This window comes from Somniosus microcephalus, unplaced genomic scaffold, assembly GCF_052327205.1.
Source record: "Somniosus microcephalus isolate GS21.2 unplaced genomic scaffold, FLI_Smic_1.0 scaffold10, whole genome shotgun sequence".
NCBI lineage: Eukaryota > Metazoa > Chordata > Chondrichthyes > Squaliformes > Somniosidae > Somniosus > Somniosus microcephalus.
Window position 1 is genome coordinate 1,202,932 of NW_028225197.1, and position 72,089 is coordinate 1,275,020.

At 47.3% G+C, this 72,089-nt stretch overlaps 1 pseudogene; it reads right to left on the minus strand.

Moving 5' to 3' along the window:
• Positions 1-16,929: 16,929 nt before the first annotated feature.
• On the minus strand, positions 16,930-45,372 carry LOC147083973 (uncharacterized; annotated as a pseudogene).
• Between the last annotated feature and the right edge of the window lie 26,717 nt (positions 45,373-72,089).

Below are 72,089 nucleotides of genomic sequence, written 5' to 3' on the forward strand. Positions count from 1 at the left end.
TTGAGAGGGCAGATGGGGCCTCGCTTGAATGTCTCGGCCAAAAGACGGCACCGCTGACAGTGCAGCGCTCCCTCAGTACTCATTGGAGTGTCAGCCTAGATTGTGTTCTCAAGTCTCTGGAGGTGGACTTGATCCCACAACCTCCTGACTCAGAAACGAGAGAGAGAGAGAGCTCCCACTGAGACACGACTAACATCCGATCATTACTCTGATTATTTCAGTTCTCATAGCTTCAGGTACTCTCATGGACATTACTCTCATGGACAAGTCCTAGCTCCCCATACCATCCAGAGTGCCTCCCCTAGCCTTGGTATCCAGGGGAGGTATTGGTAACATGTCCGTGTACCTGCCCTGGGAGTGTTTGATGGGACAGTGTAGAGGGAACTTTACTCTGTATCTAACCTGTGCTGTACCTGCCCTGGGAGTGTTTGATGGGACAGTGCAGAGGGAGCTTTACTCTGTATCTAACCCGTGCTGTACCTGTCCTGGGAGTGTTTGATGGGACAATGTACAGGGAGCTTTACTCTGTATCTAACCCGTGCTGTACCTGCCCTGGGAGTGTTTGATGGGACAGTGTAGAGGGAGCTTTACTCTGTATCTAACCCGTGCTGTACCTGCCCTGGGAGTGTTTGATGGGACAGTGTAGAGGGAGCTTTACTCTGTATCTAACCCGTGCTCTTCCTGTCCTGGGAGTGTTTGATGGGACAGTGTAGAGGGAGCTTTACTCTGTATCTAACCCGTGCTGTACCTGCCCTGGGAGTGTTTGATGGGACAGTGTAGCGGGAGCTTTACTCTGTATCTAACCCGTGCTGTACCTGCCCTGGGAGTGTTTGATGGGACAGTGCAGAGGGTGCTTTACTCTGTATCTAACCCGTGCTGTACCTGCCCTGGGGGTGTTTGACGGACATTGTAGAGGGAGATTTACACTGTATCTAACCAGTGCTGTACCTGCCCTGGGAGTGTTTGATGGGACAGTGTAGAGGGAGCTATACTCTGTATCTAACCGGTGCTGTACCTGCCCTGGGAGTGTTTGATGGGACAGTGTAGAGGGAGCTTTACTCTGTATTTAATCCGTGCTGTACCTGCCCTGGGAGTGTTTGATGGGACAGTGCAGAGGGAGCTTTACGCTGTTTCTAACCCATGCTGTACCTGCCCTGGGAGTGTTTGATGGGACATTGTAGAGGGAGCTTTACTCTGTATCTAACCCGTGCTGTACCTGCCCTGGGAGTGTTTGATAGGACAGTGTAGAGGGAGCTTTACTCTGTATCTAACCTGTGCTGTACCTGCCCTGGGAGTGTTTGATGGGACAGTGCAGCGGGAGCTTTACTCTGTATCTAACCCGTGCTGTACCTGCCCTGGGAGTGTTTGATGGGACAGTGTAGAGGGAGCTTTACGCTGTTTCTAACCCGTGCTGTACCTGCCCTGGGAGTGTTTGATGGGACAGTGTAGAGGGCGCTTTACTCTGTATCTAACCTGTGCTGTACCTGCCCTGGGAGTGTTTAATGGGACAGTGTAGAGGGAGCTTTACTCTGTATCTAACCCGTGCTGTACCTGTCCTGGGAGTGTTTGATGGGACAATGTAGCGGGAGCTTTACTCTGTATCTAACCCGTGCTGTACCTGCCCTGGGAGTGTTTGATGGGACAGTGTAGAGGGAGCTTTACTCTGTATCTAACCCGTGCTGTACCTGCCCTGGGAGTGTTTGATGGGACAGTGTAGAGGGAGCTTTACTCTGTATCTAACCCGTGCTGTTCCTGTCCTGGGAGTGTTTGATGGGACAGTGTAGCGGGAGCTTTACTCTGTATCTAACCCGTGCTGTACCTGCCCTGGGAGTGTTTGATGGAGCAGTGCAGAGGGTGCTTTACTCTTTATCTATCCCGTGCTGTACCTGCCCTGGGAGTGTTTGACGGGACATTGTAGAGGGAGATTTACACTGTATCTACCCAGTGCTGCACCTGCCCTGGGAGTGTTTGATGGGACAGTGTAGAGGGAGCTATACTCTGTATCTAACCGGTGCTGTACCTGCCCTGGGAATGTTTGATGGGACAGTGTAGAGGGAGCTTTACTCTGTATCTAACCCGTGCTGTACCTGCCCTGGGAGTGTTTGATGGGACAGTGCAGAGCGAGCTTTACGCTCTTTCTAACCCGTGCTGTACCTGCCCTGGGAGTGTTTGATGGGACATTGTAGAGGGAGCTTTACTCTGTATCTAACCCGTGCTGTACCTGCCCTGGGAGTGTTTGATAGGACAGTGTAGAGGGAGCTTTACTCTGTATCTAACCCGTGCTGTACCTGCCCTGTGAGTGTTTGATGGGACAGTGTAGCGGGAGCTTTACTCTGTATCTAACCCGTGCTGTATCTACCCTGGGAGTGTTTGATGGGACAGTGTAGAGGGAGCTTTACGCTGTTTCTAACCCGTGCTGTACCTGCCCTGGGAGTGTTTGATGGGACAGTGTAGAGGGAGCTTTACTCTGTATCTAACCCGTGCTGTACCTGCCCTGGGAGTGTTTGATAGGACAGTGTAGAGGGAGCTTTACTCTGTATCTAACCCGTGCTGTACCTGCCCTGGGAGTGTTTGATGGGACAGTGTAGATCAGGGGTTCTCTGAGGCCCCTCCCATGTTATAAAAATTCCTCGGACCCCCTGTAACACAACACAAGTATTCATTGTTTGTAAAGCGATTTGGAACATTCTGAGATCACAGAAGCCTCTCTATAAATGTAAGTCATAGAGTCATAGAGTTATACAGCACGGATAGAGGCCCTTCGGCCCATCGTGTCCACGCCGGCCATCAAGCCCTGTCTAATCTAATCCCATTTTCCAGCACTGGGTCCGTAGCCTTGTATGCTATGGCATTTCAAGTGCTCATCCAAATGCTTCTTAAATGTTGTGAGGGTTCCTGCCTCCACAACCCTTTCAGGCAGTGAGTTCCAGACTCCAACCACCCTCTGGGTGAAAAAGTTCTTTCTCAAATCCCCTCTAAACCTCCCGCCCTTTACCTTGAATCTATGCCCCCTAGTTATTGACCCTTCTACTAAGGGTAAAAGCTCCTCTGTATCCATCCTATCTATGCCATCATAATTTTGTACACCTCAATCATGTCCCCCCTCAGCCTCCTCTGCTCCAAGGAAAACAAACCCAATCTGCCCAGTCTCTCTTCATAGCTGAAGCGCTCCAGCCCTGGTAACATCCTGGTGAATCTCCTCTGCACCCTCTCCAAAACGTTCACATCCTTCCTGTAGTATGGTGACCAGAACTGCACACAGTATTCCAGCTGTGGCCTAACCAGTGTTTTGTACAGCTCCATCATAACCTCCTTGCTCTTATATTCTATGCCTCGGCTAATGAAGGCAAGTATCCCATATGCCTTTTTTACCACCTTATCCACCTGTTCCGCCGCCTTCAGGGATCTGTGTACTTGCACACCCAGATCCCTCTGACCCTCCATCTTGCCTAGGGTCTTACCATTCATTGTGTATTCCCTTGCCTTGTTAGTCCCCCCAAAGTGCATCACCTCGCACTTTTCCGGGTTAAATTCCATTTGCCACTGTTCTGCCCATCTGACCAACCCATCTATATCGTCCTGCAGACTGAGGCTACCCTCCTTGCTATTTACCACCCTACCAATTTTTGTGTCATCCGCGAACTTACTGATCATACCTTTTACATTCATATCCAAGTCATTAATGTAGACCACAAACAGCAAGGGACCCAGCACCGATCCCTGCGGTACCCCACTGGCCACAGGCTTCCAGTCACAAAAACAAGTCTTTCCATTTGAAATCACTGTGCTTTATTTTTTGAAATGAATAGTTATTTGGCTATCATGTGTGGTAATAGTATGTTTTAAACTCCCTCCTCCTTGATTCTCCAATACAAGAGGCCCAGTGACTGCACAAGCTGCCTTGTGGCCACCTTCCTTCCAGTCCACGTGATCTGCTCACCTGAGCAAAGCCCAACTCCCAGGCGGAGGCGGGGAGTGCACTGATTGGCCCTTTATTGCCCCGCCCACCCCAGCAGCCACCAATCGGAGAGTGAGCAGGTGCAGTGGGCGGGGCTGATTGTTGATTGACAGTTTGAGCTCCCGCTCACGGCGCTTTGAATTTCATCCCAATAATGGACGGCGGTTGGAGGCGGGACTTGGGCCAAGCAGATTGGCTGCTGGCCTTTGATTGACGGTTGACGGGACCAATCCCCGAGGCCGTGGGCTGTCCTGCTCAGTGGCGCCGCCTGGTGTGAGGGCGAGCGGCGGCTGGAGCTGCGGGTCCCGCAAACTGCGCCTGCGCACTGCTCCTGTTCCAGTGGGAGAAGGTGTTCAGCGGGCTGGGCTCCTGGAGTTGGGAATGGCCCCAACCTCCAATAAACCCTAGCCTGGATTTGTAGGGGGGAAGGGGGGAGATGGGGGCAACAGGCTGGATGGAGATAATGGGAATCTGGATCAACCCAATTGGCAGCGAGCGAGGGGCGGCTTCCGCAGCCTTGGCCCCATCGTGCCCAACATCGCTTCCCCTGCGGCTGCTCAATGGGAACTGAGCCGGCGCCCGGTGTGAGGGCTGCTTGTCAGAGAAAGAATGAAAGAGGGAGAGAATTTCTGGGCCCACCCCTTGAAACCTTCTCACGGACCCCGGTTCAGAACCTCTGATCGACAAGAGGCGCTGCAGCAACTCGCCAAGGCTTCTTCAGCAGCACCTCCCAAACCCGCCACCTCCACCACCTAGATGGACGAGGGCAGCAGGCGCAGGGGAACACCACCACCTCCAAGCTCCCCTCCAAGACACACACCATTCCGACATGGACATATATCGCCATTCCTTCATCGTCACTGGGTCAAAATCCTGGAACTTCCTCTCTAACAGCACTGTGGGAGTACCTTCACCACACAGACTGCAGCAGTTCAAGAAGGCAGCTCACCACCACCTTCTCAAGGGCACCAATCCCAAAGTCACGGACACCAATCTCCTCCTATCTCATATAAACCAACCCCAGTCAATGACACCAATCTCCTCCTGTCTGATATAAACCAACCCCAGTCACCGACACCAATCTCCTCCTGTCTGATATAAACCAACCCCACAGTCACTGACACCAATCTCCTCCTGTCTGATATAAACTGTAATGTATGTACCTTTAAGGGGAGAACTACTTTTTACAGCTCCTGTATACTGTAGTACCGGCAGTGACCACACCTGTATATAAACCCTGAGTAGTGATCTGTAGAGTTAGTTCTAGAGTAACCCTCAGTCAGTAAACACCTGTTGAATCATTCCCTGCAGTCTGTTGTCTGATTATTGAAGGACACAACATTAAGATACACGGATCTAACATTGGCGACGAGGTAGATTCGAACCTACCTGCAACTCTGCATCACCTCCCAGGGATTCGCTCCTGGAGAACAGTGGAAGGAGGTCGAGTCCAGAAGCACGGGCGTCGACCACGGGCAACCACCCAGTCATCCAGCGGAGATTTGAGCATCGCAGGGGAGGCTGTCGAGAGCCAGGCTTGGCTTTCCAGTCACGGTGGTCCAGCGAAACGGGCTGGCAACAGGTACTGCGCAGACCCTTCCCGGACAGCGACGGGCTAGAGCCCGACCGAGCGGCACAGAAAAAGGCCGAGCAGCATCGACGGGGGAGAGAGGGCAGAGCGCACAGGGTGCAGCCAGTGTTCAGGACCGAGCGGCGTCAATGGGAGAGAGAGACGAGAGAGCAGAGCGCAGCCGGTGCTCAAGGGCCGAGCAGCATCAACGGGGGAGAGAGGCGCGCAGGAAAACGCAAGGCGCTGCCATTGCCACAAGAACCGCAGAGAGCGGCATTGGCAACAGTGCGGGAGCAGCGCACGAAACCCACAGGGCGTCGCCATTTGATACGAGGACCGCCAAGAGCGGCGTTGGCAGCAGCGCGGGAGACGCCATTTTAAGCCACAGCGGGGAAGAAAGGAAAGCACGGGAGACGCCATTTTAAGCCGCAGCAGGGAAGAAAGGAAAGCACGGGAGACGCCATTTTCAGCCAGTCTAACCACACCCAAAAATGCCGAAGAGTGGCAGTATCACAGCGTTCGACAATGAAGTCGAAGATTGGACGGCATATGTCGAACGCATAGAAGTATACATGAGTCTAGGTTCGGGTCGGACATGGCCCTGTGGGTAGCGGAGCGGGCCCAGGAGCTGTGTAGCCTGATCCTGCTCCTATTTCGTGTGTCCAATTCTGTTAGATTCAGGAGATGGTTCTGTGATAGTAGATTGGCGGTTAGGATCAGATCAGCCATGATCTTATTGAATGGCTGAGCAGGCTCGAGGGGCCGATTGGCCTACTCCTGCTCCTATTTCTTATGTTCTTATGTTCTTGAAGCACTGGTATTGTTGAATTCAATGGGTGCAAAAACGTATGGCTTACTACGAAACCTAGTAACCCCAGAGAAGCCAGTAGAAAAGGATTTTGAAAACATAGTGTCAATCCTACAGGACCACTTAAACCCCACACCGCTGCTGATAGCAGAAAGATTTAAGTTTCACAAAAGGAACCAGCATAAAGATGAAAGTAATGCTGAGTATTTAACGGAACTGTGCAAGCTATCGAAACACTGCTAGTTTGGAACGGGACTAGCAGATACTTTAAGGGACAAGTTTGTGTGTGGGCTTCAAAGTGAAGGAACCCAGAAACGGCTTCTATCAGAAAAGGATCTTACACTGGACAAGGCTTTCAGCATGGCAGTATCACACGAAGCAGCAGCACGGGGCGCTGCAGAGATACAACGGAGACCGCAAGAATATGGCACAAATGAAATGTCATACGGAACAGTGAAGTGCTATCGCTGCGGCAGAACAACACACGACCATAATGATTGCTGGTTCAAGGACAAAGTGTGCAGACAGTGTGGAAAAGTAGGACACATAGCAAGAGTCTGCAGGTCGGGAAAGAAAACCAGCAGCAAGAAATCTCCACAGGAGAAGTACAAGAAGGTACATAAGGTGACGGAGAGTAGTTCAGACGAACAGAAGAGTGATACAGACTCCGGAAGCAAGGAGCTGGGTTGTCTGAAACTACATAATGTGATCAAAACGGAGGATCACCAAACTATCTGGGTCACGCTCAAGATAGCAGGAGTCCAAGTGAAAATGGAATTGGACACAGGATCAGCCCTAACAGTCATAAACCGAAGGGACTGCAAGTGGCTATTCTCACATATACCCTTGAGAGATACAAAGATTGTCTTGAAGACATACACAGGGCAAAAAGTCTACCCCAAAGGAAAAATAAGGGTGAACGTTATATATAACGGCAAGGAAACACCAAAAATGGACCTATATGTATTGCCAGATGGAGGACCACCACTACTAGGATGTGAATGGATCCGGAAGATACAGCTAGATTGGCATTCCATACAGGCACTGACTGTGGCTGACAAAAAGGATGACGACGTCACACCTGGGCGACTGTCAAAGATCCTAACTGACGCAAAAGAAGTGTTCCAGCAAGGACTCGGAACACTAAAAGGCATGACAGCGATGATTAAAATGGAAGAAAACGCAAGCCCAAAATTTTTTAAGGCCAGACCGGTACCTTATGCGATCCGCCCAGCCGTTGAAGCAGAGCTGGAGAGTCTGGAACATTCAGGTGTACTGTCCAAGGTAGACTGGAGCGAGTGGGCTACACCCATCGTCCCTGTGATGAAAAAGTCATTGAGCAGCACGCCTGGGGAACCAAGGAAGGTTCGCATCTGTGGGGACTTCAAGGTAACAGTGAACCTGGTCCTTCGCACCGTACAATATCCACTTCCGCGGATTGAAGATATTTTCGCCTCGCTATTTGGAGGGAAACGCTTCACTAAGATTGATCTGGCCCAGGCGTATCTGCAAATGGAGGTAGAAGAAGCATCAAAAAAATACCCCACAATCAACACCCATAAAGCTCTCTACCAATACACCCGGCTGGTATTCGGGGTAGCATCAGCTCTGGCTATTTGGCAGAGGGCAATGGAACAAGTCCTGCAAGGGATCCCAGGGACCCAGTGTTATTTGGACGACATCCTGGTCACGGGCGAAAATGACAGTGATCACCTTGCCAACCTGGAGCAGGTGCTCAGTAGATTGCAGGGATATGGGCTCCGAGCTAACCGCCCCAAATGTGAGTTTTTTAGAAAACAGATCTCGTATTGTGGCCACGTTATCGATAAAGAGGGGTTACATAAGTCCCCAGAGAAGATTGAGGCAGTAGTCAAGGCTCCAGCACCGGAAAATGTGTCACAACTGAGGTCGTTCCTCAGGCTGGTAAACTACTACCATAAGTTCTTGCCAAATTTGTCTGCAATACTACACCCACTGAACACCCTACTGCAAACTGGGGTGCCATGGAAGTGGAGTGACGAATGTAGACGAGCTTTCCAGAAGAGCAAAGCACTAATCACATCGAAAGAGGTATTGGCCCATTACAACCCGGCAGTAAAATAATGAGGAGGAGGAATTCCTTGAGTGTTTAAGGGATGGTTATCTGGATCAATATGTCGAGGAACCAACTCGGGAACAGGCTATATTGGACTGGGTACTGTGCAATGAGAAGGGACTAATCAGTAATCTTGTTGTACGGGGACCCTTGGGTCAGAGCGATCATAACATGATCGATTTCTCACTCGAAATGGAGAGCGAAGAAATTGACTCAGAGACTAAGGTCCTGAATTTAAACAAGGGGAATTATGATGCCATGAGACGGGAACTGAGTAGGTCTGATTGGACAACGTTCCTGGGAGGACTGGAGGTAGATAAACAATGGCAAACATTTAAAGATAGAATGACAAAATTGCAAAAATTGTTTATACCAATCTGGCATAAAAGGAAATCTAAAAAGGTGACTCAACCGTGGATAACAGGGGAAATTAGAGACAGCATAAAATCCAAAGATAGGGCGTATAAAATAGCCAAAAAAAGCGCCAGAGCGGAAGATTGGGAACAGTTTAAGATAGAGCAAAGGAGGGCAAAGGGCATGATCAAGAGGGGCAAAATAGCTTACGAAAACAAGCTGGCGGAAAATATAAAAACTAACTCCAAAAGCTTTTATAAATATATCAAAAGGAAAAGACTGGTGAAAACCAAAGTTGGTCCATTGCAGTCAGATACGGGGGAATATATAATGGGAAATAAGGAAATGGCAGATCAACTAAATGCATACTTTGGGTCAGTCTTTACGAAGGAAGACACAAAAAACCTCCCTGGGATATCGGGAAAAATAGGGACATTGGCAAAGGAGGAACTGACGCAAATCAATATCTCTAAGGATATGGTGTTAAGGAAGCTAAAGGGATTGAAGGTGGACAAATCCCCAGGGCCTGATAACATGCATCCTAGGGTACTGAAGGAGGTGGCCCTAGAGATAGCGGATGCACTAAGGATGATTTTTCAGAATTCATTAGACTCGGGAACAGTGCCGATGGATTGGAGGGTAGCTAACGTTACCCCACTATTCAAAAAGGGGGGTAGGGAAAAAGCAGGTAATTACAGACCTGTAAGCCTTACATCAGTTGTGGGCAAAATGCTGGAGTCCATCATTAAGGATGAAATAGCGGAGCACTTAGCAAATGGGGACAGGATAGGACAGAGTCAACATGGATTTACAAAGGGTAAATCGTGCTTGACTAATCTATTGGAATTTTTTGAGGGAGTAACTGGTAGAATAGATGGGGGAGAGCCAGTAGATGTGGTGTACCTGGACTTCCAAAAGGCCTTCGATAAGGTCCCACATAAAAGATTAGCATGGAAAATTGAGGCTCATGGGATAAAGGGGAAAGTTTTGGCGTGGATAGGGAACTGGCTGTCAGATAGAAAACAGAGAGTTGGAATAAACGGCTCATTTTCTGAATGGCAGGCAGTAACAAGTGGGGTACCACAGGGATCTGTCCTGGGCCCCCAGCTGTTCACAATTTACATTAATGACCTGGATCAGGGAGTCGGATGCAGCATTTCCAAATTTGCAGACGACACTAAACTAGGAGGGGGGGTGGGCTCAGAGGAAGAGACCAGGAAGCTCCAGAGCGATTTGGACAGACTGGGCGATTGGGCGGATAAATGGCAGATGCACTATAATGTGGACAAGTGCGAAGTTATCCACCTTGGGTGCAGGAACGGGAGGGCAAATTATTATTTAAATGGCAATAGATTGGGAGAGGGGGAAGTACAGAGAGACCTGGGTGTTCTTGTACACCAGTCACTGAAGGCGAGCATGCAGGTGCAACAGGCGGTCAAGAAGGCAAACGGTATGCTGGCCTTCATAGCAAAAGGGTTAGAATACAGGAACAGGGATACCTTGCTGCAGCTGTACAGGGCACTGGTGAGACCACACCTCGAGTACTGTGTACAGTTTTGGTCGCCTCATCTGAGGAAGGATGTTCTTGCCATGGAGGGGGTGCAGCGGCGATTCACCAGGCTGATACCAGGAATGGCGGGAATGACCTATGAGGAGAGACTATGTAGTTTAGGGATGTACACACTGGAGTTTAGAAGATTGAGAGGGGACCTCATAGAAGTGTATAAAATTCTGACAGGTCTAGACAGACTGGATGCAGAAGGAATGTTTCCCTTGGCGGGTGAGAACAGAACTAGAGGACATAATTTAAGGATAAGGGCTAAACCATTTAGGACAGAGATGAGGGGGAATTTCTTCACTCAGAGAGTGGTGAACCTGTGGAACTCATTGCCACAGAGGGCAGTGTACGCCAGCTCATTAAATATATTTAAGAGGGAATTAGATATATTTCTACGGGCAAAAGGGGTTAAGGGTTACGGAGAGAAGGCGGGGACGGGATACTGAATTAAAGGATCAGCCATGATCTCATCGAATGGCGGAGCAGGCACGAAGGGCCGAATGGCCTACTCCTGCTCCTATCTTCTATGTATCTATCTATATTACCAATTCGGTTGGCATGTGATGCGTCACCCTACGGCATTGGAGCGGTGCTGTCGCACAAATTCTCGGACGGCTCAGAGAGGCCAATAGCCTTTGCGTCACGATCACTAACCTCAGCCGAGCGTAACTACGGCCAGTTTGACAGGGAGGCCCTCAGCCTAGTGTGGGGAGTGAAAAAGTTCAATCACTATCTGCACGGGCAGAAGTTCACCTTGCTGACTGACCACCAACCACTTGTCTCCATCTTTAATCCAAAGAAGGGCGTTCCGGTGATGACTGCGCAACGGCTACAAAGATGGTCCCTTTTTCTAGGGGCGCACCAATATGAAATCGAGTATAAGGGCACGAAACAGCATGGAAACGCTGATGGGCTATCATGCCTGCCACTGCCTACTGCGGAGGAAGCACCAGCAGTGGATCCTGTCGAAATATTTCATTCGACTATAATTGAATGCTTGCCAGTAACTAACACTGGAGACCCGAAATGACCCGACACTGTCTCGGGTATATGATTTGACGGTGAAGGGATGGCCAGCACATGGCGACTCACTGTTGCCAGCATTCTCATCCAGAAGAGAACAGCTGTCAGTATGCCAGGGGACCTTGATGTGTGGATCCCGAGTGGTAATTCCACCCAAGTTAAGGGAGAGAGTGCTCAATGAGCTTCACGAAGGTCATCTGGGAGGGGTGAAAATGAATAGCCTTGCTAGGACTTATGTGTGGTGGCCGGGGATCGATCAGCAAATCGAGGACCTGACAAAGAGCTGCTCAGGATGCCAGAAGGTCCAAAATGCACCACCACATGCCCCTCTACACCCATGGGAGTGGCCCTCATCTCCATGGCAACGGGTGCATATTGATTTTGCTGGTCCATTCATGGACTCAATGTTTTTAATAGCCATGGATGCGCACTCGAAATGGCCTGAGGTGATCAAAATGCCCTCCACCACCACGGAGAAAACTATTGCAGTCCTACGGACCATTTTTGCCAGGAACGGCTTGCCAGAGCAGATTTACTCTGATAACGGACCACAGTTTGTGTCCGAAGAGTTTCGAAGATTTATGAAAAGGAATGGGGTATGTCATTACACATCCGCCCCGTATCATCCAGCCACAAATGGATTGGCTGAGAGGTTCGTACAAACCTTTAAGAAGGCAATAAAGGCAATGTACAATGACAACATTCCGCTGCAGCACAAGGTGGACAATTTCATGTTCGCCTACCGGAATGCGACACATGTAGCCACCAACCAGGCCCCAGCCATGATGTTCTTTAACCGAAGGTTAAGGTCTCGCCTGGATTTGCTCAGACCAAACGTACGAAGAGATGTTGAGAGTAAGCAATTCCAGCACATCCATGAGAAGCCAACAAGGAGCTTCAATGTAGGACAACCAGTCCTGGCCCGCGACTACCGAACAGAAAAATGGCAGCCAGGAATGATATGCACACGGCAGGGCCCACTATTGTACACACTGGATGTTGGGGAGAGCGTCGTGAGACGCCATGCTGACCAGATCCTAGAGTCACAGGAACAAGTCAACCCCATGCCTCGCCCATACGTACCTGGTGATGAACCCGACGTACAGGTAGCATCTATCGCAGAAACAGTAGCATCGGAATCTGATGAACCAACCGACGACAGGGGGCCCGAACCTCCTCCGCACCAAGAGCAAGACACTCGGGAAAGGCGCTATCCAGAAAGGATCAGGAAGCCTCCCCAAGACTGAATTTATAAATAGACTATTTTCAGCTAATGTTGCATGTTAAAAGTGTTAATTGTAATTAGTTTGATATTTAATTGTTAAATGAGTGTTATGGTACTGTTAATCTAAAAGGGGAGGAATTGTAATGTTATGTACCTTTAAGGGGAGAACTACTTTTTACAGCTCCTGTATACTGTAGTACCAGCAGTGACCACACCTGTATATAAACCCTGAGTAGTGATCTGTAAAGTTAGTTCTAGAGTAACTCTCATTCAGTAAACACCTGTTGAATCGTTCCCTGCAGTCTGTTGTCTGATTATTGAAGGACACAACATTAAGATACACGGATCTAACATAAACCAACCCCACAGTCAGTGACACCAATCTCCTCCTGTCCGATATAAACCAACCCCAGTCACCGACACCAATCTCCCCGTCTGATATAAACCAACCCCACAGTCAGTGACACCAATCTCCTCCTGTCTGATATAAACCAACCCCACAGTCACTGACACCAATCTCCTCCTGTCTGATATAAACCAACCCCACAGTCACGGACACCAATCTCCTCCTGTCTGATATAAACCAACCCCACAGTCACTGACACCAATCTCCTCCTGTCTGATATAAACCAGCCCCAGTCACTGACACCAATCTCCTCCTGTCTGATGTAAACCAGCCCCACAGTCACTGACACCAATTTCCTCCTGTCTGATATAAACCAACCCCACAGTCACTGACACCAATCTCCTCCTGTCTGATATAAACCCCCCACAGTCACTGACACCAATCTCATCCTGTCTGATATAAACCAACCCCACAGTCACTGACACCAATCTCCTCCTGTCTGATATAAACCAGCCCCACAGTCACTGACACCAATCTCCTCCTGTCTGATATAAACCAACCCCACAGTCAGTGACACCAATCTCCTCCTGTCCGATATAAACCAACCCCAGTCACTGACACCAATTTCCTCCTGTCTGATATAAACCAACCACACAGTCAGTGACACCAATCTCCTCCTGTCTGATATAAACCAACCCCACAGTCACTGACACCAATCTCCTCCTGTCTGATATAAACCAACCCCACAGTCACTGACACCAATCTCCTCCTGTCTGATATAAACCAGCCCCAGTCACTGACACCAATCTCCTCCTGTCTGATATAAACCAGCCCCACAGTCACTGACACCAATTTCCTCCTGTCTGATATAAACCAACCCCACAGTCACTGACACCAATCTCCTCCTGTCTGATATAAACCCCCCACAGTCACTGACACCAATCTCCTCCTGTCTGATATAAACCCCCCACAGTCACTGACACCAATCTCCTCCTGTCTGATATAAACCAGCCCCACAGTCACCGACACCAATCTCCTCCTGTCTGATATAAACCCCCCCAGTCACTGACACCAATCTCATCCTGTCTGATATAAACCAACCCCACAGTCACTGACACCAATCTCCTCCTGTCTGATATAAACCAGCCCCACAGTCACTGACACCAATCTCCTCCTGTCTGATATAAACCAACCCCACAGTCACTGACACCAATCTCCTCCTGTCTGATATAAACCAACCCCACAGTCACTGACACCAATCTCCTCCTGTCTGATATAAACCAACCCCACAGTCACTGACACCAATCTCCTCCTGTCTGATATAAACCAGCCCCAGTCACTGACACCAATCTCCTCCTGTCTGATATAAACCCCCCCAGTCACTGACACCAATCTCATCCTGTCTGATATAAACCAACCCCACAGTCAGTGACACCAATCTCCTCCTGTCCAATATAAACCAACCCCAGTCACTGACCCCAATTTCCTCCTGTCTGATATAAACCAACCCCACAGTCAACGACACCAATCTCCACCTGTCTGATATAAACCAACCCCACAGTCACAGACACCAATCTCCTCCTGTCTGATATAAACCAACCCCACAGTCACTGACACCAATCTCCTCCTGTCTGATATAAACCAACCCCACAGTCACGGACACCAATCTCCTCCTGTCTGATATAAACCAACCCCACAGTCACTGACACCAATCTCCTCCTGTCTGATATAAACCCCCCCAGTCACTGACACCAATCTCCTCCTGTCTGATATAAACCCACCACAGTCACTGACACCAATCTCCTCCTGTCTGATATAAACCAACCCCACAGTCACTGACACCAATCTCCTCCTGTCTGATATAAACCCCCCACAGTCACTGACACCAATCTCCTCCTGTCTGATATAAACCCCCCACAGTCACTGACACCAATCTCCTCCTGTCTGATATAAACCCCCCCCAGTCACTGACACCAATCTCCTCCTGTCTGATATAAACCAGCCCCAGTCACTGACACCAATCTCCTCCTGTCTGATATAAACCCCCCCAGTCACTGACACCAATCTGCTCCTGTCTGATATAAACCAGCCCCACAGTCAGTGACACCAATCTCCTCCTGTCTAATATAAACCCCCCCAGTCACTGACACCAATCTGCTCCTGTCTGATATAAACCCCCCACAGTCACTGACACCAATCTCCTCCTGTCTGATATAAATCAGCCCCACAGTCAGTGACACCAATCTCCTCCTGTCTGATATAAACCAACCCCACAGTCACTGACACCAATCTCCTCCTGTCTGATATAAACCAGCCCCCCAGTCACTGACACCAATCTGCTCCTGTCTGATATAAACCCCCCACAGTCACTGACACCAATCTCCTCCTGTCTGATATAAACCCCCCCAGTCACTGACACCAATCTCCTCCTGTCTGATATAAACCCCCCACAGTCACTGACACCAATCTCCTCCTGTCTGATATAAACCAACCCCACAGTCACTGACACCAATCTCCTCCTGTCTGATATAAACCCCCCCAGTCACTGACACCAATCTCCTCCTGTCTGATATAAACCCCCCACAGTCACTGACACCAATCTCCTCCTGTCTGATATAAACCCCCCACAGTCACTGACACCAATCTCCTCCTGTCTGATATAAACCAACCCCACAGTCACTGACACCAATCTCCTCCTGTCTGATATAAACCCCCCACAGTCACTGACACCAATCTCCTCCTGTCTGATATAAACCCCCCCAGTCACTGACACCAATCTCCTCCTGTCTGATATAAACCCCCCCAGTCACTGACACCAATCTCCTCCTGTCTGATATAAACCAACCCCACAGTCACTGACACCAATTTCCTCCTGTCTGATATAAACCCCCCCACAGTCACTGACATCAATCTCCTCCTGTCTGATATAAACCAGCCCCAGTCACTGACACCAATCTCCTCCTGTCTGATATAAACCAGCCCCAGTCACTGACACCAATCTCCTCCTGTCTGATATGAACCAACCCCACAGTCACTGACACCAATCTCCTCCTGTCTGATATAAACCCCCCCACAGTCACTGACACCAATCTCCTCCTGTCTGATATAAACCAGCCCCAGTCACTGACACCAATCTCCTCCTGTCTGATATAAACCAGCCCCAGTCACTGACACCAATCTCCTCCTGTCTGATATAAACCCCCCCACAGTCACTGACACCAATCTCCTCCTGTCTGATATAAACCAGCCCCAGTCACTGACACCAATCTCCTCCTGTCTGATATAAACCAGCCCCACAGTCAGTGACACCAATCTCCTCCTGTCTGATATAAACCAACCCCACAGTCACTGACACCAATCTCCTCCTGTCTGATATAAACCAACCCCACAGTCAGTGACACCAATCTCCTCCTGTCTGATATAAACCAACCCCACAGTCACTGACACCAATCTCCTCCTGTCTGATATAAACCAACCCCACAGTCACTGACACCAATCTCCTCCTGTCTGATATAAACCAACCCCACAGTCACTGACACCAATCTCCTCCTGTCTGATATAAACCAACCCCAGTCACTGACACCAATCTCCTCCTGTCTGATATAAACCAACCCCACAGTCAGTGACACCAATCTCCTCCTGTCTGATATAAACCAACCCCACAGACCCAGAAAGATTAAACTCAGCCCGTTACTTGGATTGGACTTGTCTCCATTCCTGTGCCGAGGGGATTGCTGTGCCAGGCGGGAGGGGCAACGTTTGGGGATTCTCCACCAATTCCCATTCCCCTTCTTTCTGGTGGATAATGGAGGTGCCACTGTGTGTAATGTACAAGTCAGTAAGAATTGTCAGCAAGGATTAATCAGCACTTTCTACCTGGAGATGTTAATCAGCGGAATCTTTCAGACAGTGAATTGTAGATTTTGTACCAAAGATCAATTTAGGATTGAAGTAAAAGTTAATAAATTTATTGCAAAGAAATTTCTGACGAGAGTCCCTGAATTAAGGGGAATGATCACAGACTGCGGTTCTTAAAGGGACACTGCAGCCCCAACAAGTCAATCAGCTATACATCCAGAATATTAAACTCCAGACAGTTATAGGGTTATTAACATCAGCAGAAACAATCCCCAACTGTCAGAATGAACATGGTTCAGTCCCGGATGTGATTAACAGCAGCAATAACAGCAGAATCCAACCCCTGCAGTCACTTGTGAACTCGCTGGTGTTTCAACATGTTGGATGAATGAGTGAATGCCTTCCCACACGCGGAGCAGGTGAACGGCTTCTCCCCAGTGTGAACTCGCTGGTGTTTCAGAAGGTTGGATGACTGAGTGAATCCCTTCCCCCACACGGAGCAGGTGAACGGTCTCTCGCCAGTGTGAACTCACTGGTGCGTCAGAAGGTTGGATGACTGAATGAATCACTCCTGACAGACAGAGCAGGTGAATGGCCTCTCCCCAGTGTGAACTCGCTGGTGTCTGAGAAGATTGCATCTCTGAGTGAATCCCTCTCCACACACGGAGCAGGTGAACGGCCTCTCCCCGGTGTGACTGCGTCGATGTTTTTCCAGATCTGATGGGTAATTGAATCCTTTCCCACAGTCCCCACATTTACAGTCCTCACGTTTCTCCATGGTGCGGGTGTCCTTGTGTCTCTCCAGGTTGGACAATCAGTTGAAGCCTCGTCCACACACACAATACGTGTACGGTTTCTCCCTGCTGTGAATGGTGCGATGTTTTTTGAGGCTGTGTAACTGGTTAAAGCTCTTTCCAGTCAGTGCACTGGAACACTCTCACTCGGGTGTGTGTGTGTCTCAGTGCTTTTCCAGTCACACTGATGTTTGAAATCTTTTCCCACAGACAGAACAGACAAACATTTCTCCTTCCACATTCAAAGGCTGATGATATTCAGGTCCTGATGAATGGAGTGACTCTGTCAGATGTTGAGGTGATGTTTGGTTTGAGTTTCCCGTCTGCAAATCCTGCCCTTCCAACACCCTATTAAAGGAGTTTACAAAGTCATCACTGTAAGTACAGGATAGAAATCCAGAACAGACAATTCTAGTTTCTGTAGAACATTCTCAGCCATGATCTCATTAAATGGCAGAGCAGGCTCGAGGGGCCGAATGGCCTACTCCTGCTCCTATCTTCTGTTTCCTATCTTGTTTCCCCAAAGCTGTAAAACCCTGTCCCACACACTCTCCCTCCTCCCTGTGCTAAATCCAAACCCATCGCACCATCTCCATCATTTCTTTCCTCCACTCCCAGTTTTCCCCCTCCCTTTACTCTGGTTGGGTTCAATTCTACACCCGCTGTGTGCAGAGTGAGAATAAAATCAATGAGTCAATGATTGTCTCTCCTGGTCACAAGGACCCTGAAGCCCCGTCCACTCTTTGTTCCTGTTCCTGTACCAAGATGGCCACCGAGCCACATAAAGCGATATTCGGGTAGATGACCAAAAGCTTGGTCAAAGAAGTAGGTTTTAAGGAGCATCTTAAAGAAGGAGAGAGAGGTAGAGAGATGGAGAGGTTTAGGGAGGGAATTCCAGAGCTTAGGGCCCAGGCAGCTGAAGGCACGGCCACCAATGGTGGAGCGATTAAAATCGGGGATGCTCAAGAGGCCGGAATTAGAGGAGCGCAAATATCTCGGATGGTTGTGGGGCTGGAGGAGATTCCAGAGATAGGGAAGGGCGAGGCCACGGAGGGATTTGAAAACAAGGATGAGAATTTTAAGAATGAGACACTTGAGGAAAAGCAAGGAGTGGGGGAGGGTCAAGCCGTTATATAAGCTGTGTCTTTATGCATCTCTCCACTTCACCTGACGAAGGAGCAGCGCTCCGAAAGCTTGCGATTTCAAATAAAACTGTTGGACTATAACCTGGTGTTGTGTGACTTCTTACATTTATGGGACAGGGTCTCTCATTCTGTTCTGCGACTGTTACTGGGACAGACTGTATCTCCCCTCTCCTCCACACAGGGATTTGTGGTGGTTAAAGGGACAGCGATTCTCCTTGTTCTGTGAGATTGTAATTAAAGGGACACTGCTCTGAGATGGCTGCGAACTTTTAGTGCTGCCAGCCTTTCTAAAACATCTTCCTTTTTTGAGGATCTGTGTGAACAGGCTGGTGACTCAGCAGGTGGGATGAACTCTGAAACCTCTTTGCACAGTCAGATCATTTAAAGGGTCTCTCATCGGTTCTGGGGCAGGAGGGATCTGGTTAACAGTGATCACAATATCATTAGGTTTAAAGTACTTATGGAAAGGGACAAAATAAAATCAACGGTGAAAATACCCAACTGGAAGAGAGCCAATTTCAGTGATTTGAGAAGGGATCGAGCACAGGTGGACTGGAAACAAAGATTATCCAGGAAAACAGTGAATGACCAATGGCAGGCCTTCAAGGCTGAGATAGTTCAGGTACAAACCAAGCATATTCCCATAAGGAGGAAAGATGGGCCATCCAAAGCTGGAGCTCCCGATGACAAAGGATATAGAGGTTAGAATAAAACAGAAAAAGGAGGTTTACGACAAATGTCAGGTACAGAATACAGTCAAAAACCAGGCAGAATACAGAGAGTGCGGGGGAAATTGAAACAGGATATAAGAAGGGCAAAGAGAATATGAGAAAAAATTAGGGGGTAACACAGAAGATAGGAGCAGGAGTCGGCCATTCGGCCCCGCGAGCCTGCTCCGCCATTCAATGAGGTCATGGCTGATCATCCAAATTCAGTAATTTCAGCAAAATACTACGAATGCTGGAAATCTGAAATAACAACAGAAAATGCTGGAAATACTCAGCAGGCCAGGCAGCATCCGTGGAGAGAGAAACAGAGTTAACGTTTCAGATCTGGGACCCTTCATCAGAACTGATCAAGGGTCCCAGACCTGAAACGTTAACTCTGTTTCTCTCTCCACGGATGCTGCCTGGCCTGCTGAGTATTTCCAGCATTTTCTGTTGTTAATCCAAATTCAGTACCCTGTCCCTCCCTTCTCTCCATACCCCTTGATCCCTTTGGCCTTAAGAAATATATCCAACTCCTTCTTGAGTACATTTAATGAATTGGCCTCCACTGCCTTCTGTCGTAGAGAATTCCACAGGTTCACCACTCTCTGGGTGAAAAAATTCCTCCTCATCTCTGTCCTAAATGGCTTACCCCTTATCCTTAGACTGTGACCCCTGGTTCTGGACTCCCCGGCCATCAGAAACATCCTTCCTGCATCTAATCTGTCTATTCCTGTTAGAATTTTACAATTTCAATGAGATCCCCTTTCATTCTTCCAAACTCCAGTGAGTATAAGTCCAATCGACCCAATCTCTCCTCATACATCATTCCTGCCATCCCAGGTATCAGCCTGGTGAATCTTCGCTGCGCTCCCTCCATGGCAAGAACGTCCTTCCTCAGGTAAGGCGACCAAAACTGCACACAATACTCAAGGTGTGGTCTCACCAAGGCCCTGTACAACTGCAGCAAGATACCCTTGCTCATGTACTCGAACCCTCTCGCTACGAAGGCCAACATACCATTTGCCTTCTTAACCGCCTGCTTCTCCCGCTGCTGAGACAAGTGGAATGCAGCAGAGGGCGCTCTTCTGAGTTTGGGGCTCAGGCCTGTTAGTGGAGCAGTGCAGAGGGAACTTTACTCTGCACTGGGCTTTACTCCCTCAGCACTGCACTGGAGGGGCAGCACAGAGTTTTAGACTCGAGTCTCTGGAGTGGGACTTCAACCCACAACCTTCTGACTCAGAGGAGAGAGTGCTGCCGCCTGAGGCACGGCTGACACTCTGTACCTAACCCGTGCTGTACCTGCTCTGGGAGTGTTTGATGGGACAGTGTAGAGGGAGCTTTACTCTGTATCTAACCCGTGCTGTACCTGCCCTGGGAGTGTTTGATGCGACAGTGTAGCGGGAGATTCACTCTGTATCTAACCCGTGCTGTACCTGCCCTGGGAGTGTTTGATGGGACAGTGTAGAGGGAGCTTTACTCTGTATCTAACCCGTGCTGTACATGTCCTGGGAGTGTTTGATGGGATAGTGTAGAGGGAGCTTTACTCTGTATCTAACCCGTGCTGTACCTGCCCTGGGAGTGTTTGATGAGACAGTGTAGAGGGAGCTTTACTCTGTATCTAACCCGTGCTGTACCTGCCCTGGGAGTGTTTGATGAGACAGTGTAGAGGGAGCTTTACTCTGTATCTAACCCGTGCTCTACCTGCCCTGGGAGTGTTTGATGGGAGAGTGTAGAGGGAGCTTTACTCTGTATCTAACCCGTGCTGTACTTGCCCTGGGAGTGTTTGATGGGACAGTGTAGAGGGAGCTTACTCTGTATCTAACCTGTGCTGTGCCTGCCCTGGGAGTGTTTGATGGGACAGTGTAGAGGGAGCTTTACTCTGTATCTAACCTGTGCTATATCTGCCCTGGGAGTGTTTGATGGGGCAGTGTAGAGGGAGCTTTACTCTGTATCTAACCCGTGCTGTACCTGCCCTGGGAGTGTTTGATGGGACAGTGTAGCGGGAGAATCACTCTGTATCTAACCCGTGCTGTACCTGCCCTGGGAGTGTTTGATGGGGCAGTGTAGAGGGAGCTTTACTCTGTATCTAACCCATGCCGTACCTGCCCTGGGAGTGTTTGATGGGGCAGTGTAGAGGGAGCTTTACTCTGTATCTAACCCGTGCTGTACCTGCCCTGGGAGTTTTTGATGGGACAGTGTAGAGGGAGCTTTACTCTGTATCTAACCCGTGCTCTACCTGCCCTGGGAGTGTTTGATGGGAGAGTGTAGAGGGAGCTTTACTCTGTATCTAACCCGTGCTGTACCTGCCCTGGGAGTGTTTGATGGGACAGTGTAGAGGGAGCTTTACTCTGTATCTAACCTGTGCTGTACCTGCCCTGGGAGTGTTTGATGGGACAATGTAGAGGGAGCTTTACTCTGTATCTAACCTGTGCTGTATCTGCCCTGGGAGTGTTTGATGGGGCAGTGTAGAGGGAGCTTTACTCTGTATCTAACCCATGCCGTACCTGCCCTGGGAGTGTTTGATGGGACAGTGTAGAGGGAGTTTTACTCTGTATCTAACCCGTGCTGTACCTGGCCTGAGAGTGTTTGATGGGGCAATGTAGAGGGAGTTTTACTCTGTATCTTACCTCGTTCTGTACCTGCCCTGGGAGTGTTTGATGGGACAGTGTAGAGGGAGCTTTACTCTGTGTCTAACCCGTGCTGTACCTGCCCTGGGAGTGTTTGATGGGACAGTGTAGAGGGAGCTTTACTCTGTCTCTAACCCGTGCTGTACCTGCCCTGGGAGTGTTTGATGGGACAGTGTGGAGGGAGCTTTACTTTGTGTCTAACCTATGCTGTACCTGCCCTGGGAGTTTTTGATGTTGACACCAGGTGCTGAGAATGTTAAAATGTTCCTTTCCCCACAGTGACATCCAGCACCTTCATGAACACAAAAATTCACTTCGAGAAAGTAACACAAACCCATCAGCTTCTCCCCTGGACACCGACATTGAGAGGACATGGAATGTCTGTAACAAGTCATCAATTAGCTCTCGGCTTTTCTTAGAAACAAGGCCTCAATAGACTGGGTGTTTCAAACAAAGCTGATTTATTGATACAGAATATTAAAGTCCAGTCCAGTTATTGGGGTTTTAATATCCACGAAATATAAGATGGCCACTAATAAATCCAGGAGGGAATTCAGGAGAAACTTCTTTACCCAGAGAGTGGTGAGAATGTGGAACTCTCTACCACAAAGAGTAGTTGAGGCTAAAAGTACAGATGCATTTAAGGGGAAGCCACATGAGTGTGTAAGGAATAGGAGGGTATGTTGATCGGGTTAATTGAAGTAGGGTGGGTGTGGGGCATAAACACCGGCATGGACCAGTTGGGTTGAAAGTCTTGATTCTGTGCTGTACATTCTATGTAACACCAAGAACAGTCAAAAGAAGGGAATCATAGAAACATAGAAGATAGGAGCAGGAGTAGGCCATTCGGCCCCTCGAGCCTGTTCCGCCATTTAATGAGATCATGGCTCATCCAAACTCAGTACCCTGTCCCTGCTTTCTCCCCATATCCCTTGAGCCCTTTAGCCTTAAGAAATATATCCAACTCCCTCTTGAATATATTTAATGAATTGGCCTCTACTGCCTTCTGTGGTAGAGAATTCCACAGGTTCACCACTCTCTGGGTGAAGAAATTCCTCTTCATCTCTGTCCTAAATGGCTTACCCCTTATCCTTAGTCTGTGACCCCTGGTTCTGGACTCACCCACCATCGGGAACATCCTTCCTGCATCTAGTCTGTCTAGTCCTGTTAGAATTTTATAAGTTTCAATGAGATCCCCTCTCATTCTTCTAAACTCCACCGAGTATAAGCCTAGTCGACCCAATCTCTCCTCATATGTCATTCCTGCCATCCCAGGTATCAGTCTGGTGAATCTTAGCTGCACTCATGGCAAGAACATCCTTCCTCAGATAAGGTGACTAAAACTGCACACAATACTCAAAATGTGGTCTCACCAAGGCCCTGTACAACTGCAGCAAGACATCTTTGTTGCTGTGCTCAAACACTCTCGCTATGAAGGTCAACATACCATTTGCCTTCTGAACCTCCTGCTGCACCTGCATGCTTACCTTCAGCGACTGGTGCACAAGGACACCCAGGTCTCGTTGCACTTCCCTTTCTCCCAATCTATTGCCATTCAGATAATAATCTGCCTTCCTGTTTTTGCCACCAAAGTGGATAACCTCGCATTAATCCACGTTATATTGCATCTGCCATGCTTCTGCCCAATCACCCAACCTGTCCAAATCATACTGGAGTTTCTCGGTATCCTCCTCACAGCACACACGCCCACCCAGCTTTGTGTCGTCTGCAAACTTGGAGATATTACATCTAGTTCCCTCGTCCAGATCATTAATATATATTGTGAATAGCTGGGGTCCAAGGACCGATCCCTGCGGTACCCCACTAGTCACTGCCTGCCACTTGGAAAAAGACCCGTTTATTCCAGCTCTTTGCTTTCTGTCTGCCAACCAGTTCTCTATCCAAGTCAATTCCTTGCCCCAATCCCATGTGCCTTAATTTTACACGCTAATCTCTTATGCGGGACCTTATCGAAAGCCTTCTGAAAGTCCAAATACACCACATCCACTGGTTCTCCCTTACCTATTCTACCAGTTGCATCCTCAAAAAATTCCAGTAGATTAGTCAAGCATGATTTACCTTTTGTAAATCCATGTTGACTTTGTCCAATCTGGTCACTTTATTCCAAGTGCTCTGCTATTACATCCTTTATAATGGACTCTAGCATTTCCCCCACTACCGATGTCAGGCTTATCGGTCTGTAATTCCCCGTTTTCTCTCTACCACCCTTTTTGAACAGTGGGGTAACATTAGCTACCCACCAATCCATGGGTACTGTTCCTAGTGCAGGAAGGGATAAACTCAGTCATCCAGCCTGCTCAGACACCAGCGAGTTCACACTGGACAGTCGCCGTTCGCTGAGCGTCCAACCTATTTAGAGAGCTGCGAGTTCCCACTGAGACTCTGTAAAATGTTCTGAACGTGGGAAGAGATTTAAAAGTGCTGTTGCACTGAGGCGAGGCCATTCAGCAGGGGTTCAGGAGAAGGTCATCAGACAGGTCCAAACAATCCCATTTTCTGAGTGTGACATCGAGTGTACAGCACAGAAAGAGGCCATTCGGCCCAACAGGTCCATGCTGGCATTTATGCTCCACACGAGCCTCCTCCCGCCCTACTTCATCTAACCCGAGCAGCATATCCTTCTCACAATAACCAAGCTTGTGTATAACAGGCCACTTAAACCGGTCAGTTGGAACAGACTCGAGAAGATCGCGCGTGAATCCACTGTACTTTTATTCTCCAGATTGAGGGAATTATATGCTACATATTGACTGGGCAAATCAAATTACCACTAATGGTGTGGAGGACAAATTCTTGGAATGCATGTGAGATGGTTTCCTGGATCAGTATGTGGAAGAACCAACCAGGGAACAGGCTATTCTGGATCTGGTACTGTGTAATGAGAAAGGGCTAATGAGTAATCTTGTGGTAAAGGGACCTTTAGCGACAAGTGACCATAATATGGTTGAATTTTACATTAAGTTTGAGAGTGATGTAGTCCAATCTGAAACTAAGGTCTTCAATCTAAACAGAGGAAACTACAAGGGTATGAGGGACAAGTTGGCCATGGTAGATTGGGAGACTACACTAAAAGGTATGAAGGTGGACATCCAATGGCTAACATTCAAGGAAATAATGCATAAATTGCAACAAACATATATTCCTCTAGGGCATAAAAACCCAAAAGGAAAAGTGATCCAACCATGGCTACCAAAAGAAATGAAAGCTAGTATTAAGCCAGAAAAAGCAGTCAGCCTGAGGATTGGGATCTTTTTAGAAATCAGCAAAGGGTGACCAAGAAATTGATAAAGAAAGGGAAAATGGAATATGAGCACAAACTAGCGAAAAATATAAAAACGGATTGTAAAAGCTTCTATAGGTATGTGAAAAGGAAAAGACTGGCGAAGGTAAATGTAGGTCCTTTACAGTCAGAGACGGGAGAATTTATAATGGGGAATGAGGAAATGGCTGAGAAATTAAATAAATACTTTTTTTCTGTCTTCATGGAGGAAGACACAGAAAACCTCCCAGAAATATGAGAAAACCAAGGGTGTGGTGAGAATGAGGAACTTAAAGAAATTACTATTAGTAAAAAAACAGTACTAGCAAAATTAATGGGACTAAAAGTCGATAAATCCCAAGGACCGGATGAACTACATCCTAGGGTTTTAAAAGAGGTGGCCATTGGAATAGTGGATGCATTGGTTGTCATCTTCCAAAATTCTATAGATTCTGTAACGGTTCCTGCAGATTGGAGGATAGCAAATGTAACCCCGCTATTTAAGAAAGGAGGGAGAGAGAAAACGGGGAACTACAGACCTGTTAGCCTCACATCAGTAGTTGGGAAAATGCTGGAATCTATTATAAAGGATGCAACAACTGGGCACTTGGAAACTAATAGTAAGATTGGGCAGAGTCAACCTGGATTTGTGAAAGAGAAATCCTGTTTGACAAACCTATTTGAGTTCTTTGTCTATTCCACTAGTTACATCCTCAAAGGGAAACCGGTAGATGTGGTGTATCTGGATTTCAGAAGGCCTTCGATAAGGTCCCACACAAGAGGTTGGTGAACAAAATTAGGGCACATGGAATTGGGGGTAATATACTAGCATGGATTGAGAACTGGTTAACAGACAGCAAACAAAGAGTAGGAATAAATGGATCTTTTTCAGGATGGCAGGCTGTGACTAGTGGGGTACCGCAAGGATCGGTACTTGGGCCCCAGCTATTCACAATCTATATCAATGATTTGGTTGAGGGGACTAAATGTAACATTTCCAAATTTGCTGATGATACAAAGCTAGGTGGCAGTGTCAGTTGTGAAGAGGATGTGAAGAGGCTTCAAGGAGATCTCAACAGGCTCAGTGAGTGGGCGAGAACATGGCAGATGGAATATAATGTGGATAAATGTGAAGTTATCCACTTTGGTAGAAAAAACAGAAAGGCAGAGTATTTCCTAAATGGTGAAAGATTGGGGAATGCAGATGCTCAAAGGGACCTGGGTGTCCTTGTACATGAGTCACTGAAAGTGAATGTGCAGGTGCAGCAAGCCATTAGGAAGGCAAATGGTATGCTGGCCTTCATTACAAGAGGATTTGAGTACAGGAGTAAAGAAGTCTTACTCCAATTATATAGGGCCTTGGTGAGGCCACACCTGGAGTACGGTGTACAATTTTGGTCTCCTTACCTAAGGAAGGATATACTTGCCATAGAGGGAGTGCAATGAAGGCTCATGAGATTGATTCCTGGGATGGCGGGACTGTCGTATGAGAAGAGATCGAGTAAACTAGGCCGGTATTCTCTTGAATTCAGCAAAATGAGAGGGGATCTCATTGAAACATACAAAATTATTACAGGGCTTGATAGGGTGGATGCTGGGAGAATGTTTCCCTTGGCTGGAGAGTCTAGAACCAGGGGCCACAGCCTCAGGATAAAAGGTAGGCCATTCAAGACTGAGATGAGAAGAAATTTCTTCACACAGAGGGTGGTGAATCTTTGAAATTCTCTACCCCAGAGGGCTGTGGAGGCTCAGTCATTGGGTATATTCCAAACAGAAGTCGATAGCTTTCTGACTAGTAAGGGCATCAAGGGATATGGCGATAGGGCCGGTGAATGGAGTTGAGACAGAAGATCAGCCAAGATCTCATTGAATGGCGGAGCAGGTTCGAAGGGCCGAATGGTCGACTCCTGCTCCTATTTCTTATGTTCTTAAACCTTTATAAATCACTGGGTTTGTCCCCAGCTGGAGTATCGTGTTCAATTCTGGGCATCGCACTTTATGAAGGATGACAAGGCCTTGGAGAGGGTGCAGAGGAGATTTACTAGAATGGTTCCAAGAATGAGGGACTTCAGTTATGTGGAAAGACTGGAGAAGCTGGGATTGTTATTCTTAGAGCAGAGAAGGTTAAGGAGAGATTTAATAGAGGTGTTCAAAATCATGAAGGGTTTTGATAGAGTAAATAAAGAGAAACTGTTTCCAGTGGCAGGAGGGTCGGTAACCAGAGGACACAGATTTAAGATAATCGGTAAAAGAACCAGAGGTGACATGAGGAAACATTTTTTTACACAGCGAGTTGTTGTGATCTGGAATGTGCTGCCTGAAAGGGCGGTGGAAGCAGATTCAATAGTAACTTTCAAAAGAGAATTGGATCGATACTTTAAGGGGAAAAATTTGCAGGGATATGAGGGGAGTGGGATTAATTGGAGAGCTCTTTCAAAGACTCCAAGGGTTAAGTTATGAGGAGAGATTACACAAACTAGGGTTGTATTCTCTAGAATTTAGAAGGTTAAGGGGCGATCTGATGGAAGTTTTCAAGATATTGAGGGGAAATAGAGAGGGGCGATAGAGAGAAACTATTTCCGCTGGTTGGGGATTCTAGGACTAGGGGGCATAGTCTAAAAATTAGAGCCAGACCTTTCAGGAGTGAAATTAGGAAACACTTCTACACACAAAGGGTGGTAGAGGTTTCGAACTCTCTTCCGCAAACGGCAATTGATGCGAGATCAATCGTTCATTTTAAATCGGAGACTGATAGATTTTTGTTAACCAAAGGTATTAAGGGATATGGGCCAAAGGCGGGCATATGGAGTGAGGCTGCAGACCAGCCATGATCTCATTGAATGGTGGAGCAGGCTCGAGGGGCCGAATGGCCTCCTGCTCCTATCTTCTATGTTTCTAAAATAGACTTTGCTGACTCAGCAAACCTCATTTGTTTTGCTGTTTTTTGGCTGAGTAAATAAAAGTTTTTTTTTGGCTGCATGCAGGTATTTAATTGAGTTAGTTCAGGCTTGCTGTCAGTCCTGGCCCTGGTCCCGCCCCTTCCTGCACCTCATTGGCTGACACCGCTGTCAATCGACACCACGAGGGGGAAGGGAGGGTGATTGACAGGTGACGATTGATAGAAGCGCCTGCCCGCGCTGTGATTGGTGCAGGGGAAGGCAAGTGGGCGTGTCCGGCCCCCGGGCCCACGTGGGGGAGACAAAGGATGGCTGGAGCGCATGCGCAGCCCGCCTCGCACCGTTGGGAAGCTTTTCAAATATTTTTTTTTGCGAAACAAATTGAAAACACTCATTAATTCCCCCAACCTCCTCCCCTCTAAAGTGCGATTATTATTATTTTTGTTTTTCCTCATTTGTGTGGGGTGTCTTTTTTTTACCTTGCGTGCGCCGATCCAACCGACCCCTGGGCGTTGCGTGCTGGCGTCAGCGCGTAATCGGGGGATGATTGACGCGAGGCGCCCGCCAATCAGAAGCGCGGAAAACGCTGGGAGGACCGGGCGGGCTGACGGTCCTCCAACCAATAGCGGCGCGGGAGGGAGGGGGCGGGACCTCGGTGGGCTGCAGGCCGCTTTCCTGCTTTCATTGTCTGCAGGAGCTGTTAAAGGGAAGGGGCGGAGGGGGTGGAAAAAACCAGCTTGTGAGTGTTTATTCTTTTACATTACCTTTATTGCAAGGCTATTCATCAACTGCATTCAGTTAAAAATAAGTGAACCTTTTCTCTTTTTTTGACTTTTATCCAGAACAAAGAGCCCTGGTGCTGTGAACATTTTGGTGGGCAGACACTTTTAAAGGGACAAAGACCAGCATTCTTCCTCCTCTCTCTCTCTCTTGTGAGTATTTGTGGTGGCTGAGAGGGTGGGGGGGTGAGTCAAAGGGGACTGCGGCACCTTTTCAACAAAAAAAATTGCTTGGCCATTTAAAGGGGAATGGGTGCGCCCCCCCCAGGTATTTAAAGGGGAAGTGCCTCTTTCTGTATCATGTAAGAGCAGGGAGGTTCTGCTTGAACTGTACAAAACACCAGTTAGGCCACTGCCTAGAGTGCTGCGTGCAGTTCTGCTCGCCCCATTGTAGGAAAGATGTGACTGCACGAGACGCAAGATTTACGAGGATGTTGCCAGGACTGGAGAATTTCAGCTACAAGGAAAGATTGAATACATAGAAACATAGAAGATAATCTACATCCTAGGGTACTTAAGGAAGTGGCCCTAGAAATAGTAGATGCATTGCTGGTCATCTTCCAAAATTCGATAGACTCTGGAACAGTACCCATGGATTGGAGGGTAGCTAATGTTACCCCACTGTTCAAAAAAGGTGGTAGAGAGAAAACGGGGAATTACAGACCGGTAAGCCTGACATCGGTAGTGGGGAAAATGCAAGAGTCCATTATAAAAGATGTAATAGCAGAGCACTTGGAAAACAGTGACAGGATCGGACAAAGTCAACATGGATTTACAAAAGGTAAATCGTGCTTGACTAATCTACTGGAATTTTTTGAGGATGTAACTGGTAAAATAGATAAGGGAGAACCAGTGGATGTGGTGTATTTGGACTTTCAAAAGGCTTTCGATAAGGTCCCACATAAGAGATAGAAACATAGAAGATAGGAGCAGGAGTAGGCCATTTGGACCCTCGAGCCTGCTCTGCCATTCAATGCGATCATGGCTGATCATCCAAGTTCAGTACCCGGTCCCTGCTTTCTCCCCATACCCCTTGATCCCTTTAGCCTTAAGAAATATATCGAACTCCTTCTTGAATATATTTAATGAATTGGCCTCTACTGCCTTCTGTGGTAGAGAATTCCACAGGTTCACCACTCTCTGGGTGAAGAAATTCCTCCTCATTTCTGTCCTAAAAGGCCTACCCCTGATCCTTAGACTGTGACCCCTGTTTCTGGATTCCCCGACCATCGGGAACATCCTACATCCAGTCTGTCCAGTCCTGCCAGAATTTTATAAATTTCAATGAGATCCCCTCTCATTCTTCTAAACTGCAGCGAGTACAAGCCCAATCGACCCAATCTCTCCTCATACATCATTCCTGCCATCCCAGGTATCAGCCTGGTGAATCTTGGCTGGACTCCTTCCATGGCAAGAATATCCTTCCTCAGATAAGGCGACCAAAACTGCACACAATACTCAGGATGTGGTCTCACCAAGGCCCTGCACAACTGCAGCAAGACATCCTTGTTCCTGTACTCAAACCCTCTCGCTATGAAGGCCAACATACCATTTGCCTTCTTAACCGCCTGCTGCACCTGCATGTTTACCTTCAGCAACTGGTGCACAAGGACACCCAGGTCTCGTAGCACTTCCCCTTCTCCCAATCTATTGCCGTTCAGATGATAATCTGCCTGCCTGTTTTGGACACCAAACTGGATAACCTCACATTTATCCACATTATATTGCATCTGCCATGCTTCTGCCCAATCACCCAACCTGTCCAAATCATCCTGTAGTTTCTCGGCATCCTCCTCACAGCACACACGCCCACCCAGCTTTGTGTCGTCTGCAAATTTGGAGATATTACATCTAGTTCCCTCGTCTAGATCGTTAACATATATTGTGAATAGCTGGGGTCCAAGGACCGATCCCTGCGGTACCCCACTAGTCACTGCCTGCCACTCGGAAAAAGACCCGTTTATTCCAACTCTTTGCTTTCTATCTGCCAACCAGTTCTCTATCCAAGTCAATACCTTGCCCCCCAATCCCATGTGCCTTAACTTTACACGCTAATCTCTTATGTTGGACCTTATTGAAAGCCTTCTGAAAGTCCAAATACACCACATCCACTGGTTCGCCCTTATCTATTTTATTAGTTACATCCTCAAAAAATTCCAGTAGATTAGTCAAGCACGATTTACCTTTTGTAAATCCATGTTGACTTTGTCCGATCCTGTCACTGTTTTCCAAGTGCTCTGCTATTACATCTTTTATAATGGACTCTAGCATTTTCCCCACTACCGATGTCAGGCTTACTGGTCTGTAATTCCCCGTTTTCTCTCTACCACCTTTTTTGAATAGTGGGGTAACATTAGCTACCCTCCAATCCATGGGTACTGTTCCAGATTCCATCGAAAACCCAGCAGCTTCTCCTCCATCTCCACTCCAGCTCAAACTGCTGCAACAATAAGACCTACACAGGCGGCCAGGGACCGACTTCCGTCACCTTCAATAAAACTCTTCCCGACAGCCGCTGACTAATGGCGGCCGCAGCACCCACAATTCCCCGCGCCCCAGAAACCGCTCTATCCAATGCGCTGATTTCCCTGCTGAGAGTGCGCATGCTCCCCGGGGCCGCGGGCCATTCTGGGAGCCTAGCTCCTGTCCTTTGTCCCGAGTCAGACTCGGTGGAACAGGCTGAAGAAACCGGGAAGCGGCGGCTCGGATGGGGGAGGCACTGCACCCTGGGTTTCCTGGTGCCGGGGCTCTGGCCGCACGTCCACTGGGCCTGGCCGCTCTGATTCTGATTGAGCTTTTTGATGAGGTAACAGAGAGGGTTGATGAGGGCAATGAGGTTAACGTGTTGTACATGGATTTCCAAAAGGCGTTCGACAGCGTGTAAAGTTAAGGCACATGGGATTGGGGGGAAGGTATTGACTTGGATAGAGAACTGGTTGGCAGACAGAAAGCCAAGAGTTGGAATAAATGGGTCTTTTTCCGAGTGGCAGGCAGTGACTAATGTGTTACCGCAGGGATCGGTCGTTGGACCCCAGCTATTCACAATATATATTCATGATCTGGACGGGGGAACTAGAAGTAATATCTCCAAGTTTGCAGACGACACAAAGCTGGGTGGGCGTGTGTGCTGTGAGGAGGATGCCGAGAAACTCCAGTATGATTTGGACAGGTTGGGTGATTGGGCAGAAGCATGGCAGATGCAATATAACGTGGACAAATGCGAGGTTATCCACTTTGGTGTCAAAAACAGGAAGGCAGATTATTATCTGAATGGCAATAGATTGGGAGAAGGGGAAGTGCAACGAGACCTGGGTGTCCTTGTGCACCAGTCGCTGAAGGTAAGCATGCAGGTGCAGCAGGCGGTTCAGAAGGCAAATGGTATGTTGGCCTTCGTAGCGAGAGGGTTTGAATACAGGAACAAGGATGTCTTGCTGCAGTTGTACAGGGCCTTGGTGAGACCACATATTGAGTATTGTGTGCAGTTTTGGTCGCCTTATCTGAGGAAGGATGTTCTTGCCATGGAAGGAGTGCAGCGAAGATTCACCAGGCTGATACCTGGGATGGCAGGAATGATGTATGAGGAGAGATTGGGTCGATTGGGCTTGTACTTGCTGGAGTTTAGAAGAATGAGAGGGGATCTCATTGAAACTTATAAAATTCTAACAGGACTACATAGACTAGATGCAGAAAGGATGTTCCCGATGGCTGGGAGTCCAGAACCAGGGGTCACAGTCTAAGGATAAGGGGTAAGCCATTTAGGACAGAGATGAGGAGGAATTTCTTCACCCAGAGAGTGGTGAACCTGTGGAATTCTCTACCACAGAAGGCAGTAGAGGCCAATTCATTAAATATATTCAAGAAGGAGTTGGATATATTTCTTAAGGCTAAAGGGATCAAGGGATATGGAGAGAAGGCAGGGACCGGGTACTGAATTTGGATGATCAGCCATGATCTCATTAAATGGCGGAGCAGACTCGAGGGGCCGAATGGCCTACTGCACTTGCTTAAAATCTGTTAAATAGAAACATAGAAGATAGGAGCAGGAGTAGGCCATTCGGCCCCTTGAGCCTGCTCTGCCATTCAATGTGATCATGGCTGATCATCCAAATTCAGTATCCGGTCCCTGCTTTCTCCCCATATCCCTTGATCCCTTTAGCCTTAAGAAATATATCTAACTCCTTCTTGAATATATTTAATGAATTGGCCTCCACTGCCTTCTGTGGTAGATTTCACCACTCTCTGGCTGAAGAAATTCCTCCTCATCTCTGTCCTAAATGGCTTACCTCTTATCCTTAGACTGTGACCCCTGGTTCTGGACTCCCCGACCATCGGGAACATCCTTCCTGCATCTAGTCTGTCTAGTCCTGTTAGAATTTTATAAGTTTCAATGAGATCCCCTCTCATTCTTCTGAACTCCAGTGAGTATAAGCCCAATCGACCCAATCTCTCCTCATACGTCATTCCTGCCATCCCAGGTATCAGTCTGGTGAATATTCGCTGCACTCCCTCCATGGCAAGAACAAATTTCCTCACATAAGGTGATCAAAACTGCACACAATACTCAAGGTGTGGTCTCACCAAGGCCCTGTACAACTGCAGCAAGACATCCTTGTTCTTGTACTCGAACCCTCTTGCTATGAAGGCCAACATGCCATTTGCCTTCTTAGCCGCCTGCTGCACCTGCATGCTTACCTTCAGCGACTGGTGCACAAGGACACCCCGGTCTCGTTGCACTTCCCCTTCTCCCAATCTATTGCCGTTCAGATAATAATTTGCCTTCCTGTTTTTGCCACCAAAGTGGATAACCTCGCATTTATCCACATTATACTGCATCTGCCATGCTTCTGCCCAATCACCGTACCTGTCCAAATCATCCTGGAGTTTCTCGGCATCCTCCTCACAGCACACACGCCCACCCAGCTTTGTGTCATCTGCAAACTTGGAGATATTACATCTCGTTCCCTCATCTAGGTCATTTATATATATATTGTGAATAGCTGGGGTCCTAGGACCGATCCCTGCAGTACCCCACTAGTCACTGCCTGCCACTTGGAAAAAGAGCCGTTTATTCCAACTCTTTGCTTCCTGTCTGCCAACCAGTTCTTTATCCAAGTCAGTACCTTGCCCCCAATCCCATGTGCCTTAACTTTACATGCTGTTCTCTTATGCGGCACCTTATCAAAAACCTTCTGAAAGTCCAAATACACCACATCCACTGGTTCTCCCTTATCTATTCTACCAGTTACATCCTCAAAAAATTCCAGTAGATTAGTCAAGCACGATTTACCTTTTGTAAATCCATGTTGACTTTGTCCGATCCTGTCACTGTTTTCCAAGTGCTCTGCTATTACATCTTTTATAATGGACTCTAGCATTTTCCCCACGACCGATGTCAGGCTTACCGGTCTGTAATTCCCCGTTTTCTCTCTTCCACCTTTTTTGAATAGTGGGGTAACATTAGCTACCCTCCAATCCATGGGAACTGTTCCAGAGTCTATTGAATTTTGGAAGATGACCAGCAATTCTGTCCCTCTAGTGCTGCTTGTCTCTCCCAGTCCTCTCTTCACCTTGTTTCTCCTCTCTTATGTTTCATCCTGGTGCCCATCCCCCTGTCAAATTAATTTAAACCCTCCCCCACAACACTAGTTAACCGTCCCATGAGGACATTGGTCCCAGCTCTGTTGAGGTGCAACCTGTCCACCTTGGACAGGTCCCTCCTGCCCCAGAACTGGTCCCTCCTGCCCCAGGAATCTGAAGTCCTGCAATATTTCTCTTTCAGGTACTTATCGAATTCCCTTTTGAAAGCGGTGATTGAATCTGCCTCCACCACCCTTTCAGGCAGTGCATTCCAGATCCTAACCACTCGCTGCGTAAAAAAGTTTTTCCTCATGTCGCCTTTGGTTCAGCAGCAGCTGGGGTCTGAAAATCAGCTTCACTGCCCCTGGGCTGGGAAAGGGAAACATGAGGCAACATTCTCCCTCTTACCCCTCTCTACACTCCTTTTACAGGGTTTTAGAAGTGGAGCATTTACAGACAGGAAGCTCAGACCAAACATCACGTCAAGAACAGACAGACTCGCTCGATTCATCAGGACCTGATTCAATCGCTCCTCCAATCTGCTGGCACCTCAGAGAGTTCACACTAATGAGAGACATTTTAAATGTTCTGAGTGTGGGAAGAGCTTCAAAATCTACAAGTACCCAAAGAGACACCAGTGGCTACACACTGGGGAGAGCCCGTTCACCGGCCCCGTGTTCCAGAAGGGATTCACTCAGTCATCTGCTCCCATGATACACCAGCAAATTCACACTAGGGTGAGACCTTTAACCCACTCCATGTGTGGGCAGGGATTAATTGCACCCTCCGTGCTGCTGAGACACCAGCTTGTCCACACCAATGTGAGACCGTTGACCTGCTCCGTGTTTTTGAAGCGATTCTCTCATTCTGCCACCCTCCTGAGACACCAGTTTGTTCACAGTGATGAGAGACCGATTAGATGTTCTGACTGTGGAAAGAGATTTAAAAGGTCCCAGGATCTGAAGAGACACCAGCTGGAGAGAGCAGGAGAGATTCTGTTCACCTGCTCAGTGTGTGGGAAGGGATTCACTCGGTCCTCAAATCTGCTGGCACACCAGCGCGTTCACACTGGGGAGAGGCCGGGGAAACATTCCGACTGTGGAAAAAGCTTTCAAATGTCCCAGGAGCTGAAGGGACACCAGCTGGAGAGAGCAGGAAAGAGGCCATTCACCTGCTCCGTGTGTGGGAAGGGATTCACTCGGTCATTCCACCTACTGAGACACCAGCGAGTTCACACTGGGGAGAGGCCGTTCACCTGCTCCGTGTGTGGGAAGGGATTCACTCAGTCGTCCAACCTACTGATACACCAGCGAGTTCACACTGATGAGAGACCATTTAAATGTTCTGACTGTGGGAAAAGGTTTAAAAGGTCCGGAGATCTGAAGGTACACCAGCGAGTTCACACTGGGGAGAAGGTGTTCACCTGCTCCGTGTGCAGGAAGGGATTCACTCAATCATCCAACCTGGTGAGCCACCAGCAAGTTCACACTGATGAGAGACCATTTAAGTGTTCTGACTGTGGAAAGAGCTTTAAAAGCTCTGGGGAGCTGAAAGAACACCAGCGAGTTCACACCGATCAGAGACCATTTACATGTTCTGTCTGTGGGATGAGCTTTAAAAGCTCCAGGAATCTGAACGGACACCAGCGAGTTCACACTGGGGCAAGACCATTCACCTGCTCCGTGTGTGGGAAGGGATTCACTCAGTCGTCCAACCTGCTGACACACCAGCAAGTTCACACTGATGAGAGACCATTTAAATGTTCTGACTGTGGGAAGACATTTAAATGTTCAAAGGGCCTGAAGAGACACCAGCGGGAGAGAGAAGGAAAGAGACTGTTCACCTGCTCTGTGTGTGGCAAAGGATTCACTCGGTCATCCCACCTGCTGACACACCAGCGAGTTCACACTGCTCCGTAGCACAGGGCCCTGTAGAGACAGCTGGGGTGACATGAACATGGAATGGATGAATGTTTTATAAATTCTTGTACTGCTGTTTAATCTTTAAGATTGTTGTGCTGATGATTCCCTTTGTTTCACTGTTCATAGAAACATAGAAGATAGGAGCTGGAGTAGGCCATTCGGCCCCTCGAGCCTGCTCTGCCATTCAATGAGATCATGGCTGATCATCCAAATTCAGTACCCTGTCCCTGCCTTCTCCCCATATCCCTTTAGCCTTAAGAAATATATCCAACTCCTTCTTGAATATATTTAATGAATTGGCCTCTACTGCCTTCTGTGGTAGAGAATTCCACAGTTTCACCACTCTCTGGGTGAAGAAATTCCTCCTCATCTCTGTCCTAAATGGCTTACCCCTTATCCTTAGATGGTGTTACATAGAATGTACAGCACAGCAACAGGCCATTCGGCCCAACTGGTCCATGCCAGTGTTTATGCTCCACACCCACCCTACTTCAATTAACCCGATCAACATCTCCTCCCATTCCTTTCTCCCTTATGTGGCTTCCCCATAAATCCATCTGTGCTGTTCACCTCAACTACTCCCTGTGGTAGCGAGTTCCCCATTCTCACCATTCTCTGGGTAAAAAATTTTATTCTGAATTCCCTCCTGGATTTATTAGTGACTTTTATATTTATAGCCACATAAATATGATGAGATTTTGTTAAGCTGCCCAGTATGTTGTTGTACTTTGTCTTTTTCTGATGAATGAAACATTACTGAGCCCCTGTACCCGTGTTATGGGATGAAGTGCCAGACAAGTGAAGGCACAACGTCTGGGTGTGAATCTAATAATAACCTCACGGACCGTATAGGTGTGATAACCAGACGGGCTTGTGGTTATAGTCTGGTCACAGATGGACTAAATTCCCTGAATTAGCAGGAGTTCAGGAGGCGGTCAACAGACGGGTCCAAACAATCCCTTTTCCTGAGTGGTAACCAAGCTTGTGTATAAGAACAGGCCACTTAAGCCGTTGTCAGTTGGAACAGACTCGAGAAGATCACGCGCGAATCCACTGTACTTCTATTCTCCAGATTGAGGGAATTATCACCCGATCTGTGTTATGCAGCGCTCTTAATAAAGCCTGGAGAGACCATTTGTGTTCTTGTGAGCTTGATTATCTGGTATCCGAAACCCTGGGAGTCCCGATCATTAGAGTCAACCTCAGTGTGTGGAAAGGGATTCCCTGGTGTATCCCACCCGCTGACACACCAGAGTGTCCACAGTGTGACTGCGGTGGGTCGATTCCACTGTTTCTGATGCCTTTAATCACATCCAGGACTGAACCATGTTAATTCAGGCAACTGGGGCTTGTTAATGTTAAAAGCCCCCAATAACTGGGCTGGATTTAAAGATTATTCTCTGTTCTCTCAGTACTAGTGAGCAGAGAGAAGCTGATGTTATAGAATCATAGAGCACAGTAGGATGCCTTTCGGCCCATCGTGCTGGTGCCGGCTCTCTGAAAGAGCGATGCAATTAATCCCACTGCCCTGCTCTTTCCCCACAGTCCTGCAAATTTCTGCCTTTAGTATATATCCAATTCCCTTTTTGAAAGTTAGTATTGAATCTGCTTCCGCCTCCCATTCAGGCAGTGCATTCCAGATCATCACAATTCGCTGTGTAAAAAAAGTCTCCTCATTTCCTCTCTCGATTCTTTTGCCAATGATCTGAAACCTGTGTCCTCTTGTTACCGACCCTCCTGCCAGTGACAACAGCTTCTCCTTGTTTGCTCGATCAAAACCCCTCATAATTTTGAGCACCTTGATCACAGCTCCACTTAACCGTCTCTGCTCCAAGTTATATTGCCATTGTTTTGTGAATTGTTGCTGTGATCGAGGTGCTGGATGTCCGTGCCTGGGGAATGGCACATTCTATCCTCGTGAGCACCGAGTGTCAGCATCCAACAATCACTGGTCAGGGACTGTCTTTTTAAACTGCCTCACCTGAGCTTTTTGACTCCCTGATTTCATTATTAAACATTGCCGAGTTTTTGCAGAGTGACCAAGGCTGAACAGATAAATGTGAGGTATTACATTTTGGTAGGAAGAATGGGGAGGTCACTTATCACTTGGAGGGTGCGAGTCTAGGTGGGGTAGAAGAACAAAGGGATCTCGGAGTACAAATACACAAATCACTAAAAGTTGCGACACAGGTTAGCAAGGCCATAAAAAAAAGCAAACCAAGCACTAGGGTTTATTTCTAGAGGGATAGAATTGAAAAGTAGTGAAGTTATGCTAAACCTGTATCGAACCTTGGTTAGACCACACTTAGAGTACTGCGTACAGTTCTGGTCGCCATATTATAAAAAGGATATAGAGGCACTGGAGAGGGTGCAGAGAAGATTTACAAGGATATACCAGAAATGCGAGGGTATACATATCAGGAAAGGATGAACAGGCTGGGTCTCTTTTCTCTTGAAAACAGAAGGCTGAGGGGTGACCTAATAGAGGTCTTTAAAATTATGAAAAATGTTGATAGAGTGGATACAGAGAGAACGTTTCCACTTGTGGGGAAGAGCATAACTAGGGGCCTCAATATAAGATAGTCACCAAGAAATCCAATAGGGAATTCAGAAGAAACTTCTTTACCCAGAGAGTGGTGAGAATGTGGAACTCGCTGCCACAGGGAGTGGTTGAAGCGAATAGTATCGATGCATTTAAGGGGAGGCTAGACAAGCCAATGAGGGAGAAGGGAATCGAGGGTTATGCTGATAGATTTAGATGAGGAAAGACGGGCGGAGGCTCGAGTGGAGCATAAACACCGGCATGGACTGGTTGGGCCGAATGGCCTGTTTCTGTGCCGTATATCCGATGTAATCCTATGTCAAGTATCCCAGCTGGCTTAGCTCCAGGCACTTTAGCTCAGTGGGCAGCACTCTCACCTCTGAGTCAGAAGGTCGTGGGTTCAAGTCCCAGTCCAGAGACTTGAGCATAAAAATCTAGGCTGACACTCCAGTACTGAGAGAGTGCTGCGCTGTCAGAGGTGCCGTCTTTCGGATGAGATGTTAAACCGAGGCCCCCGTCTGCTCTTTCAGGTGGATGTAAAAGATCCCATGGCACTGCATTGAAGAAGAGCTCGGGGCACCTGACTGCCGGCAGCGAGCGGGATTGACATGTCCACCGACCAATAGGGAGAGAGATTGCGGGAGCTGTGGGTGGGTGACGCGTGCTGGGACGTCGTGACATCATGAAATGTCATGACATCATCACCACTTGGTGTTATTTACCTTTTGTAAATCCATGTTGACTTTGTCCGATCCTGTCACTGTTTTCCAAGTGCTCTGCTATTACATCTCTTATAATGGACTCTAGCATTTTCCCCACTACCGATGTCAGGCTTACCGGTCTATAATTCCCCGTTTTCTCTCTACCGCCTTTTTTGAATAGTGGGGTAACATTAGCTACCCTCCAATCTATGGGAACTATTCCCGAGTCTATTGAATTTTGGAAGATGACCAGCAATGAATCTACTATTTCTAGGGCCACTTCCTTAAGTGCCCTAGGATGTAGATTATCAGGCCCTGGGGATTTATCGACCTTCAGTCCCTTCAATTTCCCTAACACCATTTCCCTACAAATACTGACTCCATTCAATTCCTCCCTCTCATTAGACCCTATGTACACGACATCTCTGGGAGGTTATTTGTGTCCTCCTTTGTGAAGACAGAACAAAAGTATGTATTTAATTAGTCTGCCTTTTCTTTGTTCCCCATTATAAATTCTCCTGATTCTGACTGCAAGGGACCTACACTTGACTTCACCAATCTTTTTATCTTCACATATCGATAGAAGCTTTTACAGTCAGTTTTTATGTTCCCTGCAAGCTTACTCTCATGATCTATTTCCCCCCTCTTAATTAATGCCTTTGTCCTCCTTTGCTGAATCCTAAACTGCTCCCAATCCTCAGGTTTGCTGATTTTTCTGTCCAAATTATATGTCCTCTCCTTGGATCTTATGCTATCCCTAATTTCCCTTGTTAGCCACGGTTGAGTCACCTTTTGTGTTTTATTTTTATGCCAAACAGGGATGAACAAATCATGTAGTTCCTCCATGCGATCTTTAAATGTTTGCCGTTACCTATCCACCGTCAATCCTTTAAGTAACGTTCCCCAATCCATCCTAGCCAACTTGTGCCTCATACCATCATAGTTTCCTTTATTTAAATTCAGGACCCTAGTCTCTGAGTCAACTACTTCACTCTCCATTTTAATGAAGAACTCTATCATATTATGATCGCTCTTCCCCAAGGGGCCTCACACAACAAGATTGCTAATTAATCCTTTCTCATTACATAATACCCAGTCTAAGCTGGCCTGATCTCTAGTTGGTTCCTTGACATATTGGTCCAGGAAACCATGCCGTATACACTCTAGGAATTCCTCCTCCACAGTATTGTTACTAATTTGGTTAGCCCAATCTATATGTAGATTAAAGTCACCCATGATAACTGCTGTGCCCTTATTGCACGCGTCTCTAATTTCCTGTTTAATGCCATCTCCAACCTCAGCATTACTGTTTGGGGGTTTATATACAACTCCCACTAACGTTTTCTGCCCCATGGTATTTCTCAGCTCTGCCCATACAGATTCCACATCATCAGAGCTAATATCCTTCCTTACTTTTGTGTTAATCTCCTCTTTAACCAGCAATGCTACCCCACCTCCTTTCCCCTTTTTCCTGTCCTTCCTGAATATTGAGTACCCCTGGATGTTGAATTCCCAGAGTTGGTCATCCTGGAGCCATGTCTCCGTAATCCCAATTACATCATATCCGTTTACATCTATTTGCGCAGCTAATTCATCCACCTTATTACGAATGCTCCACCTTATTACAAATGTCGGATCGGTGCTGGGTCCCTTGCTGTTTGTAGTGTACATTAATGATTTAGATATGAATGTAGGAGGTATGATCAGTAAGTTCGCAGATGACATGAAAATTGGTGGAGTGGTAAATAGCGAGGAGGGAAGCCTCAGGCTACAGGACAATATAGACGGGTTGGTCAGATGGGCAGAACAGTGGCAAATGGAATTTAACCCTGAAAAGTGTGAGGTGATGCATTTTGGGAGGACTAACAAGGCAAGGGAATACACAATGACTGGTAGGACCCTAGGAAGGACAGAGGATCAGAGGGACCTTGGTGTGCATGAACATAGATCCTTGAAGGCAGCAGGACAGATAGATAAGGTGGTTAAAAATGCATATGGGATACTTGCCCTCATTAGTCAAGGCTTAGAATATAAGAGCAGGGAGGTTATGATGGAGCTGTACAAAACGCTAGTTAGGCCACAGCTGAAATACTGTGTGCAGTTCTGGTCACCACACTATAGGAAGGATGTGATTGCATTGGAGAGGGTGCAGAGGAGATTCACCAGGATGTTACCTGGGCTGGAGCGCTTCAGCTATGGAGAGACTGGACAGGCTGGGGTTGTTTTACTTAGAGCAGAGAAGGCTGAGGGGGGGACCTGATTGAGGTGTACACAATTATGAGGGGCATAGATAGGGTAAATAGAAAGGAACTTTTCCCCTTTGTAGAGGGGTCAATAACCAGGGGGCATAGTTTCAAGGTAAGGGGCCGGAAGCTTAGAGGGGTTTTGAGGAAGAACTTTTTCACCCAGAGGGTGGTTGGAATCTGGAATTCACTGCCTGAAAGGGTGGTAGAGGCAGGAACCCTCACAACATTCAAGAAGCATTTAGATGAGCACTTGAAACGCCATAGCATACAAGGCTATGGACCAAATGCTGGAAAATGGGATTCGAATAGATAGGGCTTGATGGCCGGCGCGGACATACATAGATACATAGAAGATAGGAGCAGGAGTAGGCCACTCGGCCCTTCGAGCCTGCTCTGCCATTCAATGAGATCATGGCTGATCATCCAAATTCAGTACCCAGTCCCTGCCTTCTCCCCATATCCCTTGATCCCTTTAACCTTAAGAAATATATCCAACTCTTTCTTGAATATACTTAATGAACTGGCCTCCACCGCTCTCTGTGGCAGAGAATTCCACAGGTTCACCACTCTCTGGGTGAAGAAATTCCTCCTCATTTCAGTCCTAAATGGCTTACCCCTTATCCTTAGTCTATGACCCCTGGTTCTGGACTCCCCGGCCATCAGAAACATCCTTCCTGCATCTAGTCTGTCCAGGCCTGACAGAATTTTATCAGTTTCGATGAGATCCCCTCTCAATCTTCTAAACGCCAGTGAGTATAAGCCCAATCGACACAATCTCTCCTCATACGTCATTCCTGCCATCCCAGGTATCAGCCTGGTGAATCTTCGCTGCACTCCTTCCATGGCAAGAACGTCCTTCCTCAGGTAAGGCGACCAAAACTGCACACAATACTCAAGGTGCGGTCTCACCAAGGCCCTGTACAACTGCAGCAAGACATCATTGTTCTTGTACTCGAACCCTCTTGCTACAAAGGCCAACATACCATTTGCCTTCTTAACCGCCTGCTGCACCTGCATGCTTACCTTCAGCGACTGGTGTACAAGAACACCCAGGTCTCTTTGCACTTCCCCTTCTCCCAATCTATTACCATTCAAATAATAATCTGCCTTCCTGTTTTTGCCACCAAAGTGGATAACCTCACATTTATCCACATTATAGTGCATTTGCCATGTTTCTGCCCAATCACCCAACCTGTCCAAATCGTGCTGGAGTTTCACGACATCCTCCTCACAGCATACCCTCCCCCCCAGCTTTGTGTCATCTGCAAATTTGGAGATATTACATCCAATTCCCTCGTCCAGATCATTAATATATATTGTGAACAGCTGGGGTCCTAGGACCGATCCTTGCGGTACCCCACTAGTCACTGCCTGCCACTCGGAAAATGACCCGTTTATTCCAGCTCTTTGCTTTCTGTCCGCCAACCAGTTCTCTATCCAAGTCAATACCTTGCCCCCAATCCCATGTGCCTTAATTTTGCACGCTAATCTTTTATGCGGGACCTTATCAAAAGCCTTCTGAAAGACCAAATACACCACATCCACTGGTTCTCCCTTATCTATTTTACCAGTTACATCCTCAAAAAATTCCAGTAGATTAGTCAAGCATGATTTACCTTTTGTAAATCCATGTTGACTTTGTCCGATCTAGTCACTGCTTTCCAAGTGCTCACATGATGGGCCGAAGGGCCTCTTTCTGTGCTGTATAACTCTATGACTAACATTCTGCATTTCCATCTCCAACAACAACAGATTGTATTTATATAGTGCCTTTTATACAGTAAAACCTCCCAAGTCAGAGGAATGTCACCAAACAAAATCTGACACCGAGCATAGATATCGGGGCAGGCGACCAAAAGGCTTGGTCAAAGAGGGAGGTTTTAATGAAGGTCTAAAGGAAGAGAGAGAGAGAGAGAGAGAGGCAGAGAGGTTTCGGGAGGGAATTCCAGAGCTCAGGGCCCAGGCAGCTGAAGGCCCAGCCGCCAATGGTGGAGCGATGGAAATCGGGCAAGGGGCCAGAATTGGAGAAGCACAGATATGGCGGAGGGGTGTAGAGCTGGAGGAGATTACAGAGATAGAGAGGGGTGAGGAGGCCATGGAGGGATTTGGAAACCAGGATGAGAATTATTAACCGGGAGCCAATGTAGGTCAGTGACTCCCACACCACTTACTGGATCTGTCTCCGTTCACGTTCCCAGGGGATCATTGGACCTGAAAAATGTGGGGACTCTCGCTCATTCTGGTGGGTGAATGGAAGGTCCCATTGTGTCTTCTACACAGGTCAGTAAATACTGCCAGCCAGGATTAGTCAGGACTTGTGGGTCCTATCTGACCCCAAATTGCGTCAAAGGTTAATTTGCGATTGTCGTTGAAAGTTAATTATGTTATTGCAAAATAATTCAGGGAATCTCAGCTGAAATTAAGAGGGAGGATCAAGGACAGCAGTTCTTAAAGGGCCGCAGCAGCACCCCCCCGCCCCCGACAGTCATAAGTCAGCTCTCGTCTTACAGACATCAAGGACTCGACACACTGTATGTTGGAAACAAAGCTTATTTACTTGACATATATGCAAAATATTAAGCTCCAGCCCAGCTCGAGTGGGCCATTCACATCAGTATCAACAAACCCCAACTGCCAGAGTGAAGATCGCTCAGTCCTGGATGTGATTTAACAGCAGCAGAATCGAACCACTCCCATCAGGCGTGGACTTGCTGGTGTGTTAGCAGGCGGGAGGAGCGAGTGAATCCCTTCCCACACACGGTGCAGGTGAACGGCCTCTCCCTGGTGTGGGCTCGCTGGTGCGTCAGCAGGCTGGAGGACCGAGAGAATCCCTTCCCACACATAGTGCAGGTGAACTGTCTCTCCCCGGTGTGGACTCGCTGGTGTGTCAGCAGACTGGAGGACCGAGAGAATCCCTTCCCACACACGGTGCAGGTGAACTGCCTCTCCCCGGTGTGGACTCGCTGGTGCATCAGCAGGCGGGAGGAGCGAGTGAATCCCTTCCCGCACAACATGCAGGTGAATGGCTTCTCCCCGGTGTGACTGCGCCGGTGAATCTCCAGCCTCGAGGGGTTACTGAATCCCTTCCCGCACTCACCACATTTACACGGTCTCTCCCTGGCGTGGCTGCGCTTGTGCCTCTGCAGATTGGATGATCGGCTGAATCCGGGTCCACACGTGGAATACGTGTGCGGTTTGTCTGCGCTGTGATCGCTGCTCTCTCCTTCCATGTGCAAAGGCCGATGATATTCAGGTCCTGATGGATCGAGTGACTCTGTCTGTTCTTGACGTGATGTTTGGTCTGAGCTTCCTGTCTGTAAATGCTCCATTTCTAAAACCCTGTAAAAGGAGTTTAGAAAGGGGGTAAGAGGGAGAATGTTGTAGGATAGAATCATAGAATGGTTATAGCATGGAAGGCAGCCATTCGGCCCATCGAGCCCATGCCAACTCTCAGCTAGTCCCACTCCCCCACCCTTGCCCTGTAGCCCTGAATTTTTTTTTTATCCAACTCCCTTTGGAAAGTGGTGATTGAATCTGCCTCCACCACCCTTTCAGGCAGTGCATTCCAGATTCTAACCACTCACTGCGTAAAAATGTCGACTTTGTTTATTTTGTCAATCACCTTAAATCCGTGTCCTCTGGTTCTTGACCCCTCTGTGAATGGGAACAGTTTCTCTCTATCTACTCTGTCCAGGCCCCTCATGATTTTGAACACCTCTATCAAATCTCTTCTCAATCTTCTCTGCTCCAAGGAGAACAACCCCAGCTTCTCCAGTCTATCCACGTAAGTCATTCCTGGAATCATTCTTGTAAATCTTTACTGCACCTTCTCTCTAAGGCCTTCACATCCTTCCTAAAGTGTGGTGTCCAGAATTGGACACAGTACTCTAGTTGGGGCTGAACCAGTGTTTTATACAGGTTCATCATAATTTCCACACTTTTGTACTTTATACCTCTATTTATGAAGCCCAGGATCCCATAAGCCTTTTTAATCGCTTTCTCAACCTGCCCTGCCACCTTCATCGATTTGTGCACACATACTCCCAGGTCTCTCTGTTCGTGTACCCCCTTTAGGATTGTACCATTTAGTTTATATGTCCTCTCCTCATTCTTTCTACCAGAATGTATCACTTTGCACTTTTCTGCGTTAAATTTCATCTGCCACGTGTCCACCCATTTCAGCAGCCTGTTTATGTCTTCCTGAAGTCTATCACTCTCCTCCTCACTGTTCACTATACTTCCAAGTTTTGTATCATCTGCAAATTTTGAAATTGTGTCCTGTACACCCACATCCAAGTCATTAATATATATCAAGAAAAGCAGTGGTCCTAGAACCGACCCCTGGGGAACACCACTGTGTACATTCCTCCAGTCCGATAAACAACCGTTCACCACTACTCTCTGTTTTACATACATACGTATGAATTAGGAGCAGGAGTCGGCCACTCGGCCCCTCGAGCCTGCTCCGCCATTCAATAAGATCATGGCTGATCCGATTACTCCACATTCCCACCTACCCCCGATAACCTTTCACCCCCTTGCTTATCAAGAATCTATCTACCTCTGCCTTAAAAATATTCAAAGACTCTGCTTCCACCGCCCTCTGAGGAAGAGAGTTCCAAATACTCACGACCCTCTGTGAGAAAAAATTTCTCCTCATCTCGGTCTTAAATGGGCGACCCCTTATTTTTAAACAGTGACCCCTAGTTCTAGATTCTCCCACAAGAGGAAACATCCTCTCCACATCCACCCTGTCCAAACCCCTCAGGATCTTATATGTTTCAATCAAGTCACCTCTTACTCTTCTAAACTCCAGCGGATACAAGCCTAGCCTGTCCAACCTTTCCTCATAAGACAACCCGTCCATTCCAGGTATTAGTCTAGTAAACCTTCTCTGAACTGCTTCCAACGCATTTACATCCTTCCTTAAATAAGGAGACCAATACTGTACACAGTGCTCCAGATGTGGTCTCACCAATGCCCTGTATAACTGAAGCATAACCTCCCTACTTTTGTATTCAGTTTCCCTCGCAATAAACAATAACATTCTATTAGCTTTCCTGATTACTTGTTGTACCTGAATACTAACCTTTTGCAATTCATGCATTAGGACACCCAGATCCCTCTGCATCTCAGAGCTCTGCAATCTCTCACCATTTAGATAATATGCTTCTTTTTTATTCTTCCTGCCAAAATGGACAACGTCACATTTTCCCACATTATACTCCATTTGCCAGATCTTTGCCCACTCACTTAACTTATCCATATCCCTTTGTACCTAGGGGCACCTTCACTATGAGGTCATTATGTCTCCTTATGTCCTGTACACAATTTACTTTCCTACCTATCTTTATGTCATCAGCAAATTTAGCAACCATGCCTTCGGTCCCTTCATCCAAGTCATTTATATAAATTGTAAAAAGTTGAGGTCCCAGCACTGATCCCTGTGGCACACCACACATTACATCTTGCCAACCAGAAAGTGACCCATTTATGCCTACTTTCTGTTTCCTGTTAGCTAGCCAATCTTCTATCCATGCCAACATGTTACTCCCTACACCATGAGCTTTTATTTTCTGCAATATCCTTTGATGTGGCACCTTATCAAATGCCTTCTGGAAATCTAAGTACAGTACATCCACCGGTTCCCCTTTATCCACAGCACATGTTACTTCCTCAAAGAACTCCAATAAATTGGTTAAACATGATTTCCCTTTCACAAAACCATGTTGACTCTGCCTGATTACCTTAAACTTTTCCAAGTGCCCTGCTATAACATCTTTAATAATAGCTTCTAACATCTTCCCGATGACAGATGTTAAGCTAACTGGCCTGTAGTTTCCTGCTTTCTGTCTCTCTCCCTTTTTGAATAAAGGAGTTACAGTCACTATTTTCCAATCTAATGGAACCTTCCCTGAAGCTCGGGAATTTTGGAAAATTAAAACCAACGCATCAACTATCTCACTAGCCACTTCTTTTAAGACCCTAGGATGAAGTCCATCAGGCCCCGGGGACTTGTCAGCCCACAGCTCCAACAATTTGCTCAGTACCACTTCCCTGGTGATTGTAATTTTCTTGAGTTCCTCCCTCCCTTCCATTTCCTGATTTACAGCTATTTCTGGGATGTTACTTGAATCCTCTATAGTGAAGACCGATGCAAAATACCTGTTCAATTCAACTGCCATCTCCTTATTTTCCATTATTAATTCCCCAGACTCACTTTCTATAGGACCAATACTCACTTTGTTAACTCTTTTCTTTTTAAAATATCTATAGAAACTCTCACTGTCAGTTTTTATATTTCTAGCTAGCTTTCTCTCCTTGCAGTTTTTCTTTCTCGTTGGAATGTATATATTCTGTGTATTCTGAAATATCTCTTAAATGTCTGCCACTGCAACTCTATTGACCTATCCCTTAACCTAATTTGCCTGTTCACTTTAGCTAGCTCTGCTTTCATGCCCTCATAATTGCCTTTATTTAAGTTTAAAATACTAGTCTTGGACCCACTCTTCGCTCCCTCAAACTGAATGTAAAATTCAATCATATTATGATCGCTGCTACCTAGGGGCACCTTCACTATGAAGTCATTAATTAATCCTATCTCGTTGCACAATACCAGGTCTAGTATAGCCTGCTCTCTGGTTGGCTCCAGAACGTGCTGTTCTAAGAAAGTATCCCGAAAACATTCTATGAACTCCTCATCTAGGCTACCTTTGCCCATCTGATTTTTCCAGTCTATATAGAAACGTAGAAGATAGGAGCAGGAGTAGGCCATTCGGCCCCTTGAGCCTGCTCCGTCAACCAATGCGATCATGACTTATCATCCAAATTCAGTACCCTGTCCCTGCCTTCTCCCCATACCCCTTGATCCCTTTAGCCTTAAGAAATATATCCAACTCCTTCTTGAATATATTTAATGAATTGGCCTCCACTGCCTTCTGTGGTAGAGAATTCCACAGGTTCACCACTCTCTGGGTGAAGAAATCCCCTCTCATTCTTCCAAACTCCAGCAAGTATAAGCCCAATCGTCCCAATCTCTCCTCATACATCATTCCTGCCATCCCAGGTATCAGCCTGGTGAATCTTCGCTGCACTCCTTCCATGGCCAGAACATCCTTCCTCAGATAAGGCAACCAAAACTGCACACAGTACTCAAGGTGTGGTCTCACCAAGGCCCTGTACAACTGCAGCAAGACACCCTTGTTCCTGTACTCGAACCCTCTCGCTACGAAGGCCAACATACCATTTGCCTTCTTAACCGCCTGCTGCACCTGCATGCTTACCTTCAGCGACTGGTGCACAAGGACACCCAGGACTCGTTGCACTTCCCCTTCTCCCAAACTTTTGCCATTCAGATAATAATCTGCCTTCCTGTTTTTCCCACCAAAGTGGATAACCTCACATTTATCCACGTTATATTGCATCTGCCATGCTTCTGCCCAATCACCCAACCTGTCCAAATCATCCTGGAGTTTCTCAGCATCCTCCTCACAGCACACACGCCCACCCAGCTTTGTGTCATCTGCAAATTTGGAGATATTACATCTAGTTCCCTCGTCTAGATTATTAATATATATTGTGAATAGCTGGCGTCCTAGCACCGATCCCTGCGGTACCCCACTAGTCACTGCCTGCCACTCGGAAAAAGACCCATTTATTCCAACTCTTTGCTTTCTGTCTGCCAACCAGTTCTCTGTCCAAGTCAATACTTTGCCCCCAATCCCAAGTGCCTTAACTTTACACGCTAATCTCTTATGTGGGACTTTATCGAAAGCCTTCTGAAAGTCCAATACACCACATCCACTAGTTCTCCCTTATCTATTTTACCAGTTATATCCTCAAAAAATTCCAGTAGATTTGTCAAGCACGATTTACCTTTTGTAAATCCATGTTGACTTTGTAGATTAAAATCCCCCATGATTATTGCCATGCCTTTCTGACAAGCTCCCATTATTTCTTCCTATAAACTCCATCCTACCGTGTGGTTACTGTCAGGGGGCCTGTACACCACTCCCACAAGTGACTTCTTGCCTTTATCATTTCTCATCTTAGCACGCAGGTGCAGCAAGCAATTAGGAAAGCAAATGGTGCGTTAGTCTTTGTTACAAGAGGATTGGAGTATAAGAGTAAAGTCTTACCGTAATTATATAGGGCCTTGGTGAGACCACACCTGGAGGGTCAAAGGATCAGGATAGTGAAACGGTTTGGGTGGAGATGAGGAATAATAAGGGGAAAAAGTCACTAGTGGGCGTAGTCTCTAGGCCTCCTAACAGTTGCAACTCTGTTGGTCAGAGTATAAATCAGGAAATAGTTGGGGCTTGTAATAAGGGAACAGCTATAATCATGGGGGATTTTAACTTTCATATTGATGACAAATCAAATTGGGCAGGGCAGCCTTGAGGAAGAGTTCATAGAGTGCATTAGGGATGGGTTCCTTGAGCAGTATGTTACTAAACCAACCAGGGGGCAGGCAATCTTAGATCTGGTCCTGTGTATTGAGACAGGATTAATATAAAACGTCCTAGTGAAGGATCCCCTTGGAATGAGTGACCATAACATGGTTGAATTCCAAATTCAGTTGGAGGGTGAGAGAGTTGGATCTCAAACCAGCGCACTGAGCTTAAATAAAGGAGACTATGAAGGTATGAGAGCAGAGTTGACTAAAGTGGACTGGGAAAATAGATTAAAGTGTAAGATGGTACATGAGCAGTGGTGTACATTCAAGGAGATATTTCACAACTTTCAAGAAAAATATATTCCACTGAGGAAAAAGGGGCGTAAAAGAAAAGACAGCCATCCGTGGCTTAGTAAAGTAATAAAGGATAGTATCCGACTGAAAACAAGGGCATATAAAAGTAGCCAAATCTAGTGGGAGGATAGAAGATTGGGAAGCATTTAAAAGCCAGCAAGGAATAACTAAAAAATTAATTAAGAAAGGGAAGATAGATTATGAAAGTAAACTAGCAAAAAATATTAAAACAGATAGCAAGAGTTTCTACAGTTATATAAAAAGAAAAAGGGTGGCTAAAGTGAATGTTGGTCCCTTAGAGGACAAGACCAGGAAATTAGTGGTGGGGAACATGGAGATGGCAAAAACGCTGAACAAATATTTTGCATCCGTCTTTACAGTAGAGGACACTAAAAATATCCCAACACTGGACAAACAGGGGGCTATAGGGGAGGAGGAGTTAAACATGATTAAAATCACTATGGAGGTGGTACTCAGTAAGATAATGGGACTAAAGGCGGATAAATCCCCTGGACCTGATGGCTTACATCCTAGGGTCTTGAGAGAAGTAGCGGTAGGGATTGTGGATGCATTGTGGTAATTTTCCAAAACTCCCTGGATTCAGGAAAGGTCCCAGCAGATTGGAAAACTGCTAATGCAATGCCCTTATTTAAAAAGGGAAGTAGACAAAAGGTTGGTAACTATTGACCAGTTAGCCGAACATCTGCGGTTGGTAAAATGTTGGAGTCCATTATTAAGGAAGCATTAAAGGACATTTGGATAAATATAATTTAATCAGACATTCAGCATGGTTTTATGAAGGGGAAGTCATGTTTGACAAATTTGCTCGAATTCTTTGAGGACGTAACAAACAGGGTGGATAAAGGGGAACTGGTGGATGTGGTATATTTGGACTTCCAAAAGGCATTTGACAAGGTGCCACACAAAAGATTACTGCACAAGATAAAAAATCACGGGATTGGGGGTAATATACTGGCATGGGTGGAAGATTGGCTATCTAACAGAAAACAGAGTTGGGATAAATGGTTCATTCTTGGGTTGGCAATCAGTGACTAGTGGTGTTCCACAGGGGTCAGTGCTGGGACCCCAACTCTTTACAATCTATATTAACGATTTGGAGGAAGGGACCAAGTGCAATGTATCCAAGTTTGCCAACGATACAAAGATGGGAGGGAAAGCAGTGAGTGAGGAGGACATAAAAAACCTGCAAAAGGACATAGACAGGGTAAGTGAGTGAGCAGAAATTTGGCAGATGGAATATAATGTTGGAAAGTGTGAGGTTATGCACTTTGGCAGAAAAAATCAAAGAGCAAGTTATTATCTAAATGGAAAGAAACTGCAAAGTGCAACAGTACAAAGGGATCTGGGGGTCCTGGTGCATGAAACACAGAAGGTTAGTATGCAAGTAGAGCAGGTGATCAGGAAGGCCAATGGAATCTTGGCTTTTATTGCAAGGGGGATGGAGTATAAAAGCAGGGAAGTCTTGCTTCAGTTATACAGGGCACTGGTGAGGCCACACCTGGAATACTGCGTACAGTTTTGGTTTACATGTTTAAGAAAAGATATACTTGCTCTCGAGGCAGTTCAGAGAAGGTTCACTTGGTTGATTCCGGAGATGAGGGGGTTGACTTATGAGGAAAGGTTGAGCAGGTTGGGACTCTACTCATTGGAGTTCAGAAGAATGACAGGCGATCTTATCGAAACATATAAGATTGTGAGGGGGCTTGATCGGGTGGATGCGGTGAGGATGTTTCCACTGATGGGTGAGACTGGAACTAGGGGGCATAATCTTAGAATTAGGGGCTGCCCTTTCAAAACTGAGATGAGGAGAAACTTCTTCACTCAGAGGGTAGTAAATCTATGGAATTTGCTACCTCAGAGAGCTATGGAAGCTGCGACATTAAATAAATTTAAAACGGAGATAGACAGTTTCCTAGCAGATAAGGGAATTAGGGGTTACGGGGAGCGGGCAGGGAAGTGGACGTGAGTCTAGGTTCGGATAAGCCATGATCCTATTGAATGGCGGAGCAGGCCCGAGGGGCCGTATGGCCTACTCCGTGTTGTGTATTTTGAATGTGTATTAGAATTGTCCCACATGGGATACCGTAGTGGTGATTTGCAATGCACTATGGGAAATGTAGTGCATTGAGTGAAGAAGCACATTGTAAATAAAATGGCCGTTAACTAAACTCTCCACCCCGGAGTCCTTCTTAATTGTTATATAGATAAGGGTATAAAACCCCTTGAGACACAACAAAACTGGCGACGAGGACGACGGACTTGCGCATCACTTTGCACTGGAATCGGCGATGTTTAAAGTAAGAAGTTCCTGTCTTTTCTTAATGGCGCGCCCGCAGTTTAGTGCTGATATAATCGCCTCGTAAAGGTGGAGGTTCGTGTGTTACAGAAATAAGAAGGGGGAGAGTAACGATACAGTGAAACAAAGTGGAGGAAAAGGACTGTAAAAATAAAAAAAATAATAAAAAATGGCTATGCTAACCGAAGCGTTTGGACCATTTGATGAAACGGCGGAGCGATGGAGTGCTTATACAGAGCGTTTCGGATTTTGTGTGACTGCAAATGGCATTAAAGATGACGTGAAAGTGGTGACGTTCCTCAGTGTGATCAGAGCAAAAACATTTGGCTTGTTACGGAGTTTGATGCACCCGGATAAGCCCGGCGCTAAGACATATGATCAGATTGTGGAAGTTTTGGAAACACATTTCGCACCCAAGCCGCTGCTGATTGCCGAGAGGTTCAGGTTTCACAAACGAAACCAAGGGGAGGGTGAGTCCATAGCCGAATATGTTGCAGTGCTAAAGAAGCTAACTGAGCATTGTGAGTTTGGTGAAACTCTAAATGACACTGTCCGTGATAGGTTTGTGTGTGGATTAAGATGTGAAGCAACACAGAAGCGCTTGCTCACAACTGGCAAATTGATGCTTAAATCAGCAGTGGAGCTCACTGTGTCTATGGAGTTAGCAGCTAAAGATGCACAGCTGTTGGGGGCTGCAACAAGAGTGCACAGGGTAGCAGCTACACCGGATAAGCATGCAAGTGGCGCCAGAGAGTGTTACAGATGTGGAAGGTCAGGTCATCAGCCATCTGACTGCTGGTGTAAAGACCTGACCTGTCGGAAATGTGAAAAGAAAGGACACATTGAACGTGTGTGTAAAGGGCAAAGCAAACAATCCTACACAGAGACACACAAAAACAAACAAGGAAACACATCCAACTGGCGTTCTAAAAAGAGAAACCTACACATGGTGAAACAAGAACAGGAAGACAGTGACACAGACTCTGATGGGGAGCTGAATCTCCATGTGTTAACGGTGAATGGAGGCTCATCAGGCTATGCAGTCACTCCACTACTAGAGGGAATACCAGTCAAAATGGAGCTGGATACGGGGGCCGCTGTCTCCTTGATTTCAGAGAAGCTATTCAAAGAAAAACTGAACCACCTATCACTGACGCTTGAAGACCTACACTGGGGAAACAGTCCCAATGCTGGGTAAGACAGAGGTCAAGGTGGAGCTTAATGGACAAACTGTGATGCTGCCAGTTTACGTGGTCAAGGGTGACTATCCATCCCTGCTGGGCAGGCCATGGTTGCAGAAAATTCATCTGGATTGGAAAAAAGTGAATACGGTGTCAGTCGAAGAGGCGGGGCTAGCGGCAGTGTTGATAAAGCATGCGGCTGTCTTTGACGGAGAATTGGGGAGTATGAAGGGGATTACGGTCAAACTCAAGGTGAAGCCGGACAGCCAGCCATGATTCCTGAAGGCCAGGAATGTTCCCTACGCCCTCAGACCAAAGGTGGAGGCTGACCTGGAGCGCCTGGTCAAGATAGGGGTCCTGGTGCCGGTTTTGCACAGTGAGTGGGCCACGCCCGTGGTACCAGTGATGAAGAGGGATGGCACGGTTCGCTTATGTGGAGGTTTCAAAGTAACAGTGAATCCTGTGCTCTCAGCTGAACAGTACCCCCTCCCCATCATTGAAGATCTTTCGCGGGTCTAGCAGGCGGTCAGAAGTTTAGCAAGATTGATCTATGCCAAGCCTACTTGCAGATGCATGTAGAAGAGGACTCACAGAAGTACCTCATCATCACCACCCACAAGGGCCTCTACAGGTACTGCCGCCTACCCTTTGGTATAACGTCAGCACCAGCATTGTTTCAGCGGGCTATGGACCAGGTCTTAAGCAGCATTCCAGGGGTACAATGTTATCTTGACGATATCCTTGTCACAGGAAAGGATGACAACGAGCATCTGCAGAACCTGACGAAGACACTGGGAAGACTTGAAGAGTATGGCTTACACGTTCGCAAGGAAAAATGCAAATTTTTCCAGCCATCAGTGGAGTACCTAGGCCATGACATCGATGCGGACAGCCTACACACAGCACCGTCGAAAGTGAAAGCCATTGCCGATGCTCCTGCACCTACAAATGTCGGCCAGCTGCGGTCATTCTTAGGTCTCCTGAACTATTATGAAAAGTTTATTCCACAGCTGGCATCACTGTTGAAGCCATTACATGAGTTGCTGTGTCAGGGCAAGGCCTGGGCGTGGACAAAGGAGTGCGAAGCTGCATTCAAGAAAGCCAAAGCAGCTTTGACTGACCCGAGTGTTGACGCACTTTGACCCGTCGTTGCAGATTCAGCTGGCCTGTGACGCGTCGCCTTATGGCATCGGCGCACTCGTGTCCCACATCTTTCCCTCAGGCGAAGAGAAGCCGATTGCATTCGCGTCAAGGTCCCTGAGCAAGGCGGAGGTGAAATACCCGCAGATCGAAAAAGAGGCTTTGGGCATCATCTTTGGAATCAAAAAGTTCCATCACTACTTGTTCGGAATGAAATTCACCTTGCTGACGGATCGTCCTCTGACATCGATCTTTGGTCCACACACAGGAATACCCTCCCTGGCAGCATGCAGGATGCAGCGCTGGGCGCTGCTGTTAAGTGCTCACAATTACAACATCAAATACCGGAGGTCAGCAGCACATGGCAATGTGGACGGATTTCAAGACTTCCGCTGCCTGTGCCCTCTGAAGGCTGTGAGCAGAAGATTTTCTACTTTGGCATGGTGAGCAATGCCCCTGTCATGGCCCGGCAGGTCAAGAAAGAGACCAGAGTGGACCCTACACTATCCAAGGTGCTGGATCGGGTGATACGAGGAGACAGATCACGGGTGTCAGACGCACCACCTAAGCTCCTACCTTACCTGTCAAGAGGGAAGGAGTTCTCTGTCACGTCAGAATGCCTCCTTTGGGGCATGTGGGTCATCATACCACCAAAGCTGCGGAAACATGTCCTCAACGAGCTGCACTCAGGACATTGTGGTATTGTCCAGATGAAGGAGCTGGCACGAAGCTACTTCTGGTGGTCCGGTTTGGATCATGAAATTGAAGTTGAAGCGAAATCATGCCCATCATGTGAGACAACCAGGGATACGCCAAGAGCAGCGCCACTGCATCCATGGGAATGGCCGGCGACACCGTGGCAACGGATCCATTTGGACTTCGCGGGACCAGCGGAAGGAGCGATGTTCCTGGTCGCAGTGGACTCCCATTCCAAATGGCCGGAGGTTGCAGTAATGTCCACTACCACTACGGAGAAAACCATCGAGACTCAGAGAGATGTTCGGGCAATTTGGTCTGCCGGAGCAGATCGTAACCGACAACGGAACACAGTTCACATCTCAGGAGATGGAGGAGTTCCTCAAGAGCAATGGAATCCAGCACATGTTCTCCGCGCCTTATCATCCATCCACGAATGGATTGGCGAAGAGATTTGTCAGAACGCTGAAATGCGCGTTGAAAGCTGCAAGAAGTGATGCTCTAAAGCAGCGCCTGAATGCTTTCTTGCTGAAATACCGAAACACGCCTCATGCTACGACTGGAGCATCTCCTGCTTACCTACTCATGGGAAGGCAGCTACGGACACGCCTTGACCTGCTAAGGCCAACGTCCACAGAAACAGTGGTGCACGCCTATCAGCAGGATCAAGTCAGCAGACGAGCTCAGAGGTCCAAAGAACGACACTTTGTGGTGGGGGGCAAAGTCCTCGCGCATAACTACACCACCCCGGAGTGGTGGGTCCTGGCTACGGTCATTCAAAAGACGGGCCCCGTTTCATACCGAGTCCGCACCGGAGACGACCGAACATGGAGACGGCATGTAGACCAGTTACTGCCAAGACAGTCGCCACAGGTAACCCAAGAAACAGAGGATCAAGGACCTGCTGGGGGCTCCAGCAGGGACTGGTCGTCCGACCCTGAGACGGTGGCACCATCCACTCTTGTGCCATCGAGGGAGGAAGCCACGCCTGCAGGGTCATGGGAGAGCCAGCCAGAGCCTGCTCCTGAGACTAGGCGTTACCCCCAAAGAGAAAGGCAGCCTCCAGAGCGCCTTAGTTACAGTTAGTGCTAACCTGTGTGTATGGGGCAGAATAATCCCCAGGGTTAGCGGAATGTAGAGGCAGTCTACCCTCTCTTCCAAAGTTATAGTCATTTTCAGTTACTCTGTTTTGTGGACATTCTATTTTAAGGGGAGGAAATATGTTGTGTATTTTGAATGTGTATTAGAATTGCCCACATGGGATACCGTAGTGGTGATTTGCAATGCACTATGGGAAATGTAGTGCATAGAGTGAAGAAGCACATTGTAAATAAAATGGCCGTTAACTAAACTCTCCACCCCGGAGTCCTTCTTAATTGTTATATAGATAAGGGTATAAAACCCCTTGCGACACAACACTTGGGCTGATAAGTGGCAGGTAACATTCGCACCCCACAAGTGCCAGACAATGACTAACACCGACAAGCGTCTAACCACCGCCCCTTGACATACAACAGCATTACCATCGCTGAATCCCCCACCATCAACTTCCTGGGGGTCACCATTGACCAGAAACTTAACTGGACCAGCCACATAAATACTGTGGTTACAAGAGCAGGTCAGAGGCTGGGTATTCACGGCGAGTGTCTCACCTCCTGACTCCCCAAAGCCTTTCCACCATCTACAAGGCACAAGTCAGGAGTGTGATGGAATACTCTCCACTTGCCTGGATGAGTGCAGCTCCAACAACACTCAAGAAGCTCGACACCACCCAACACAAAGCAGCCCGCTTGATTGGCATCCCATCCACCACCTTAAACATTCACTCCCTCCACCACCAGTGCACCGTGGCTGCAGTGTGTACCATCTACAAGATGTACAGCAGCAACTCGCCAAGGCTTCTTCGGCAGCACCTCCCAAACCGACAACCTCTTCTACCTGGAAGAACAAGGACAGCAAGCACATGGGAACACCTGATAGAATACATATATCCCTGAAGGCAGCAGGACAGGCAGAAAAGGTGGTTAAAAAGGCTGATGGGATACTTGCCTTCATTAGCCGAGGCATAGAATATAAGAGCAGGGAGGTGATGATGGAGCTGTACAAAACGCTAGTTAGGCCACAGCTTGAATACTGTGTGCAGTTCTGGTCGCCACACTATAGGAAGGATGTGATTGCATTGGAGAGGGTGCAGAGGAGATTCACCAGGATGTTACCTGGGCTGGAGCGCTTCAGCTATGAAGAGAGACTGGACAGGCTGGGGTTGTTTTCCTGAGAGCAGAGAAGGCTGAGGGGGGACCTGATTGAGGTGTACAAAATTATGAGGGGCATAGATATGGTAGATAGAAAGGAACTTTTCCCCTTAGTAGAGGGGTCAATAACCAAGGTAGGGGCAGGAGGTTTAGAGGGGATTTGAGGAAAAACTTTTCACCCAGAGGGTGGTTGGAATCTGGAACTCACTGCCTGAAAGGGTGGTAGAGGCAGGAACCCTCACAACATTCAAGAAGTATTTAGATGAGCACTTGAACCGCCATAGCATACAAGGCTACAGACAAAGTGCTGGAAAATGGGATTAGAATAGACAGGGCTTGATGGCCGGTGTAGACACGATGGGCCGAAGGGCCTCTTTCTGTGCTGTATAACTCTATGACTCTATGACCACCAACTCCAAGTCAAACACCATTCTAACTTGGAAGTATATTGCCATTCCTTCATCGTCATTGGGTCAAAGTCCTGGAACTCCCTCCCTAACAGCACTGTGGGAGTACCTTCACCACACGGACTGCAGCGGTTCAAGAAGGTGGCTCACCACCACCTTCTCAAGGGCAATTAGGGATGGGCAATAAATGCTGGCCTTGCCAGCGACGCCCACATCCCATGAACGAATAAAAAAAAACTTCATCCCATAACACGCGTACAAGGGCTCAGTAATGTTTAATTTATCAGAAAAAGACAAAGTACAACAACATACTGGTCAGCTTAACAGAGTCTCATCATATTTATGAGGCCACAAACTTAAAATAGTCACTAATAAATCGAGTAATGAATTCAGGAGAAGTGTCTTTACCCAGAGAATGGTGAGAATGGGGAACTCGCTACCACAGGGAGTAGTTGAGGTGAACAGCACAGATGCATTTATGGGGAAGCTACATGAGGGAGAAAGGAATGGGAGGAGATGTTGATCGGGTTAATTGAAATAGGGTGGGTGTGGAGCATAAACACTGGCATGGACCAGTTGGGCCGAATGGCCTGTTTCTGTGCTGTACATTCTATGTAACACCATCAACAGTCAATCGAAGGGAATCATCAGCACAACAGATTGAAAGATTAAACAGCAGTACAAAAATTTATAAAACATTCATCCATTCCACGTTCATGTCACCCCAGCTGTCAGCAGGGCCCTGTGCTACAGAACAGTGTGACCTCGCTGGTGTCTCTTCAGCTCCCCGGAGCTGTTAAAGCTCTTCGCACAGTCAGAGCATTTAAATGGTCTCTCATCAGTGTGAACTCGCTGGTGTGTCAGCATGTTGGATGACTGAGTGAATCCCTTCCCGCACACGGAGCAGGTGAATGGCCTCTCCCCAGTGTGAGTACGCTGGTGTTCCTTCAGATCTCCGGACCTTGTAAACCTTTTCCCACAGTCAGAACATTTAAACGGTCTCTCATCAGTGTGAACTCGCTGGTGTGCCAGCAGGGGGGATGACTGAGTGAATCCCTTCCCACACACGGAGCAGGTGAATGGCCTCTCCCCAGTGTGAACTCGCTGGTGTATCTTCAGCTCCCCGGTGCTTTTAAAGCTCTTACCACAGTCAGAGCATTTAAATGGTCTCTCATCAGTGTGAACTCGCTGGTGTATCTTCAGCTCCCTGGTGCTTTTAAAGCTCTTACAACAGTCAGAACATTTAAATGGTCTCTCCCCAGTGTGAACTCGCTGGTGTATCTTCAGCTCCCCGGTGCTTTTAAAGCTCTTACCACAGTCAGAGCATTTAAATGGTCTCTCATCAGTGTGAACTCGCTGGTGTTCCAGCAGGTGGGATGACCGAGTGAATCCCTTCCCACACACGGAGCAGGTGAATGGTCTCTCCCCAGTGTGAACACGCTGGTGTCCACTCAGATGCCCGCTTTTAAAGCTCTTTCCACAGTCAGAGCATTTAAATGGTCTCTCATCAGTGTGAACTCGCTGGTGTGTAGTCAAATTGCTGGAGCTTTTAAACCACTTCCCACAGTCAGAACATTTAAATGGTCTCTCATCAGTGTGAACTCGCTGGTGTGCCAGCAGGTGGGATGACTGAGTGAATCCCTTCCCACACACGGAGCAGGTGAATGGCCTCTCCCCGGTGTGAACACGCTGGTGTCCATTCAGATGCGTGGAGCTTTTAAAGCTCATCCCACAGTCAGTGCATTTAAATGGTCTCTCATCAGCGTGAACCAACTGGTGTTTCTTCAGATCCCCAGAGGTTTTAAAGCTCTTCCCACAGTCAGAACATTTAATGTGAACAAGCTGGTGTCTCAGGAGGGTGGCAGAATGAGAGAATCGCTTCAAAAACACAGAGCAGGTCAACGGTCTCTCATTGGTGTGGACAAGCTGGTGTCACAGCAGCACGGAGGGTGCAATTAATCACTTCCCACACACGGAGCGGGTTAAAGGTCTCTCCCTAGTGTGATCTTGCTGGTGTATCATCGGAGCGGATGACTGAGTGAATCCCTTCTGGAACACGGGGCCGGTGAACGGGCTCTCCCCAGTGTGTAGCCACTGGTGTTGCTTCAGGTACTTGTAGATTTTGAAGCTCTTCCCACACTCAGAACATTTAAAAGGTCTCTCATTAGTGTGAACTCGCTGGTGTGCCAGCAGATTGGAAGACCAACTGAATCAGGTCCTGATGAACCGAGCGACTCTGTCTGTTCTTGACATGATGTTCGGTCTGAGCTTCCTGTCTGTAAATGCTCCACTTCTAAAACCCTGTAAAAGGAGTATAGAAAGGGGTAAGAGGGAGAATGTTGCCTCATGTCCCCCTTTCCCAGCCCAGGGGCAGTGAAGCTGATTTTCAGGCCCTAGCTGCTGCACAGGTTACATACGAACATACGAATTAGGAGCAGGAGTAGACCACTCGGCCCCTCGAGCCTGCTCCGCCATTCAATAAGATCATGGCTGATCTGATTACTCCACATTCCCACCTACCCCCGATAACCTTTCACCCCCTTGCTTATCAAGAATCTATCTACCTCTGCCTTAAAAATATTCAAAGACTCTGCTTCCACCGCCCTCTGAGGAAGAGAGTTCCAAAGACTCACGACCGTCTGTCAGAAAAAATTTCTCCTCATCTCTGTCTTAAATGGGCGACCCCTTATTTTTAAACAGTGACCCCTAGTTCTAGATTCTCCCACAAGAGGAAACATCCTCTCCACATCCACCCTGTCCAGACCCCTCAGGATCTTATATGTTTCAATCAAGTCACCTCTTACTCTTCTAAACTCCAGCGGATACAAGCCTAGCCTGTCCAACCTTTCCTCATAAGACAACCCGCCCATTCCAGGTATTAGTCCAGTAAACCTTCTCTGAACTGCTTCCAATGCATTTACATCCTTCCTTAAATAAGGAGACCAATACTGTACACAGTGCTCCAGATGTGGTCTCACCAATGCCCTGTAGAACTGAAGCATAACCTCCCTACTTTTGTATTCAGTTTCCCTCGCAATAAACAATAACATTCTATTAGCTTTCCTGATTACTTGTTGTACCTGAATACTAACCTTTTGCGATTCATGCATTAGGACACCCAGATCCCTCTGCATCTCAGAGCTCTGCAATCTCTCATCATTTAGATAATATGCTTCTTTTTTATTCTTCCTGCCAAAATGGACAACTTCACATTTTCCCCACATTATACTCCATTTGCCAGATCTTTGCCCACTCACTTAACTTATCTATATCCCTTTGTAGCCTCCTTATGTCCTCTTCACAATTTATTTTCCTACCTATCTTTGTGTCATCAGCAAATTTAGCAACCATGCCTTCGGTCACTTCATCCAAGTCATTTATATAAATTGTAAAAAGTTGAGGTCCCAGCACTGATCCCTGTGGCACACCACTCGTTACATCTTGCCAACCAGAAAATGACCCATTTATGCCTACTCTCTGTTTCCTATTAGCTAGCTAATCTTCTATCCATGCCAACATGTTACTCCCTACACCATGAGCTTTTATTTTCCGCAATAACCTTTGATGTGGCACCTTATCAAATGCCTTCTGGAAATCTAAGTACAGTACATCCACCGGTTCCCCTTTATCCACAGCACATGTTACTTCCTCAAAGAACTCCAATAAATTGGCTAAACATGATTTCCCTTTCACAAAACCATGTTGACTCTGCCTGATTACCTTGAACTTTTCCAAGTGCCCTGCTATAACGTCTTTAATAATAGCTTCTAACATCTTCCCGATGACAGATGTTAAGCTAACTGGCCTGTAGTTTCCTGCTTTCTGTCTCCCTCCCTTTTTGAATAAAGGAGTTACATTCGCTATTTTCCAATCTAATGGAACCGTCCCCGAATCTAGGGAATTTTGGAAAATTAAAACCAACGCATCAACTATCTCACTAGCCACTTCTTTTAAGACCCGAGGATGAAGTCCATCAGGCCCCGGGGACTTGTCAGCCCGCAGCTCCAACAATTTGCTCAGTACCACTTCCCTGGTGATTGTAATTTTCTTGAGTTCCTCCCTCCCTTCCATTTCCTGATTTACAGCTATTTCTGGGATGTTACTTGAATCCTCTATAGTGAAGACCGATGCAAAATACCTGTTCAATTCAACTGCCATCTCCTTATTTTCCATTATTAATTCCCCAGACTCACTTTCTATAGGACCAACGCTCACTTTGTTAACTCTTTTCTTTTTTAAATATCTATAGAAACTCTTATTAACTGTGTTTATATTTCTAGCTAGCTTTCTCTGGTACTCTCATTTTTCTCTCATTATTAATCTTTTAGTCATTCTTTGCTGTTTTTTATATTCTGTCCAATCTTCTGACCTGCCAGCCATCTTTGCACAATTATATGCTTTTTCTTTAAGTCTGATACTATCTTTAACTTTTTTAGTTAACCACGGATGGTGGGTCCTCCCCTTGGAATTTTTCTTTCTCGTTGGAATGTATCTATTCTGTGTATTCTGAAATATCCCCTTAAATGTCTGCCACTGCAACTCTATTGACCTATCCCTTAACTTAATTTGCCTGTTCACTTTAGCTAGCTCTGCTTTCATGCCCTCATAATTGCCCTTATTTAAGTTTAAAATACAAGTCTTGGACCCATTCTTCTCTCTCTCAAACTGAATGTAAAATTCAATCATATTATGATCGCTGCTACCTAGGGGCACCTTCACTATGAAGTCATTAATTAATCCTATCTCATTGCACAATACCAGGTCTAGTATAGCCTGCTCTCTGGTTGGCTCCAGAACGTGCTGTTATAAGAAACTATCCCAAAAAGATTCTATGAACTCCTCATCTAGGCTCCCTTTGCCCATCTGATTTTTCCAGTCTATATGTAGATTAAAATCCCCCATGATTATTGCCATACCTTTCTGACAAGCTCCCATTATTTCTTCCTTTATACTCCATCCTACCGTGTGGTTACTGTCAGGGGGCCTGTACACCACTCCCACAAGTGACTTCTTGCCTTTATCATTTCTCATCTTAACACGCAGGTGCAGCAAGCAATTAGGAAAGCAAATGGTACGTTAGTCTTTATTACAAAAGGATTGGAGTATAAGAGTAAAGTCTTACTGCAATTATATAGGGCCTTGGTGAGACCACACCTGGAGTATTGTGTACAGTTTTGGTCTCCTTACCTAAGGAAGGATATACTTGCCTTAGAGGGAGTGCAACGAAGGTTCACCAGACTGATTCCTGGGATGGGGGGATTGTCCTATGAGGAGAGATTGAGGAGACTGGGCCTATATTCCCAGGAATTTTGAAGAATGAGAGGTGATGTCATTGAAACATCTACAATTCTTACAGGGCTCGACAGGGTAGATGCTGGGAGACTGTTTCCCCTGGCTGGGGAGTCTAGAACCAGGGGTCACAGTCTCAGAATAAGGGGTCGGCCATTTAGGACTGAGATGAGGAGAAATTTCTTCACTCAGAGGGTGGTGAATCTTTGGAATTCTCTGCCCCAGAGGGCTGTGGAGGCTCAGTCATTGAGTATAATCAAGGCTGAGATCGATAGATTTTTGGACTCATGGGGAATCAAGGGATATGGGGATTGGGTGGGAAGGTGGAGATGAGGTAGAAGATCAGCCATGATCTTATTGAATGGCGGAGCAGGCTCGAAGGGCCGAATGGCCTGCTCCTGCTCCTATTTCTTATGTTCTTAAGAAAGCTGTTTGCTATAGCCTGCTGCGCCTCAACAAATACACAGAGGATTTCAGTTACGTGGAGAGACTGGAGAAGCTGGGATTGTTCTCCTTGGAGCAGAGAACGTGCAGCGGAGATTTAATAGAGGTGTTCAAAACATGAAGGGTTTTGATAGAGTAAATAGGAGCATGGGAACAGGAGGAGGCCATTCAGCCCCTCCAGCCTGTTCTGCCATTCAATGAGATCATGGCCGATCTGTGTCTTAACTCCACCCACCTGCCTTGGCTCCATATCCCTTTGCTCCCTTGTCTAGCAAAAATCTATCACTCTCGGATTTAAAATGATTAATTGAGCTGGCATCGACTGCTTTCTGTGGGAGAGGGTTCCACACTTCTACCACCCTTTGTGTGAAGAAGTGTTTCCCAACTTCTCTCCTGAATGGCCTGGCTCTGATTTTAAGGTGATGTCCCCTTGTCCTCGACTCCCCCACCGGCGGAAAAAGTTTCTCTCTGTCTCCTCTCCCAATTCCTTTCAAAATCCTAAAATCCTCAATCACTCCTTAATCTTCTAGATTCCAGGGAACACAAGCCTAGTTTATGTAATCTCTCCCTCATAATCTAACCCTTGGAGCCCGGGTAACATTCTGGTGAATCTGTGCTGCACTCCTTCCAAGGTCAGTGTATCCTTTCTGAGGTGCGGTGCCCAGAACTGTACACAGTGCTCCAGGGAGTTCCTGGGAGTTACTGTGCGTAGGTCTCTGAAGGTGGCGGGACATATTGAGAGAGTGGTTAACAAAGCATATGGGATCTTGGGCTTCATAAATAGAGGAAATAACAACAGAAAATGCTGGAAATACACAGCAGGCCAGGCAGCATCCGTGGAGAGAGAAACAGAGTTAACGTTTCAGGTCTGGGACCCTTCATCAGAACTGGAAAAATCTGGAGATGTAACAGATATTAAGCAGGTGCAGAGACAGGGGGTGGGTGGGGGGGTTAGGAGGGGAGGAAGGAGTAGAAAGAACATCCTGTACTTTTGTAAGAGGCAGGAAAGATAAAATGTTGCAAATGGGAATGGCAAAAATCATACTGCATGAAAAATGAGGTCAGGGATAATTATCTGAAATTGTTGAACTCAATGTTGAGTCCGGCAGGCTGCAAAGTGCCCAATCGAAAGATGAGGTGCTGTTCCTCGAGCTTACGTTGAGCTTCATTGCAGCAATGCAATAGCCCGAGGACAGAGAGATCAGAGTGGGAGTGAAGCGGTGAATTAAAGTGACAGGCGACCGGAAGCTCAGGGTCACCCGTACGGACTGAACGGAGGTGTTCCGCAAAGCGGTCACCCAATCTGAATTTGGTCTCGCCAATGTAGAGGAGACCGCATCGTGAGCAGCGAATACAGTATATTAAATTGCAAGAAGTACACGTAAATCGCTGTTACACCTGGAAGGGGTGTTTGGGGCCCTGGACAGTGGGAAGGGAGGAGGTAAAAGGGCATGTGTTGCATCTCCTGCGCTTGCACGGGAAGGTGCCAGGTGAAGGAGGTGGTATTGAGTACAAAAGTAGAGAAGTTATGCTGAACCTTAATAAAGTGCTGGTTAGGCCACAACTGGAGTATTGCGTCCAGTTCTGGTCACCACGCTTTAGGAAGGATGTGAAGGCCCTCGAGAGGGTGCAGAGGTGATTTACCAGAATGGTTCCGGGGATGGAGGATCTTAGCTACAAGGACAGGTTGGAGAAGCTGGATTTGTTTTCATTAGAGCAAAGGAGGTTGAGTGCTGATTTGATAAGAGGTGTACAAGATTATGACGGGTTTGGATAGGCTAGACGGGGAAAGGCTGTTCCCACTAGTTGATGGTACAAGGACTAGGGGACACAGAGTTAAGGTTTTGGGCAAGAGATACAGGGGGGATGTGAGGGAAAACTTTTTTACGCAGCGAGTGGCGAGGACCTGGAACTCGCTGCCGACGGAAGTGGTGGAAGCGGAGACACTCAATGTTTTCAAGGGGAGACTGGATAGGCACTTGAGGGAAATAAACTTGCAGGGCTACGGGGATAGAGCGGGGGAATGGGACTGACTGGATTGCTCTACAGAGAGCCGGCACGGACTGGATGGGCCGAATGGCCTCCTTCTGTGCCGTTATGACTCTGTGACTCTCTGGGGTCTAACCAGGGCTTTGTATAGCTGTAGCTTATAAGGAGAAACTGTTTCCAGTGGCAGGAGGGTCGGTAACCAGAGGACACAGATATAAGGTCATTGACAAAAGAACCAGAGGCGAGGTGAGGGGAATTTTATTGACGCAGCGAGTTGTTGTGATCTGGAATGCGCTGCCTGAAAGGGCGGTGGAAGCAGAGTCAATAATAACGTTCACTGGGGAATTGGATAAATACTTGAAGGGGAAACATTTTCAGGGCCATGGGGAAAGAGCAGGGGAGTGGGACTAAATGGAGAGCTCTTTCAAAGATCCGGCACAGGCACGATGGGCTGAATGGCCTCCTTCTGTGCTGTATGATTCTAGGAGCCACTCCTAGAGTGGAGTGGTGCCCGCAGGGATCGCTTGGCAGGAAATTGGGAGGAGGTGGGTCACACGCAGACAGCACCCGATTTCGAGACACTGTCCTTTTAAAATTGGTCCTCCACAGGCAAGGAGTGACTCGTCCCTTTAATGAAAATCACATTGAAAAGAAGAGTCCCTGTCCCTTTAAGAGCCCTCCGCCCACCATTCCCACCTTTTTCGTAAAGTCTTTGAAAGTAATAATAAAAGTTCATGCAGAAAAAATGTGAGTGTGTGTCTGACTGTATTTTAGTGAGTATCTGTGTCTGTCTGACTGTATGTGTGTGTGTCTGTGTAGAATAGCATCATAGAATGATACAGCACAGAAGGAGGCCATTCGGCCCATCGTGCCTGTGCCGGCTCTTTGAAAGAGCGATCCAATTAATCCCACTCCCCCTGCTCTTTCCCCAAAGCCCTGTAAATGTTTTCCCTTCAAGTATTTATCTCAATCTCTTTTGAATTATAATATCGAATCTGCTTCCACCGCCCTTTCAGGCAGCGCATTCCAGATCACAACAACTTGGTATAAAAATCTGTTTCCTCATGTCACCTCTGGTTCTTTTGCCAATCGCCTTAAATCTGGTTTCTGTCCCTTCAGCCATTGGAAACGGTTTCTCCTTATTTACTCTCTCAAAATCCATCCTGATTTTGAACAACTCTATCAAATCTCCTCTTAATCTTCTTTGCTTAAGGAGAACAACCCCAGCTTCTCCCGTCTCTCCACGTAACTCAAGTCCCTCATCCCTGGTCCCATTCTCGTAAATTTCTTCTGCACCCTCTCCAAGGCCTTGACATCCTTCCTAAAGTGTGGTGCCCAGCGGAAGCCTAGCCAGTGTTTTATAAAGGCTTAGCATAACCTGCTTGCTTTTGTACTCTATTCCTCTATTAATAAAGTCAAGGATCCTGTATGCTTTTTTAACAGCCTTCTCAACTTGTCCTGCCACCTTCTAAGATTTGTGTACATACACCCCGAGGCCTCTCTGTTCCTGCACCCTCTTTAAAACTGGACCATTTAGTTTATATTGCCTCTCCTCATTCTTCCTACCAAAATGAATCACTTCACACTTCTCTACATTAAATTTAATCTGCCACGTTTCTGCCCATTTCACCAGTCTGGCTACATCCTCCTGAATTCTGTTACTATCCTCATTGTTTGCTACATTTCCGAGTTTCGTGTCATCTGTAAGTTTTGAAATTTTGCCCTGGATCCCCAAGTCCAGGTCATTGATATATATCAAAAAAAGCAGTGGTCCGAATCAATGTTCACGTTAAGTTGCGTGGCCACGCAGCGGTCTGGAGGTCCCGCGCAGCCGGCTCACCGCCCTATAAATGGAATAAACGCGCATGCGCGGAAATTTGAATGGGCCATGCAGCCCGTTAAAGGGGCCACGCACCTCAAAAGAAATTAGAGGGGACATTGGTCCTAATACCGACGCCTGGGGAACATCACTGTTTACCTCCCTCCAGTCTGAAAAGCAACCATTCACCACTACTCTCTGCTTTCTGTCCCTTGGCAGAAAATTGGGAGGGGGCGAGTGCAAACAGCACCTGATTTCTCGCTAAGCACTCAGGGGAGCAGGGGATTAGCCCTACTTTAAATGTCAGTCTCTTACATATATACATTATAAAAAGGGAGACGCTGTCCCTTTAAAATCGGACATCCAAGGGGACGCGGTCCATTTAATGAAAATCACACAGAAAAAGAGAGTGCCTGTCCCTTTAAAAGAACCCCCACCACTCCCATATTTCTCTTAATAATAAAGTGCTTGAAATTAATAATTAAAAACGCAGAAAATTAATATTTAAAAAATTAATTCAGGGAGAAAAAATATTTTTGATCACATTTGCTCCGCAGGGTTTCTTGTTTCTGTTTCATCAATTTAAAAACAAACTGCTTTTTTTATGATCAGCCATGATCGCATTGAATGGCGGAGCAGGCTCGAGGGGCCGAATGGCCGACTCCTGCTCCTATCTTCTATATTTCTATGTTTAAAACAAGCATCTTCTGTAAAATAAATTAGTTTGAGCTTTAAAATGTGAAAGGAACATTAAAAATAAACTTTCCCAGGATCACAGATCCTGACCAGGCCGCTTTACAAAATGGCGGCGGGCCGATCCCAGGTCCCGCCTCCTCCTTCGCCGCGATTGGTTGGAGGACCAAAGCCCCTCGGTCGGTCCTCCAGGCTCCGCCTCCCCTCGCTCATTGGTGGAGAGCTCAGTGTCAGTCAGTGCACGCCGGCGATGTCGTGACGTTACAGGGTGGGCGGTTGGAGCAGGCGGGAAATTAAATTCACTTAAATTAAATCTCCCGTCAGCCTCCTCTGTCCCAATCAGCCGGCGCAAGTCCCGCCCCTCGGGCTCCCCGATTGGTTGGAGGACCCGCCGCCGGCTCGCTCCTCTAGCCCCGCCCCGCTCGCTCCCTATTGGTTGGAAGCTCCCGTCAATCAGGCCCTGGGCCCGGGTCCAATCTTCTATGTACTTTCAATGATGACTTTTATAAACTGGTTTTGCAGGAAATTAGAAGAGGAGGGGAGAGATTTGAAGACACTCGATCCCTTTGTGACTCAAAAGTTGCAGCTGACCCCGCGCATGCGCTCCATGGCCCCGCCCTCTCCTGCTCCACAGGCGCCCGGCCCGCACCGCGCATGCTCAGCACACACCCTGGGCCCCTGTCAATCATCCTACCCCTCTGAACAGGCCCCGCCCCCTCTACCTACTCCGCATGAGCCGCCAGGCCCCGCTCTCGAAGTTGAGCCGGTACCGCGCCTGCGCAAGGCCTCGCATTCTGGGGAAGGCCCGGGCAACCGCGAGAGTCCGGATCACCGGCGGAAAGTGAGTTTTATCAGGGTTTTTTTTATATAGCGGAGAGAAGCGCGGGCGGGGAGATAAATAAATAGAAAATACAAACCGCACCGTCCCGGCACCGAGTGGAGCAGATTGAGCGGCCGCAGCCTCTTCTCGGAATGGCTTCTTCCAGTGATGACGTCACAACCGGGCCCCAGCCTCAGCGCCGGTGGAGGAAGGTCCCGCCCCCTAGCCGCACCGCCATTGGTTGGAGGACCAGGCCGCCGAGTTCAAGCCTCCCAGCTTAGCCCTTCTGCTATTGGTCAGCGCTCCCGTCAGTCAGAATCACGTTGCTCCGGCTCTTCCGTCACCCCGCGCAACTCAAACCCCTCCGTTCGGCGTCCACGGAGGTCCCGCCCGACTCTCAGGTTTGGTTTTTCTGGTATGTTACTTTATAATCTCGCTCTCCTCCTTACCTCGATTTAAATCGATTCCCCAACACTTTACTTTACCCCGGCCGCTGATTCCGCCTCTTCCCTGGGCCCGGCCTTCCGTTTTCTCCCCAAAGGCCCCGCGCAGGCGCACTGGCATAAGGACATAAGAAATAGGAGCAGGAGTAGGCCAATCGGCCACTCGAGCCTGCTCCACCATTCAATAATTTCATGGCTGATCTGATCCTAACCACCAATCTACTATCACAGAACCATCTCCTGAATCTAACATAATTAGACACACGAAATAGGAGCAGGATCAGGCTACGCGGCCCCTGGGCCCGCTCCGCTACCCACAGGGCCATGTCCGATCCGAACCTAGACTCATGTCCAAATTCCTGCCCGCTCCCCGTAACCCTTAATTCCCTTTACTTCTAGGAAACTGTCTATTTCTGTTTTAAATTTATGTAATGATGTAGCTTCTACAGCTTTTTGGGGCAGCATATTCCATGGACCTACCACCCTCTGAGTGAAGTAGTTCCTCCTCATCTCAGTTTTGAAAGAGCAGCCCCTTATTCTAAGACTATGCCCCCTAGTTCTAGTTTCACCCATCATCGGGAACATCTTCCCCGCATCCACCCGATCCAACCCCTTCACAATCTTATATGTTTCAATAAGATCGCCTCTCATTCTTCTGAACTCCAATGAGTAGAGTCCCAATCTACTCAACCTCTCCTCATATGTCCATCCCCTCATCCCCGGGATTAACCGAGTGAACCTTCTTTGTACTGACTCGAGAGCAAGTATGTCTTTTCTTAAGTATGGACACCAAAACTGTACGCAGTATTCCAGGTGCGGTCTCACCAATACCTTGTACAACTGAAGCAATACCTCCCTATTTTTATATTCTATCCCCCTAGCAATGAAAGCCAACATTCCATTGGCCTTCTTAATCACTTGCTGCACCTGCACACTAACCTTTTGAGTTTCGTACACCAGGACCCCCAGATCCCTTTGTACTCCAGTACTTTCCAGTTTCTTGCCATTAAGATAATAACTTGCTCTACGATTTTTCCTGCCAAAGTGCATAACCTCACACTTTCCAGTATTGTATTCCATCTGCCAAATCTCTGCCCACTTACTTAGCCTGTCTATGTCCCCTTGCAGGTTTTTTATGTCCTCACTCACTACTTTCCCTCCCATCTTAGTATCATCTGCAAACTTTGATATGTTACACTCGGTCCCCTCCTCCAAATCGTTAATATAGATTGTAAAGAGTTGGGAACCCAGCACTGACCCCTGCGGAACACCACTAGTTACTGATTGCCAGTCTGAGAATGAACCATTTATCCCAACTCTCTGCCTTCTGTTAGATAGCCAATCCTCTATCCATGCCAGAATATTACCCCCAACCCCGTAATTTTTTATCTTAAGCAATAATCTTTTGTGTGGCACCTTGTCAAATGCCTTTTGGAAGTCTAAATACACTACGTCCACTGGTTCCCCTTTATCCACCCTATATGTTACTTCCTCAAAGAACTCCAGCAAATTTGTCAAACCTGACTTCTCCTTCATAAAACCATGCTGACTTTGTCCTATTAGATTATGATTATCCAAATGTCCTGTTACTGTCTCCTTAATAATGGACTCCAAAATTTTACCTACCACAGATGTTAGGCTAACCGGTCTATAGTTTCCAGCCTTCTGTCTGCTGCCCTTTTTAAATAAGGGTGTTACATTAGCAGTTTTCCAGTCTGCCGGGACCTTTGCCGAGTCCAGGGAGTTTTGGAAAATTATTACCAATGCATCCACAATCCCTACCGCCACTTCCCTCAAGACCCTAGGATGTAAGCCATCAGGTCCAGGTGATTTAT